This window comes from Vombatus ursinus, unplaced genomic scaffold (assembly GCF_900497805.2).
Source record: "Vombatus ursinus unplaced genomic scaffold, bare-nosed wombat genome assembly UNPS02010394.1, whole genome shotgun sequence".
Taxonomy (NCBI): domain Eukaryota; kingdom Metazoa; phylum Chordata; class Mammalia; order Diprotodontia; family Vombatidae; genus Vombatus; species Vombatus ursinus.
Window position 1 is genome coordinate 5,831,926 of NW_020950172.1, and position 69,850 is coordinate 5,901,775.

At 54.3% G+C, this 69,850-nt stretch overlaps 1 protein-coding gene across 2 annotated transcripts; it reads right to left on the bottom strand.

Moving 5' to 3' along the window:
• Positions 1-21,034: 21,034 nt before the first annotated feature.
• On the bottom strand, positions 21,035-25,806 carry PIM3 (Pim-3 proto-oncogene, serine/threonine kinase). Of its 2 annotated transcripts, XM_027854359.1 has the most exons (6): positions 25,681-25,804; positions 25,475-25,584; positions 25,124-25,174; positions 24,094-24,457; positions 22,871-23,047; positions 21,035-22,535 (listed from the first exon to the last, which is right to left on the bottom strand). In XM_027854359.1, exons 1-6 carry the CDS (start codon positions 25,763-25,765, stop codon positions 22,351-22,353), a joined length of 972 nt encoding a protein of 323 aa, XP_027710160.1. In that variant the 5' UTR covers positions 25,766-25,804; the 3' UTR covers positions 21,035-22,350. The 2 variants fall into 2 exon arrangements, with proteins under 2 accessions (XP_027710160.1, XP_027710159.1); XM_027854358.1 differs by having other exon boundaries at positions 25,475-25,806.
• Between the last annotated feature and the right edge of the window lie 44,044 nt (positions 25,807-69,850).

The window sequence follows — 69,850 nt, forward strand, 5'->3', positions numbered from 1 at the left end:
CCCCCAGCCCTGCTAGAAGAGCTCTTCCCTGCCTCAGATCTCACCATACTTCTATCCCTCTTATGCACATGTGTGTTTCTGTCTTTCTTTGGCTCCTTAGCATTTAGCCCAGTGCCTAGCACACAGTAAGTGCTTAATAAATGCTTGCCAATTCATTGATGATCATAAGAGAAGACTATTTGGAGTGAGGGAGAGCCATCTCCTCGGACCTGGATTCCAATCCCAGCTCTGCCTTCACTAGCTGTCAGACTTGGGGCGAGTCACCTCCCCACTCAGCCTCAGTTTCTTCCTTTGTTAAATGGGAATTGTTCTCTCTCTGTGTCTCTCCATTCCTGTTTCTGTCTCCCTCAGTAAACTGTAAAGAGCCGTTCCCGCCCTTGCATTTGCTGGGAGAGAATCATGAATGAGTCTGAGTTGGGCAAACCATGTTCAGTGGATGATGCAAGATGTTCAAAGAGGGCGGCAGGGCTGGGGGGAGGGCAGGGGTGGTGTTACGGGAACGCTAGGCGGTTGTGGCCCCGGTGATTTCAGCCCCTTACAAAAGAGGAGGCCTGGGTGGCATTCCACAGTGGGAGATTTCTGGCAGCAGGTAGAAGACCCAGCTTCCTCGGGGCGGCCGAGCTGGGCTGAGTTCTCCTTTTCTCTGCAGCAACAGTTAACCCAACTAGGGTCAGGTCGTTCCAACCTAGCTGGGGCGCTAGGCTGAGGGTGATGGGGGAGGAAGGCAGGAGAAAAGAGGCTGGGAAGGAAGGAGGTGCCAACACCCCACCTCATCTCTCAACCTTCCCCTCTCAGGTCCCCCCTCCAAAAGCTATGGGACTTCATGGGACCTGTACTTCACCCCCTGCCAGAGATAGAAGCTGTGCAATGGGGGGTGTAGTGGTGTGACCCTCCCCAGGCCAGGCCCCCCTCCAAGAGCACCTCACCACACACCACGAGCAGGCAGTGCTAAACCTCAGAATCAGAGCTGTCAGGCTGATACATTAGGCACAGGAGAAGAAGGAGGAAGAAAGGAGGTAGGTGTGCAGGGAGATGGTGAGATAGAAAGGCTAGAAGACTGGCTTGGGAATCAGGAGAGGCAGGTTCAGATTCAGCTTCGGCTAGTCAGTGCTGGTGTGATCCTGGCCAAGTTCCCTCTCTGGGCCTCAGTTTCTTTCTCTTTGAAATGGAGGTGGGCTGGGACAAGAGGGTGTCTCTGGTCCTTTCTGCCTCTGAGTTTTGAATCATCTCCTGGCCGTGCCTCACACTCCATAGGAAGACAAAAACCTCCCTGTGGATTCAATAAGTGACTTTCCAAGGACAGGACAGGGGGCAGGCTGAGGAACAGTTTACGGGGAAAGGACAGAGGAATTTCAGTCTAATGCAAGCTTCACGGGAGACAGCAGTGCGATATGGCAGCAAAGAAAGCAAATACTGTCTGAGGCCCCTGGAAGAGAGACGGACATCCAGGCCTAGGGATGTGGGAGTCCCACGGCCCCCTCCTTAGGTCAGGCCTCCTCTGTAGGCATATGTATCATCCTGGGCATTCCTGTTTAGGGAGGACAGGGAGGCGCCAGAGAGCCTCCAAAGGAGGGCTACCAGCATGAGGAAGGGCCTGGAGCCCTTGGGAGCCCTAGGAAGATTGGGTGAAGGATGCTTCTCTTGGAGAAGAAAAGGCTCAGGGGGTCAGGATAGCTCCTGTGATGTCTAAAAGGGATTAGCTTTTTCTGCTTGGCCCCAGAGGATGAACGTTGCAGGAGGCAGGCTTAGACTGAATGTCAGGAAACTTCCTAAGGACTGGAGCTATCTCAAAGAGGAATGGGTTGCCCCGGGGGGCTGAGTGCCCTCTCTCTGGATAGCTTCAAATGGAGGCAGTCAATTAGCCAACAAACATTTATTGAGTGCCTACTGTGTGCGAGGCACTGAGGACCAAAGCAAAAGACAGTCCCTGCCCTCAAGCTGTTCCTAGTCCAATGGCAGAGACCACATGCTGAGAACTATGTCGGGACAAGCCACAGGCAGGAAAGAGGGAAGGCAGCACAGTCGGGGGATGGGGAAAGGTGGGCCTCGAGGAGTGCAGGGAAGCCAGGCGGCTGCTGTGAGGGCGGCTGCCAGAGAGATGTCTGGAGCTGAGAGGTGGAGGGTCCCTGGACCGAAGAGTGCTTGAGAAGGAGGGCCATAAGGCGTGAGAAGGTGGGAAAGGTCAGAGTGGTGGGTTGTGAAGGGCTTTGAAGGACAGCCACGTAGGGGACCTAGTGGAGACAGGCTGGACGAAGTGCTCTGGGAGGACCCTTCCGGCAACGGGTTTCGGAGCCTGCCTGGTTCTAGGACTCAAGCACATGAAGGTTCCTGTACCTGAATGTCTGAGTTTCTGAAAGATGCTAGAAGTTGAGTTGGTCCTAGGAATGGAAAAGCGGGGCGCAGCAGAGTGAAACAAGACATTTCTGTGAGGACCCAGAGCAGCTGGGAGTGGGGCAGCTTGTGGTACAAAGGGGAAGGATATTGGGGCTGCTTCAGGGCCGCCTCGATTGGGACAGAAATGCCTAGCCCTCTACGGAACTGGACTCTGTTCGAGTCTCTCTGACCAGGTCAAGGGAGGGCCGGGGCTGGGACCAAGGTCAAGGCCCCGTCTGAGGTCAGAGCCAGGGCTGGGACCAAGGTCAAGGCTCCATCTGAGATCAGGGCCAGGGCTGGATTTGCGAACAGGACCGGCTCACTCTGGACCCCAGAATTTCTTAACCTTTGTGATTCCCATGGTGAATTTCCCATGATCAGTTGGTGGGACTGACGTGGCCTTGATCTCCTAGGCCCCTTCCTTGGGGGCTGGGCTCTAACCGGCTCAGCCTGTCCTTAGATGAAATCTCCAGGCAAAACCCTGCCCTTCCCACCTTAGGACAGAGGAATCCAGGCTCGGAAGGAGCCCTGGGGTGCTCCGGGATCTCTCAGCCAGGGAACTGAGAGTGCTCTGGCCCAAGCCAGCCAAGCTGAGCCCTGTGAACATTCTTCCCGGGTCACAAGACACCTGATTAAATTTCCAGCACGTGAGGCCCTTGCGGCTCCAGCAGGAGCATGGAGCTGAGCTAAGCTGAGCTGAGCCAGGCACTCAGGGGAGGACTTGACTTCGGTGGCAGGAGGGGGAGAGCGTGGGGAGGGACCCCAGGGGCTGGCCAGCCCTAGGTAGAGCTTGTCTCCTTTCTTTCTTTCTTTCTTTCTTTCTTTCTTTCTTTCTTTCTTTCTTTCTTTCTTTCTTTCTTTCTTTCTTTCTTTCTCTTTCTCTCTCTCTCTCTCTCTCTCTCTCTCTCTCTTTCTCTCTTTCTCTCTCTCCTTCTCATGCTTAGTTTCTATAACCCATGTGTGATAGTAAACATATAATTCCTTATTTTACAGATGGAAAAAGTGTTACTCTGAGAGTTTAAGTGACTTGCCCAAAGATGTTAAGAAAGTAGTGTAGATAGGAGGTGGACTCAGGTCCTAGAGATCACCTCTCCAGTCCAGTGGCCATGCTCCAGTGACCCTGAGCATGTGCTTGCATCCCCAGAGAAGGCCAGGGCAACGCTGCCCTGGAGGAGTTAGGATCTGCTAATAGGATGGGATTCAAGATTTGTTTAATTGGCCTAGGGGGTCAGTCTGTTCCACCCTAGACCCAATGCCTTCTAGACACTCCTTCATAGGCTACCTTTCAGCCTGTTTGAATACTTCCAGTCACGGGAAGCTCACTGCCACCTGAAGTAGAGGGAAGTTAGGGGCTCGGGCGTATCCTGGGACCTTGTCACTAGGAGGGTGGCCACCATCTGTACCTCTTCCAGAGGCCAGCGGGGCATGGTGACCCTGGGTGAGAATTTAGGGGCCATATGCCGAGTTGAAGGTGGGGGGTGGAAGGGGCTGTCTCTAGGGAAAAGGAAGTTAGGGCAGATTTCTCTTAAGGACACCAAATCTGGGTCACTTAAAAAAAAAGACAAAACTGCCTAATAATAGGGAACTGAAGAGAGCTGAGCTGAGTCACACTCTGGGATGACACCTACACTGTGAGGTTCATTTAGGAGGCAGAAAAATGTGCCCCAGCCAGGCTCCAGTAGGAGGGAGGGAAGGAGGGAAGGAAGGAGAGAGTGAAGGAGGGAGGGAAGGGGGGAGGGAAGAGGGGAGGGAAGGAGGTGTGGGAAGGGGATAGGCTGTGAGACACGGGAAAAGATGGGATGTGGGAGGGGGCAGATGGGCTACCTGAGCCCCTAGACCCAGCACCCTCCTCAAGGGGTGATCATCGATGAAGCTGCTGAGGATCTCGGAGCTCAGATGGGAGCCTCTGGGCGCCTCAAGGGAACACCAGCCCGAGGACGCACAGCAAGTTTGGGGCTAAGCTGCCCCGAGTCACCTGGCACCAAGCCCTCCTCCTACAGTGGGGAGAATGGCATCCAGAGGGACTGAGTAGCATCCACTCATGCCCTGGGGAGAGGAAGGGGCATGGCTGACGTCGGCCCCCAGTTAGGCCTGATCTGGAGGCAGGAGGGCTCTGGGCCTCAGTTTTCCCATATGTAAAATCTGGGGTTGGTTCTAGATGCTCTCCCAGCTCTAAACCCTCTGGTCCTGTGTGCTCAGTTCCCATAATCCTTCAGCCAACAGGCCTGGCACCAGAGATAGAAGCAGTCCCTGTCTTCAGGGAGCTTATATTCTACTGGGGAAACAGTACGTGTACGGACAAAATAAGTATACGAGGCCATTGAGGAAGGGGCATTGGCAGGTGGGGGTGAGCACTGAGTGGTCCCACAGCCAGGATGTGTCTGTGGCAGGACTCGAACCCAGATCTCCTGAACTTGAGGCTGGTTCTCCATCCATTACACCTCTCCTTCTGGTTCTGATGCTCCAATGGGGAAACTGAGGCAAACAGAGGGGAAGTAACCTGCCCAGGGTCACACAGCTAGTAAGTGTCTGAGGCCAGGCCTGAACTCAGGTCCTCATGACTCCAAGCCCAGCTCTCTAGCCACTGGGCCTCAATTTCCTCATCTGAAAAATGGGGATACAAATGGCACCTACTTTCCAGGGTTGGAGCAAGAAATAAATGAGATAACACGTAGAAAGTGCTTCGTGAGCCTTGAAGCTCTCTATCAATTCTGGCTGCCGCTGCTGCTGCTGTACTCCTGACCTGGTCTGATCAGGGCAGAGCACAGGGGACCGGCACCTTCCTAGCCCCAAATACCCATCAGTCAACTTCTTTAGAGCCTTGATGGGCACTCTGCCAGGCACCTGGGGCACAGAAACACGAGGGACTTCTTGAGAGAGCCGACAGTCTGTCGGGGATGGGAGATGCGCGTACATCATTGCAATGGTGGGACTGGATAGGATTCCCTCCAGGGATGGGCTGAGGCACACTGTGGTCACCAGCCTCTTCCTGAGGGCCACCATGATGGGGCGTGCTATGCGTAGACCCGAGGTCTAAGGGAGAGGTAAACCATGCCAGGGTGCCGGGGCTTCTGCCCGGCTCTGCTGGGTCACTCTGGCCACGTGGCAGGCGGTCACTGTCCTTGGGCCCTTTTCTATAAATGAAGGGGCAAATTGAAAACCAGCCAGGTACCACGGAAAGAGCAATGAAGCTCGAGTTCAAGGTCCTGGGTTCAAATCTCTCCTATGTCACCAATCCCTATGTGACCTTGAACAAGTTACGTCCTCATCTATAAAATGAGGGGGCTGCTAAAGGCCCTGCCAGTTCTAGGCCCACAATCCTATGGCTCAGGTTAATATCCTACCAGTATGGCTCCAGACAAATCATTTACTATTCCCAAGCCTCAGCTTCCTTTTCTGTAAAATGAGGGGGTTGAACAAGCCCTTCTCAGAGGACCTTTTCCAGTTCTAGATCCCTGATGGCCAAGTTCTAGGACTCAAAGGAACATAAAAGTCACCTCATCCCACCTACTTGCTTTGGGGGAAATTGGGGCCCAGAGAGGGAAGTGATTTGCCCTGGGTCAGAAGCAGAGCTGAGACTTGAGCTCGGGGCCCTTGGCTGAGTCCTGTGATCTCACACAGGTCCTACGCCGCCTGCCTTTGTTGAGGGAGGCCCTGGTGAAGTGGGCCGGGGAGGGGGCAGCCCCTGGGGGGCCCAGGAAAGACTGGCTTGCTTAGACCCGTGGCTGGGAGGGCCCGGCCCTCATGGACATGGACGTGCGGCCGGCGTACCCTGTCCGGCAGCCTCTGACAGAGACCCGGGGGCTGATCGGGCTGCATCCTTCCTGCCCATGGCCCCCCAGCCTCAGAGGCACGGCTGGCTCCCACCCCACTCTCACAGACCCCCGTGTGTTTCTCGCTGGGGACTTGTGAAGCCTCCTTCCGGTGGCAGGCCCACAAAAAGCCATGAATCAGGGCCTGAATAGGGCCCAGAGCACAAACAGTGTCCTTTCTTTGGCTGCCACTGTCCAAGAAGCCAGAAGATTTCCCCTGGCCAGGCCCACGAGAAAGGACTGATTTAATCTCCTTCTGTTTCACTGGGAAAAACTTCCTGTCTCTGCATTCTCCCATCCCCGGCCCGGAAACGAGGGCCCATTGTCCCCCCAGCCTCATTGAGGGGCCCACTCATTAGCAGGCTGGGCTGCGCCGAGCCCAGGGCCCAGGGCCAACGGGACTGTGCTGGCGTGGGAGAGGCCCTAGGGAGCTGGGCCTGGAGAGCACAGGGCCCCCCAGCCCTGCTGGGCTCCTCCACATGCAGGCCATGGAGCCGGCTTCTGGAAGGACCGCTGAGAGAGACTCCTGCATCACTTCCCAGGCTCTCGTGTTCCCCAAAGTCTCCTCTACTCCAGGCTGACCATCATTCTACCAAGCCTTCCATAGAGCATGGCCACCCAGCCTGCCCTCCTCCGGAGGCCGCTGAGGCTACCAGCGCCCTTCCCTGATGGCCCTGCTCAGAAATAACCACACCATCACCATCTGAGAGCCAGAAGGGGCTTCAGCGCTTACCTAGTCTGATGCGGGTGCGAAAGGTCACCCCGGGACGCGCCTCCCAAGTAATCCTGCAGCCTCCCCTCGGTGACCTCCACGGAGGGGGACCCCACTGCCTCCCAAGGCAACCCACTCCACTTCTGGAGACTTCTGGTTCCCAGCCGAAATCTGCCCCTTTTCAGCTTCCACTCATCATTCCCCTCTCCGTCCTCAGGAGCCAAGCAAAGCCTCACGGACGGCTTCTGATACCTGAAGATACTTGCTCAGTTCCTTCAGTCTTGTCTTTCCCAAACTGTCCCAAGGTCCATGCTTACGTGACATGGCCTCAGCGTCCTCCACCCTCCTAGCGCCTATCCTCTGTACTCTCAATAGCTTATCAAGGTCCTTCCTAATCACTGATGCATTGTTGGTGGACCTGCATACCATTTTGGAAACCAGCGTGAAGGAGTGACAAAGAAAGTGACTAAAATGTCCATGTCCTTTGACCCCGAGATTCCACTGCTGGCATCTTTCCAAAGGAGTTCATTGACAAAAAAAAAAGAACTTTATCTTGCTGGTTTTGGTCCAATGATACCCTAGAAACTCTGGGCAGAAGGAGATCTTTTGGGATCCTGGCTCTGTCACCCAGGCTGTTAGTGAATCTTCTCAGCTTTGAGTCATCTGCAAACTCGACAGGTATGCAGTCTCTGCAGGGAAGAGGGGGCTTCTCTTTTTAACACATTTGTTCTACTGAATCTGGATGAGGACGGCAGGCCCTCAATCTCAGAACAGAGGAGTGAAAACAGCCAGGCCAGGGTGAGGGAAGACATTGCTCTGATGAGTCTATCATTATTACTTTTTTTTTCAATTTTTTAACATTTTTATTTAAAGCTTTGAGTTCCAAATTCTATCCCTCCCGCCTTCCCTCCCTCCCCATCCCTGAGACAGTAAGCAATCAGATGCAGGTTATACATGTGCAATCATGTGAAACATTTCCATATTAGTCATTTTGTACGAGAAGACTCACATAAAAGAAAGTGAAAACTCGTCCGTATTCAATCAATATCAGTTCTGTTCCTGGAGGCATGAGTCCTTCAGGATTGTCTTGGACCGTTGTATTGCTGAGAAGAGCTAAGTCATTCACGGTTCTTCATCAAACAATATCGCTGTTACTGTGTACAACATTCTCCTGGTTGTATTCGCTTCACTGTGCATCAGTTCATGTAAGTCTTTTCCAGGCTTTCCTGAACTCATCCTGCTCGTCGTTCCTTATAGCACAATAGTATCCCATCACAATCCTATACCACAACTTGTTCAGCCATTGCCCAGTGGATGGGCATCCCCTCAATTTCCCATTCTTTGCCACCACAGAAAGAGCTGCTATAAATGTTTTTGTAGAAATAGGTCCTTTTACCTTTTTTTGGCTGTCTTTGGGATATGGACCTAGTAGGGGTATTGCTGGATCAAAGGATGCACAGTTTTATAGCATTTTGGGCATAGTTACAAATTGTTGGATCAGTTCACAACTCCACCAACAGTGAGTTGGTGTCCTAGTTTTCCTACATCTCCTCCAACATTTGTCATTTTCCTGTTTTGTCATATTAGCCAGTCTGATAGATGTGAGGTGGTACCTTAGAGTTGTTTTAATTTGCATTTCTCTGATCAGTAGTGATTTAGAGCATTTTTTCATATGACTATAGATAGCTTTGATTTTTTTTCCTGAAAATTGCCTGTTCATATCCTTTCACCATTTATCAATTGAGGAATGACTTGCATTTTTATGAATGTGACTCAGTTTTCTATACATATTTGAGCAACGAGGGCTTTATCAGAGACACTGGTTGCAAAAAAATTTGTTTTCTCCCAGTTTACTTCTTTCCTTATAATTTTGGTTGCATTGCTTTTATTTGTGCAAAAACTTTTTAATTTTATATAATCAAAATTATCCATTTTACATTTTGTACTGCTTTCTATATCATCTTCAGTCCTGAATCCTTCCCTTCTCCATAAATATGACAAATAAACTATTCCATGCTCTCTTAATTTGCTTATGGTATCACCCTTTATGTGTAAATCATACCCATTTTGACCTTATCTTGGTTTACGGTGTGAGATGTTGGTCTATACCTAGTTTCTTCTATACTGTTCTCCAGTTTTCCTAGCAGTTTTTGTCAAATAATAAGTTTTTGTTCCAAAAGCTTGGATCTTTGGGTTTATCATATACTGGATTACGATGATTATTTACTATAATGTAATTTGTGCCTAATCTATTCCACTGACCCACCGCTCCATTTCTTAGCCAGCGCCAGATTGTTTTGATGATTGCTGCTTTGTAATACAGTTCGAGATCCGGGATGGCTAGGCCACCTTCCTTCACATTTTTTTTTCATTGATTCCCTTGATATCCTTGAGCTTTTGTTCTTCCAGATGAATTTTGTTATGATTTTTTTCTACCTCTATAAAATAATTTTTTGATAGTTTGGTTGGTGTGGCGCTGAATAAATGGATTTAGGTAGAATTGTCATTTTTATTATATTGGCTCAGCCTACCCATGAGCAATTAATAGTTTTCCAATTGCTTAGATTTGACTTTATTTGTGTGAAAAGTGTTTTACAGGTGTGTTCATATTGCTCCTACATTTGTCTTGGCAGGTATTTTATATTGTATATTCTTTATATTGTATATTCTTAACCTCAGTATTTTATATTGTCTATAGTTATTTTAAATGGAATTTCTCTTTCCATCTCTTGCTGGTGGACTTTGTTGGTAATATATAGAAATGCTGATGATTTATGTGGGTTTATTTGTATCCTATCACTTTGCTAAAGTTGTTAATAATTTCAAGTAGTTTTTTAGTTGATCCTCTAGGATTTTCTAAGTATAACATCATATCATATGGAAAGAGTGATAGTTTTGTTTCCGCGTTGCCTAGTGCAATTCCTTCAATTTTTTCTTCTCTTACTGTTATAGCTAACATTTCAAGTATAACATTAAATAACAGAGGTGATAATAAACATGCTTGCTTCACCCTTGATTTTATTGGGAAGTCTTCTAGCTTATCCCATTATAGGTAATTCTTGCTGATGGTTTTAGATAAATATTACTTATCACTTAAAGGTAAACTCCATTTATTTCTATGCTCTCTAGTGTTTTTAATAAGAATGGGTTCTGTATTTTGTCAAAGGTTTTTTCTGTATCTATTGAGATGATCATCTGTTGGCTTTGTTATTGATATGGTCAATTATGCCGATAGTTTTCTTAACCTTGAATCAGCCCTGCATTCCTGGTACAAATCCCTCCTGGTAGTAGTGTATGATCCTTATGATATATTGCTCTAATCTCTTTTCTAGTATTTCACTTAAAGTTTTTGCATCAATATTCATTAGGGAAATTGGTCTATAATTTTCTTTCTCTGTTTTGGCTCTTCCTGGTTTGGGTATCAGCACCAAATTTGTGTCGTAACAAGAATTTGGTAGGACTCCTTCTTTGCCTATTTTTTCAAACGGTTTACATAATATTAGGATTAATTGTTCTTTAAATGTTTGGTAGAATTTGCTTGTGAATCCAACTGGTCCTGGGGACTTTTTCTTAGGAAGTTCATTGATGGCTTGTTCAATTTCTTTTTTTAAGATTGGGTTATTTAAGTATTTTATTTCCTCTTCTGTTAATTTGGGTAATTTATATTTTTATAGATATTCATCCATTTTGTTTAGATTGTCAAATTTATTTTCATATAATTGGGCAAAATAGCTCCTAACAGTTGTCTTAATTTCCTCTTCATTGGTGGCGAATTCACCCATTTCATTTTTGATACTAGTAATTTGGTTTTCTTCTTTCCTTTTTTTAATCAAATTAACCAATGGTTTATTCTATTGCTTTTCCCCATAAAACCAGCTTCTAGTTTTATTTATTAGTTCAATAGTTTGCTACTTTCAATTTTATTAATCTCTCCCTTGATTTTCAGGATCTCCAACTTGGTGTTTAATTGGGGATTTTTAATTTATTCTTTTTATGATTTTTTTTGTTGCATGCCTGATTCATTGATCTGCTTTTTCTCTATTTTATTGATGTAAGCAATTAGAAATGTACATTTTCCCCTAAGTACTGCTTTGGCTGCATTCCATAAATTTTGGTATGTTGTCTCATTGTTGTCATTTTCTTTAATGAAATTATCAATTATTTTTATGATTTGGTCTTCGATCCATTTGTTTTTTTAGGATTAGATTATTTAATTTCCATTTAGTTTTTAATCTCTCTTTGCATTGTCCATCACTGAATGTAATTTTTGAGTCTATCATTATTAGTAAGGCTTGCTCACATTTCTGTCATGCTTTGTGTTTCTCTCTTTAAACTCAACATATAAATACTTATGAGCCCCTGACTCTTTGTGAGATTCTAGGGATACAAAGTGAAATGACGACAACAATAAAACCCAGTTCCTCCTTTCAGTGAGCTTACAGTCAACACAAATGAATGGAAAAGCATTTATTGAGCACTTGCAAGTACCAGCCACTGTGTAGCACCAGGGATAAAAATGCAAAGAGAAAGACAGGCCCGGCCCTCAGTGGGCTTACGTTCTAGTTAGAGAAGACAACACACGTGGGGAGGAGTGCTTTGGACTTGGAAGGCACAGGGATGGGGAACCACAGGGCATTGATTGATGTGCCCTTTCTAGGACTGGTGGTATTGATATGATCACTGTCCCCAGTGCTAGCCGTGGAAGGGAGAGGGGACGTGGGTGATGTACCCAGTGGTTTGGCATAAAAATGGCCCCAGAGTGTCAGATACCAGGCTGGGTCTCAGTAGGACTTACATGGAAAGCTTCATACATTTACTGTCTTGTGAGAATGACAGTGGAAATTTGTTTTTACAAATGTGGACAAGAAAGTGAGATTTCCCAAGGTCACGTGATTAGTATAGAGCGGGGTCAGGATTCCAAGGTCTTTGCTATTCCCCCACACAGTGTATCGGGGTCAGCTACAGCCCCCTCACCTTATCTCCAGAGTCATCCTTATCTCCCAGAGTTTCCCTCCCCCTCTTCATCTTTCCTGCATGACAGATGTGACTGGCCCATCTGCATCTCCTCTCCTTAATGACAGCCCTTTAATTAGGAAGTTGTTAGGCAGATAATAGTAAATATTCACCCCATTGGAAACAGCCATTTCTGATTCTCCCTTGAGTCACATTGATGACATGTCGTGGGCAGACGTGGCCATCGAGTTGAGTCCCCAGAAGGACGGTGCTGATGTCAGGAAGACCAGAGTGCCCAGCGGGCCCTGGCCTGGGTATAACTGACTCACGGAACTCAGCTGCCGGTGTCCTGAAAGGCCATGGGTCCTGGATGCTTGGCTGTGTCACCTGCCCCGCCAGCCCCCAAATGACAAGGATGCTTACCCTCTGAAGGCCCCAGGACCCCTCCACCAACCCCCTAGCCCTGGGTGCCCAGACACCCCATTCTTCTGGGCCTAACTTTCCTGGCCTGTAGTCCTCACCCTGCTCATTCCTGGCAGGTGACTGTCGTGAGCAGAGGAAGGAACGTACAAGACCCATTGTGGGGGCAGGAAGATCGTGTTGGCTAGAGGTGACCCCAAGATTCTAGATGTGGGCCAGCCAGAGCAGAACTGAGGTTATAGAGATCAGAGTAGGGGTAGAGAAGGCCAGAAAGGAAGGGTGGGGCCCAGCTATGAAGGGGCTTAAATGCCAGGCTAAGGGTCCTGTAGGAAATGAGGAGCCATGGATGATTGTGGGGTAAGAGCATGACTCATCCTTGTGGCTGGCATCTGGGAAGACGGTCTCTTCCCCACCTCCACACACTCCCTGCTGCCACACCCCAACCTCCATCTTGTATGGGGATCTAGCCCCACGCAAATGGATGCCACAACCTCTTGCCATGTTCTGGATTGTTGGATCCACTTGCTGAGGCAGAAATCATGGGGAAGTTGTGAGGAAAGGGCCACTCCATCTTAGCATTCCAAATATAGTTAGTGAGGAAAGCTAGGAATAATCTGACCCACTTCACAGGATCAGAATGGGAGCACTCAGTACACTAAGGAAACACAACTTTATTAAGCTCCTACTATGTGCCAGGCACTGTGCTAAATGCTTTCCAAGTGTTATCTCATTTGATCCTCACAACAACCCTGGAAGGTAAGTGCTATTATTACCCCCATTTTACAGATGAGGAAAGTGAGGCAGGCAGCGGTGAAGGGACTTGCCCAGGGTCATGTCTGAGGCCAGCTGTGAACTCAGGTTTTCTTGACTTCCAAGCCATCACGTAGCTGCCTGGCATAGGAGGGCCAGGGAGAACCGAGTGGACTAACGTCAGCCATAGAGGGATGGGGACACTCAGAAATAATTCTGAAGACAAATATGAGAAACTGACAAACAATTCTGATGAGTGGGAAAAAGACACTTACGGTCCCCAGAGAGCAGTGGTGGGGGGCTGGTGTGTGAAGCTGAGCCCAGCTTTCTTCCTAGTGACAGATGACATCATGGACACTGGGGACCGCCTTTCTGATATAAAAGCCCAGCTTTGGCTTGGATGCCATCAATGACGCCATATTGTCTACTGCCTGCTGAAGTATCAACAGACAAGACCCAGACTGGCCAAACCCTGATCTTATCCCAACATCCCAGGGCCAAACTGATCTCACCTGATTCACGGAGCAGAGGTGTAAGACCATGGCCAGATAAATACAACATGGCTTCCCACTCCTTCTGCTAACCGTACGCTATGGTCTTGGCAGGCATAGACGGGTGAAAGAACATCCTTTTGGAGATGGAAGAATTTTTTCAAACTCGGGATGATTATTGTGACTATTATTATCACCCTGACCTCTCTGGTGACCACAGTATGGCTAGTAAGATTGGCACAGAAATCCAAGACAACAAATGGGGAAGTCCTTCGGCTGGCATCACCCGAGCAGAGAAAAATCTTGGAGGAGAGTTATGGATGAAAGGATCTTGAGAAAGTTGTCCAAGGGAAACAAGTCTATGAGAAGCCTGAAGCCGTTCTTTTCACCAAGTTCAAGGAAGAAAGGTATAGCAGATCGACGGGGCCCATCTCCCATGCCCCATCCGTCTTCCTTGGGGAGGACCCAGAAGATCTACAAACATCAAAAGCAACTGGAATTGGACCTGAAGGACAGGACTAGGAGGACGGGGCAGGGCACCCTGTGTGGAACCGAGGAAGGTTGCACTCTCTCAATAAGTTATTGTTCTTTAAAAAAGGGGGGATGTGGATGCAGAGGTAACTCTTGGACCAGCTTACAGTTTAATAAAATAGGTGCAGAAGACAGAAGCCAAGGCTTGTGGCTGACCAGGAAGGCTAAGGACCCCACAGGGTGATTTCTTGGAAGCTGTGTTTAGGGCAAGGGGAGATCCCTGTGCAGCAAAGACTGGACCCATTACTTAAGGCCAAGGTTGGGCGAGGGGCAGGTCTTAGGTCATGGGAGCCCAGTGCAGGGGCTGGAAGGGACTCCAGAGGTCATCAGGTACAACCCTCTCATTTGATGGGCCTGGCGAGGGGGTGACTTGTTCAAGGTGACTCGGGGCCTTGTTCTCACACTCTGCTCCCTTCTCTGCCCAATCCTTCAGCTGCACCGTCACTTCAGAAAGCCCACCCTGGCTGCTCCAGCTCACCCCAAGCTCTTTGGGTCAGACCCCAGAGTTCCTTGATTGTACTGGGGAGATAGATGAGAAGCAGCCCCAGGCAGCCCTGCCCTCAGGGGGCTGCCAGTCTAGAGAAGACTTGGGATACACTTAAGGAACAGTCAGAGAGTTGGATAGGATGGGGTCCACCAGAAACCTGAACTGTGCATCTGCCTCTAAGGCCTGGAGGAGCTGGAGAAGGGAGAGATCAGGGTAAGCTGAGGCAGTCCAAGATGGTGGCAGATGAGGCCAGCCAGGAGAGAAGGAAGCCAGGCAGGTTTCTTCCCCAGCATCCCTTGCTCTGATCCTGGACCCCTCTGGAGGAGCCCTATCACTTTCTCTCCTTCTTCCCTTCCCTCCTCTTCCCCTGGATCTGGGGCCCACCCCCCATCCCCTGCTCCTCCCTCGCAGGCTCTCTCTTTTTCTTGGCTGGGCATGAACTGGGGGAAGGGCCCTTTCAGGACTCTCGCTACCTTGGGTTCATGCCCTTCCAGCCCCCTGACCTTCCTCCAGGAGCCCCTCACTGGGCTTCTCCTCTCCCCCATCTCCCTGCCTATGGTCACACTCCCCCTATGCCCTCGGCAGGCTCTGGCCCCAGTTCCTCCGCAAGATTCCACCCTTGCCCACCTTTAAAACCCAATGCCATGCCCTCTCCTCCAGGAAGCTTGCCAGGCTCCCTTTGGTTGGAATTATCAGTGGCTTCCCGAGACTTTCCCAACAGCAGGGAAGTCAGGCAAGGTTTATGACTGAGGCTTCCCAGCCAATGGAGCAACGGCTCAGGAGGAGGGAGAGACTTGGTCATGCCGCCAGCATCGGCCTGCGGATTCGGAGCTGGGCCTTCGGCTCTGCCCGCCACTCCAGGGGTCTCATGACTCCTCCGAGGCCGAAGGGCGTCAGGCCAGAGAAGGGGCTAGAACTCCCCAGCCGGGAGAGATTTCCTGGGAGTTCACAGAATCCTCGACTCATTTCAGGGTCATCGCTCCCAGCCCGGACCTGAGCAGGGATCCCTTCTATAGGATTCATGACAAGAGACCTCTCAGTTTCAGCCCGAGTCTTTCCAGTGATGGAGAACTCACTACCTATCTAGGCAGCCTGCTGCACTTGAGGAGGGCTCTAATCGCAGGGAAGTTTTTCCTTGTCTCCGGCCCGGCTCAGCCTCTCCACATCATTACCCACCCCTACTCTGCCTGCACCCATTTCTCCTAGTTCTGCCCTCTTGAGTTAAATGTCACAAAATTCCAATGAGGCTGCCTGGTTCTGCCCTTTCACAAAAGGGGAATTTGGAGCACAGAGAGGGTGGGTGACTCACTCCATGTCACACAGTAAGACCTTGGTGAACTAGGGACTGAATTTCTCATTTGGGCTCCTCCACCTCAGGGCCCTGACGGCTCTGAACCACACACAGGGACTCCCCAGCCCCGGCCACTTTGGACATCAAAGGACACGGACGGTCACAGGCTAGGAGAAAAGTTCACTGTGTGTGGTTGGAGGCTTCAACAGTCAGGCCTTCCAGGGGCTTTCTAGTTTCGGGGGGTGAAATTTCCTTTTTCTTTGTCTGATGTATTTACACTGACAGAGCTGGAAGGGAGCAGTCTCCGGCCCCCTCCCTCTGCCCCGTGGCTCCTGGGGGCCTCCCTTTGGGGCCAAAAAGAACCAGTCTCATTTCTCCTCTTCCTGACAGCACGTGGCTGTGTCCCTGACCAGCTCTTCTGCAGGCTAAGTCCCTGGCTCCTTCAGAAAAGCTCCTGGTCGAGAATGATCTCAAAGCCCTGGGCCGCCCTGGCTGCCCTCCGCTGTCCGCTTTCAGATGGGAAGACCAGAACTGAACTAGATGAGGCAGACAGAGTCTGAGCAGAGCAGAGGACGGGAGGATTGGCACGTTTCGAACAGAGCAGAGGACAGCAGGGGTACACACACACACAGACACACACAGAGACACATGCACACGCACGCTGGCTCTTTGGAATCACGGCTTCCTTCTGGCCACCCCCTTCGTAATACTTTGGAGAAATTCGCCAGGCGAGTCAAAGTCCCTGGACAGCCGTTTGGAGACCCCGTTCTCCATCTCCCCTTTTCGACCCTCAGGTAGATGCTCTTGCCATTTTCCTCCTTATCCTGGTAATTAACACCCTACGAGTCATTTCCAGTAATTCTCCCCCTCCGCTCTTTTTGGTAGATAACTGGCTGCCAAAGGGAAGTCCGGCACCCGTCTTCTCTTCTGTCACGCCCTCCCTCAGACCAGGGATCTGCCCTCAGCTCTCCCTAGCGCCGGTCCCTCATCTCCAGTCACCTGCTGGGCCTCTCCACCCAGATGTCCCGGAGGCATCTCAAAACCACCACAGCTTCTTAGATTTCCCTCCTCCACACTCAAGGCTGCACCCCTCACAGCCTCCAGGCTCACCAGCCCCGGTCAGCCTTACCTCCTCCCTCTCCCTTACTCCCACATTCAACAGTTCCTTTCTTGTAGGTTCACTCCCGGCAGGAGCCCGCTGACACCATCTCCATGGTCCACTTGCAGCTTTCCTTACAAGTCACTAATTTTCCAGCTCAGGCGCCTTTGCCCGGGCTGTGGCCCGGGCCTGGGACCTATGCCTATTTTGTTTCGAGCCTCAGTTCCAACACCACCGACCAAGCGCTGTCCCAGATCCCCACTCAGTTGCACCATCCTTTGCCTAAGAAATGACCCGCTTTTGTGCCTGCTTTTCTAAGCAGCCTATCTTCCCCTCAATAGAATGGAAGCACCTTGAAGGGAGGGACGGTTTGTTTTTTCAGTCTTTGCACTGCCAGGTCGTGGAGCTGTGCTCCACACTTCCGTTGCGCAGCCAGGCTTATTCAACCAACCAACCAGCAATCCACAAGCGTTCTAAGCACAGAGCAGGTGGGAAGGGAAGGGCCCCCCTCCAGGACCTTACTTTCTGATAGAGGAGACAGTGTAAAGGACGGGCCACAGTAGGGGCCCTGCCCCAGAGATGGCATCTCCCCATGCCTTTGGGAGAGCGTTCATTCCTCACACAGACCACGCCCCCCCTTGTATCTCACAGGTAAAACGAAGGGAGTGAAGACCCTCCTGGCTCCAGCACCGCCTTCCAGGAGCCCGGCTGCCTCGGCCGCAGTGCCCCGAGAGGCCAGGGACCCTCAGCCTCCTTTGCGGCAGCTCCCGGAGGCTGAGCACCCTTCCTCCTCCGCTCCGAGGGCTGATGTTTCCTTGCTCCCCATTGCCTCTGGCATCAAAGTCCTGTGGCATTCAAGGCCCTTCCCTGTCCAGCTCTGTCCTGTCCTTCTAGACTGATTCCCTCTGGCTTCCTGCTCTTGCACTCTGGGTGCCTGTTGAGCTGGCCTTCTTGACGCTCCCTGTACAAGGCAAGCCCCTGGACCTCTCTAAGCCTCAGTTTCTTTCTCTGAAAAATGAGGAGACTGGACTACATGGCTCTGGATCTGTATCCCTTCGTCGGGAGGGGGAGGTGGAGAGCGGGGGAAGGGTACTCCCCCCCCCAACCCCAGAAGAAGCCCAGGACTCTGCCACTTTTCCGAACCCAGAGTTTGTGGACTTGGGAGGAATCACCCTGAAGGATGTGGTGAGCTCCTGGCTGTCCCGGGGACCCCTCCCTGCGATGTGCCGGGCTCTGGGCCTGTTCGGGGCAGTGTCCTGTTGGAAGGCTCTCCTGGCAGGGAGAACAGGCCTGCCTGCCTGGCTTTCCGTGTGTCTCCATCACTCGTCTCTCCTAATTGGGCTCCAAACTGCCCCAGACGCCTGCTGGGAGCCCTGGGGGGTCAGGGGCCTGGGGCAGGAGCGGGGCTGGAGCCCAGCGGGCGTCTCCCCTGCCGCTAGTCACAAACACCCGCTCCATGGCCAGCTGGGTAGGGCCCTGCGGGGTGGCGGGGCCTCGGGCAGCTCTGACGCAATGCCAGGGCAAGGACAGACTGGTGTTTTTCTCCAGGTTCTGGGGGGTGCCCAGCACAAGGCTGACTCAGAGCCCCTGGCCCCAGGACAGTGGGGGATTGCCAGATCAGGTCACGGAATCCTCCCTGGCCCTCTTCTCAGAGAAAGCCGGAAAAGGAGCAGCTCCTCCTCTGCCCCAGAGAAAGATGGGAACCTGGGTCCTGCCCTCAGGGGGCTGCCAGTCTGGGGGGCGGGTCAGAGGAGGAGCACCCCAGGCCCCGCCCTCAGGAGCTCACTTTTCACCAGGATGATGAAGCCTCCACCCCAGGCCACAAGGCCCAGCTGCCCTACACTCCATGGTCTTGGGCCCCTTTGTCCTCAGCCTCTGTCTGACTGCCCCTCTAGCCCTGCCCCACATCCCATCTCTCCTTCCTCCAACAGGCTGCTTTCCAGCCCCAGCCCTCAGGGCTGAGCCTCTCTGATGCCCCGCTGGGCGACTAGGCCCTCCTTTCTCTTCCTCCCTCCCATCATCATTTCCACCTGCCTTCATCCCCCAGACTAGCTGAGTCCCAGGGTGTCTCCCCTTTTCTCCACTGGCCTCCATCCTAGTCTCTTTCCTAGCCTGATTTGGAGCCAGGGGTTCTGGGCCCCCAGCCTGACCCTACCTACTAGCTCAGTGACCTCCCCACAAGCCATTTCACCTGGGCCTCGATTTCCCCATCCTTAAAATGGGGATAAAATATCTGAATGCCCTCTCCCCCAGACATGTAAAGAAAGTACTTGGTGAACCTCAACCCCAAAGCCCCCTCCTCCCTCTGTGAGCATCTCATACCTCCCCTAGTCTGTGAATGGCATGAGGGTTAGGATTAGGGCATCCTCCCTGGTCAGCTGAGCACAAGGCAGGGTGCACAGTGGGCACTTTAGAGAATGTTTGCTGAATGAATGAGCTTGGAAGAGAAGGTCCACCTCGGCACTAGTGGAAATATCTGCATTTTCAAAAACGGTTAGTTCTCTCTCCCAAGTGGGTTAAACATTCCCCTTGTGTCTGCCACTTGAGGGGGATCGTTTTATCGCTAATCTTTGATGCTCTGACCCTGCATGGGTGAGGTTGGGTGATTGGCTGATGCCCCTTGTCACCAGAGAACAGGGGTTCCCCTGGGCTTGGGGTTAGCCTCACACCCTTCCCCAATAGGCCTGAGAACTGAGCAGCTTCCTCAAACCCCACAGCACCCTGAGAGTGGAGATGGCCCTCAGGCCACGCGCCCTGCTGCTCTGGGTAGGGCACCTCCTACCCCCTGGATGGGATGGGGGGCGATTGATCTTGCCATCACCCCCTGGTTCTCGCTCCCCTCTGGTCCAGAGTCCCCCTCTCCCTCTCTCCACTCTCTCATCTCACCAACAGAGGTCACTCAGCCCCCACATCCCTGCTGAGGGAGGCATCGGCAGGCCAGATGCTGGGCCAGGCCAGGTGGGCAGTCACCCACTGCTGCTGAGATGGTGGCCCACACACCCACCACCACTAGGATTCCTTATCAGGTAGGACTCGGGCTGGCCTCCTTCAAATTCTAGGAAATGCTCCCTCCTGCCCTGACCACTCTCCCTGGGCGTCTTGGGGATGGAGAAGGGAACAGCCCTGAACCCCTTCAGGGAGCTCCCAGGCTGGGGGGACAGGAGCAGCCCCAGGCCCAAGGGTTCCCAGGCTGGGAGGACAGAGGAGGTTCCAGAGTAGCAGGGCATCACACGGCAGGGAGGGACATTAGCTAGGGTCACTAAGGAAGCAGAGGAGATGTAAGTCAGCTGGTGGGAATTTGGGAAAGAGGCCAGGATGGAGGCCTGTGGAGAAAAGGAGAGACACCTAGTCTGGGGGATGAAGTCAGGTGGAAATGATGATGGCAGGGAGGAAGAAAAAGGAGGGCTTGGCTACAAGTGGGCTGGAATCATCCTGTAGGAGCATGGACCTCAGTCCTACAGCCTGGGGTCTAGGATACCTCAAGACTCCAGCCCCTATGCCTGCCACTGACAGGCAAGGTCCCTCACCTCCCCCTCGCCCGGTCCCCCAGCCCACTCTGGGTGGGGGGGAATGGGGGGTCTCAATACCTTCCCCACCTAGGTCACGAACAGGAGACCTCTCCTCACCTCACCTTTCCTGTCCCAGGCATAACACCTGTGATTTGTTAACCCTCCCCCCATAGCCCGCTTTGGGTGGGGGGGTCCCAACTCCTTCCTTAACCAGATCACGGACATGCTACACACCTGCCCCTCTCATAGTACAGGTGAAAAGTCAAAAGTGAGAGGCAGGAGGGCTCAGGTCACTGAGACCACTGTCCAGCCCCTGGTCAGCCCCAGGGGAGGAGAGAGGGGTCTGGACAGTTTACGGCTCTCTGGCCTTCTGCCCTGACTTCTCTTGCTCCCCCAAACCTGGAGACCTAATCCTAGCTTCCAAAGCTAGACAGCACTGGAGGGTTTGAGAAGTTCTGCTCTCCTGGCGGTTATCAAGTGGGTCGGACCACTAGTATTCCCATTTCACAGATGAAGAAACAGAGGCGCAGAGGGGAAGCCCATTTGTCAGGGCTTAAGGGTTAGAGCCAGAACGGCACACTAAGAATCCCAGAGGCACTTGTTATATACAAAAAAAAAAAAAAAATTTAATTGAAATAACCTGTATAAAAAAATATGATCTCCATACATTTCACACTGTTCAAGTGAAGGACCGAACCCCAAAAGCCAGGCCACACTCAGGGTGACCTGGGCACAAACACAGCGAGTAAAATAAATTAAAGGGGCTGCTGACTGCCACCCTCCCCCCCCTCCCTGCAAGGGCCAACAAAAGCCCCGGCGGCGGGGCCAAAGGGCCCGCCGCCTGCCCCACTTAAAAAAAAGACATTCTATTCCCCTTAAATTAGGCTTTGTACAATAATTCTCCATCTTCCAACAAGTACAGGGAGTCAGAAAGAAAACATACAGTGGACAGGAATGCGAGAATTCAGGGTCAGTCGAGCCACTGCCACGAGGGGGGGGCCAGCTCGGCGCAGAATCAACTCTCAACAATAAATTAAGCCCAATAAATAGGCCCGGCCACCAAGGCCGGGCCGCTGTCCTCAATGGTCATACAATAAATAAAAAATGGTCGCTATCATACACGAGGGGGACTCCGGACATAAATACGCGGACAGGGGCGGGGGCGGGGGCGGGGGCCGGGTCAGGCCTGGCTAGTTGCATTGATCTGTGCATCCTCTCGAACAGGCCCATCCACACTTAAGACTAGAAGGTGGCCAGAAGGGCAGGGACAGTGGAGAAGGCGGGGCTTAGGCAGAAGACCAATGAATGAATGAAGGGAGGAAGGAACAACGGGCGGGAGGGTCAGGCAGGGGGCGTTGTGCCCAGAGGTGAGATGATCCGAAGGAAACAGGGGTGGACATTCCTGATTTCCGAAACCAAGCGGCTAGCCCAGTCTGGCCTCAGTGCAGACCGCCAGAAAGGTGGGGGAGCAGCAGAGAATCGAGGGATGGGTGTGTGGCCAGTACCCTCCCTGGGGGTCAGTCACAGGGCGAGGGTGCCAGGCCCCAGGAGGTGAGGAGGCAGGGCCCTCGACTGAACTGATTCTTTGGGTAGACGCAGCTCAGGACCCCCCTCCCCACCCCCACTAAAGCAGCTATCAGAAAGGCACTCAGAAGCAAGGGAATCCGTCCCAGCTCTATGAGAGCCAAGAAGTTGAACGTGGGATTCTAGAGGTCGCGTGCTCGCTGCTCCCGGAGGAGAGGCGGGGTGGATGGGCCCGGCGCCCGCCCGCCCACCCGCGGCCGGCCATCAGCAGGGGCCCTGAGCCCCTCAGCCGGGGCCTTGACTACTGGAGGAGGAGGGGTTTCCTAGCCCTGCCCGGTCAGCGTGCCCTGTGCCCTGGATCAGAGAGCGCGTGGCGGCGGGCGCTGCGGCTCCCTCTCTCAAAGGCTCTCGTTGCTGGAGCTCGTGCTGGACACGTCCGTGTCGATGGTGCGCAGCCGTAAGTCACAGTCCTCGGACTTCCCCACGTCCGAGCGAAGCATCCAGGGGTGGTCGAAGATCTGGTCCAGGGTGGGCCGATCCGACGGCCGCAGGGACAGACACCATTTGATGAGCTGCTGGCACTCTGAGAGGGGGAAGGAAGGCAAGGTCAGCCCCCCGGGGACACGCCCCTCACAGCCAGCCTCCCTCCTTTCTATAAAAGGCTGCCCTGGGCAGGCACACCCGAAAACGCCCCCGAAGTGCTCCAGGGTCCATGGGGAGCTCACGCGCCCCCCCCCCAGCAGTCCCCCCCCCCCCCCCCCCCCCCCCCCCGCCGTCCCCTCCCATTCCCACGGCCTCTCTGACGTCCACCCACTGTGCCCGGCTCTGACCTCTCAGGCCAAGCAGAGACAACCTGACCCTGCCTCCCTCGCAGACAAACGTAGGTCCCCCGTCCCTGGCCTCCCCATCGCCACTCACCAGTGGAAATCCTCCTCCTGAAGTACAGCCGGCCCCGAAGGATCTCTTCGTCTTGCTCAAAGGGGATATCCCCGCAGACCATGTCGTAGAGGAGAACCCCCAGGGACCACACGGTTGCCGACCTGCCGTGGTAGCGGTGGTACCGAATCCACTCCGGAGGGCTGTACACTCTGGTGCCTGGAGGGAACACAAAGACAGAAGCCCCGGGTCACAGGCCGCCCCCGTCTGTGTCTGTCCCCCGCCTCCGCCCTGAGAGAGGCCGGGACTATTATGTTACAAGGCCAGTGGAGAGCCGTCAGCTGACTGCTCACCGAGGCCGTGGCACCGCGTGGCGTCTGCGGCAGCGCCTGCCCGGGACCAAAATTAGACACAAAAGACCCGAGGAAGAGGAGGAGGAGGAGGAGTGAAAGACGATCCTCCGGAAAAAGCCCAAACCCGTTTGGACCCCGCAGGGCTTGGTTTGTTTTGGTTTTTCAGACAAATCTCATTTACCAGGGCAAGGAGCCCAGTGGAGGAGGAGAAAGGGGGCCTCTCCCCCCGCCAAGCCAGGCTCCGGCCTTGCCTAATAAGTAGCTACTGGCTCGGCCCACCCGCCGGTGCCTTGGAAACCACACTCAACCTGGAATTTGTGATGCAGGAGGTCACATGAGCTGGGGACTCGAGTTTCACAACAAACAGATGTGAAGTGAGGATACGGGGCTCTTTTGGGGGGGGGGAAGGAGGAGGAGACTAGTCCTCCAGCCAGAGGGGGATCCTCTCCCCCTCCCCTCTGGGTGGACCTCCTCCGCCCCTGCCCCAGGGATGGAGCTGGCTGGGGTGGGGGCAGGGAAAAGCCAGCCCCGGCATTCCCGGGGTTTCAATCTGCAATGCAGGGTTTTCTTTCTGCAGCATCCCGCATCCTTGGCTGGCTCCCTCCCTCCCTCTCACGCGTGCGCACATGGACCGCCTGCCAGGAATCTACCCCCCCTTTCCCCCACGACAGGGCTCCCTCATTGGAGGGAAGCATCAGGGTTCTTGCATCAGCAGACCTCCCCCAAAAGAAACACCTTCTCCTACCAGGTAGCCAGCTAGCTCTGGGGGCTGTCGCCCTCCCACCGAAAATCCCACACGACCTTCTGTCCCCTCAGCGCAGGGGCAGCGAGACACCCCAAACCCAGAGGCGGCGCTGGCGCTGAGGCATCCTCCCCCAAACACCGCCAAGGGCACACACAGCGCTAACTCACCATCAAAGTCTGTGTAGACTGTGTCCTTGAGCAGGGCGCCCGAGCCAAAGTCGATGAGCTTGAGCTCCCCCGTCCGAAGGTCCACCAGCAGGTTCTCGTCCTTAATGTCCCGGTGGACCACCCCACAGGCATAGCAGTGGCGCACGGCCTCCAGGACCTGGCTGAAGAAGCCGCGGGCCATCTCCTCCTCCAGGGCACCCTTCTCCGTGATGAAGTCAAAAAGATCTTTGACCAGCTCCGGCCGCTCCATGACAATGAGGTAGCCCTCCGGCCGCTCGTACCAGTCCAGAAGCTTGATGACGCCTCGGAAGCCAGAGCCCACCTTCTTCAGGAGCACAATCTCCAAGGGCACCATCACGCCAGCCTGGAGAGGGTGCACAGAAGCCGGGATATGAGCCCCGGGCCTCCGCACCCCAAAAGGCAGCCAGACCCTACACCCGCAACACGGTGTCCCCAACCTGCTCCCACCCCACTTCCTTTAGAGGTTTTAACACCTATGTGGTTTAACCCAACTATGTGCTTGGCACATAGTAGGTGTTACAGAAATGCTCTGCCCTTCCCACACTCCCGGGGACTGCCCACCCTTCTCAGCCTCCGCTTCTTCCTCCTCCCCACACCCCCGGTTTAACCCAGCCTTCTTCCCCTCCTCACATACAAACAAGGTGACTAAGCTTCACCCCCCCCCACACACTCCCCCTTCCCCGGCCAGGGCCCCGTAGGGAGAATCTGGGGGAAAGCCCCAGCCTGGGAAGGGGCCTGTTTTGGGCACAGGAGGAGGAGGAAGGAAGGAAAGGGGGTGGGGCAAAACTCCGGCATATCTCTCACACCCCACCCCCCCCACCCCATGTAAACAATAACAGAGGGGCGGGAACCCTGAGCCTCCGCCCCGGTGGGGGGGGGAAGGGGAGAGGCAGCAGCGGAGGCGGGGCCCAGGCCAGGGCTGGATAGGAGCAGGTCCCCCCCTAGTCCCCCCTTCCCCAAACACCGGCGCCGGCCCGGCCCGGCTTGGCCAGTAGGTCTGTCTACTTACAATTGTACCCCACTCGGTGACTCTCTCCTTAACCACATGCTTCACAGCGACCTACCGGGGGAGGAAGGAAAGCCCGGGTTAGACGCGCGGGGTGGGGCGAGGGGCGTCTGGCATTTCCAGACAGCCTCGCTTCCCTCCGAACCAGGGGGTTCTGGGCTGTCTGGCTCCCTTCCCGGACTTCTCCGAGGCTGGAGGGGCTCGGAGCCCGGGGGAAGGGGCAGCCCCTGGAGCTCTCCCCTCCCCCCGGCCCACGCCCCGCGCCCCGCGCCCCGCCTGAGCGACGGAGGTGTCCGTCCGGACAGCCGCCCGCGCCGGGGATCGGCCGGGGCCCCCTTCCCCCCGGGGACTCACCGGCAGCCCGTCGGCGATGCGGCTCCCGGCGTAGACGGTGCCGAAGCCCCCGCTTCCCAGCACGGAGCCCACCTGGTAGACTTTCTCGAAGGGCTCCTTGTCGGCTTTGGCTGCGGGCGGAGGAGACAGTGGGGAGGGGGGGTTGGTGCGGGGCCGCGCCGCGCCGCGGAGCGGGGTCCCCCCGCGCCGCCCGGCCCGGCCCTTACCGGGCTGCAGGATCTTCACGGGCAGGTGGTCCACGCTGCTGGGGCTGCAGATGTGCGCCAGGGAGCCGAACTTGGACAGCAGCATCTTGTCTCCGGGGCAGGGGGCCCACGAGGCGGCGCGGCCGGGGGCCGAGGCGCGGAGCGCGCGGGGGGCGGGGGGCCGCCGGGGCTCGGCCGGACACGCCCGGAGCCCAGGCGGCGGCAGACCCGCCGACTGCCCACGGGCGGCCACGAGCCCACCGCGGGGACCCGCAGCACGTCACCCTCCCGAGGGGAGGAGGGCGGGCTGGAGCGGCCCCGGGGCTCTGATCCCCCGGGCGGCCGGGGGGCGACGGGCGTCCGGGGCAGTGGCGGCGGCGTCCGGGCGAGCGAGGGACCGCGGGAGGCAGGGAGCGAGCAGCCGCCCCGAGGTGCGGATCGTGAGCGAGCCGGCGTCCGAGGCTGGGGCCGGGGCGCCGCCGCCGCCGCCGCCGCCGCTGCTGCTGCTGCCCACGCTCGGCTCGCTCGGCTCGGCTCGCCTGGTCCGCTCGCCTGGCTCGGCTCGGCTCGCCTGGCTCCGCTCGCCTGGCTCCGCTCGCCTGGCTCCGCTCGCCTCCGCTCCGCTCCGTCCGAGCCGCGCGCTCCGCTCTGAGCTCGCTTACACACAGCGCTCGCCTCTTAACTCCCAATATTTTGGTGTGGGGGGGGGGGCGCTGTAGCCGCGTATCCCTCCGCGCGCCCGCAGGAGGCGGGGGCACGTGGGGGGGGCCTGGGAAACACCTCTCCTTTCTGTTCGATTTAGCAACACCGCCCTCCCCCACGCACGCGCGCGCACAGGCTCACGCTCCGGCTCCCTCTCCCCCCCACCCCGCCAATGAGGGGAACTCAAGGAAAGCCGCAGGAGAGGAGGAGGAGGGGGCTGCTCGGCCGCTGGGGCGCCGAGGGGCGCGGGTTGGGGGCGGGGGTGGGGGAGGCGGGGACTACTTTCTTGTAGTAAGCGTCGCGCAGGCACACTCTCGCTCTGCGCAGTCTGACCGAAGGAGGGCGCGCGCGCTGGCGCGCTCCAGCGTGCACACGCAGCCCGGGCGAGCGGCCGGCCGAAGGTTCGCTCATTTGCATAGGGTGGAGCCGCGAGGGCCAATGGGAAGCCTCGGCTTTTTAAACAACTCTCCCTGTTCGGGCGGTGAGGAGGCAGCCCCTGCCAGAGCCCGGGGAGCCTGGGGCTATTTGCATATGCATGAGCGGCGCGCCGCCGGGCAGGCTGGGCGCGGGGAGCCCGACGCCGGGAGCGCGCTCCCAGGCCAGGCAGGCCCGGCAGGCCCAGCGGCGGGGGGTCCGGGCGCGCGGGCGGGAATTCCTCGGCGCACCACCCCCCTCGCCACCCTTGGGCGCGCCGGGAAAGGACACTCCCCTTTTCGAGTGAATTTCCCGCGACTGCCGCAGGGGGAGGAGGGGTACGGACCCCTCACGACCCCCGGGAAACTGGGGACCCTTCCCCCCCCCGCCGGGAGCCCCTTCTAAAAAAAAAACAAGCAAGCACGTGCCAGCCCTTCGCGGCTGGAAGCCGGCCTGCCCCCTCCCCTCCCACGCCCCTCCCCCACCCGCTGCGGGCTCTGGGGAGGGGAGAATTTGAGGAATGAGGCTGGCATCCAGGGCGCGGGGCGGGCGGTCTGGGCATGGAATCCCGGGGGGAGGGGGCGGCCCCCCTGCTTGCGCCCCGGGGGAGAAGGGCACGTGAGTGGGGGAAGCCCGAGGTCTCCCCGCCCCCCAGGGATGGAAGGTGGCAGCAGACACGGGGACGTCCACCCCCAGCCACACGCACGCACTGCGGCGGGGGCCTGGCGGCGTGCGCGCGTGGCCGGGGCAGCGCGTGGATAAGAACGCGTGTCTCTGCCTGCGTGTGTAGGGGGTGGGGGACCTAGCGAGGGTGTGCGCGCGTGTCCGCGTGTCTCGGAAGGCTGTGGCTGTGGGGGTGGCCCGTGGCTCTCTCCAACATGTGTGTGAGACACCGGACGCTCTAGGCGGGGAGGGGGCGCATCTCAAGCAGCCCCCCGCCCAGTGTGGCATTATACATGATGTGGGGGGAGTGTGTGTGTGTGTGTGCGTGCGTGCGTGCGTGACGCACCGCTGTGTGTCTGGATCCAGGGCTGCTGTCCCCGGGTGTGTTTGTGTATGTGACTGGCACACGGTGCTTGCCTGCGTGTAGTGGGGGGAGCGTCCCCCCGTGCTCCCCCGCCCAGCCCCCGCAGAGCTGCGCTGCTGGGAGGAGGCAGGGTCCACAGAGGTCTTCAGAGGGCGCTGACCCACGAGGAATGCCCCCCCACTCCCCACCCCCATGCCCTCTCTGCAGCCGCAGCCCCAGACCTGGCCCTCCTAAGCCCCTGCGGCAGCTCTGCGGGCCGCCCGGGCCCCCTCAGGTCTGGGACAGTGCCCGGCCACTGCTCTCCCTGCCCAGGCCCGGAGGAGGGAGGAGGGAGGGGGTCACCTGAGGACAAGCTCTGAGCTTCGGCTGCAGCCCAGACTTCCAGCTCTGGGCTGGTGAGGCTCGACCTGGGGCCCCTCCCTGCGGTGCCTGCCCAGCCTGAGACATCCCCCCCACCTCTCTGTGAAGACACCCTCCCCCGCGGAGCCCCCTCCTCCCGAGACCCTCCCCCGTCCGGTCCTCTTCCTGAATAACCTCTCCCTCTGAGACCCTCGAAGCCGCACCTTTAGAATCCTCACACCCACTCCTCCGCCCCAGGCTGAGACCACCCCTCTCCACCCTCAGATCCCTCACCACTCCCTCCCCAGCTGGGATTCAGCCTTTCAAGATGGGTAACAGTAAAAATAGAGTAATTTCCAGTCACCTACCGAAGCAAGCTTGCTCACTCTCCACAGCTCAGAGGGAAAACGCGGTGCAAGGATTTGCCTCTTTACTTTCAGGGAAATGGAAAAGGCCAGAAAGATGGAGACTTTGGCCGGTGGCTGGAGCCCAGAGGACGGACCTATGCACCCTGACCCCAAAGCCTCAAGGCAGTCACTGTACCTGGTGGGGGAAGGGGGAGAGATGCCTCTAGGCCCACCCCCAGACCTGGGCATCCTCCCCAGCCTGCCCTATCCCCATTGCCCAGGGGTCTGTCCTTGAGGGCCACGCCCAGAGCATGGGTGATATAAGGGTCTGTGATCCGTGTCCCTTGAGGAAAGAGACTGGGAGTGTGGAGAAGCAGAGCTCCAGGAGGGAAGACTCCGTGGAGGAAGGGGCTTTCAAGGATTCCTAGGTTTTGAACAGGGGCGAGTCACTCAGCTTTTCAGTACTCTGGGCAGCTCTGCAAGGATATCCACCAGGAGTAGCGATATAATAATAGAGTTGTCGAAGGTACCCCCGACATCAGTACCGGGAATGTCTTCATCTGAGAGTTCTCAGTACTAAAGAGAGCCCAGGTTCCTAGCCTTTAACATTCTCCCTGTCCTCTGGCATCCTCCGAATGTCGGGATGCCATATGGCCCTCCCGTTGTGCAGATGAGTAACAGAGGCCCAGCAAAGGGCTGTAGAGATAGGAGCCCTGGGTTTAGGGAATCATCAAACTGCAGCGTCAGAAGGGACCTCAGCATCCCTGGCCAGTGGTCCTGCAGCCATCCAGGGAGAAAGAACCCCGCCCCCACCCCCGCCCCAGTCTCAAGGCAGCCTATTCCACTCTGGGCCAGCTCTCACTGGAAGAAGGAAGCTTTTCCTGACCCCTAACCTAAATTTGCCTTTTGAATTTCTGCCTTCTGGCGCCCAACAGAACAAGCCCAATCCCCCTTCCAAAAACTAGGATCTCAGGATTATCATGTTCATCTTGGCCTCCCCCACCCCAGGCCCCTCAGTTCTCTCTTCTCCAGGCTAAATATCCCCAGTTCCTTCCTATAGACTCAAGGACCATGGCAATCCTGGCTGCCCTTCACTGGGTGTGGCCTGCCTAGGGCAGAGTTCAGAGGGATCACCACCTCCTTATACAGCCCAAGGTTATGATAGATTCGGGCTGACTGCATTGCTTATGATCCGCTAAAACCTCTAGATTTTTTCCAGACAAACGGATGCCTAATGATCCCCCTTATATCCTGTCATTGTGAAATTGATTTTTTGAACCCAAGTGCAAGACTTTACATTGACCCCTCCTGAATTTGATCTTCTATTACTGGATTTAGCCCAGTGCCCTTGCCTGTCAAGACCTTTTTTTTTTTTTTCATCCTGACTCAGCCAGCAAGTGTGGTCACTATCGCTCTCTGCATTGTGTCCTTTACAAAGTTGGTGAGCATGTCATCTACATCTGTCTTTATCAGCATTAGGGACAAAATATTAAACATCATAGGGCCAAGTACAGATCCTCAAGGCACTTCCCTGGAGACTTTCTGCTAAGTTGATCTTGAATCATTAACAACTCATCTTGGAGTGCACCCTTCAACCAGTTATGACTCTATCTAATTGCATTCCTGTCTAATCTATATCCCTTCTTCATCTTTTCCACTCTGGTAGCATGAAATGCATTATCAATGCTTTGCTAAAATCTGGGCGAGCTAGACTTTTGTCCAAAAAGGAAGTACGGTGAGGATCTTCTAGATAAGGGAGGTTGGCTCTTGGGAATCACCCCCTTCCTAGGCTAGGTGTGAAGTCAATCTCACTGGCCTGTAGTCTCCTAGGACATTTGCTCTCTTCCAGGTCCTGGGTGCCTCGTCCACTGGTTCTCCAGGATCTGGGAGCTTCCACTTCTCCCCACCTCCGTTGGAACATAAACACCTGGAGGGCAGGAACTATTTCACCTCTGCCTTATGTTTGTATCTTCCAGTTCTTTCCGTCCATCTCCCATCTCCTCCACTCATCCATCTTGAACCAGTGGACTTTTGTTCCTCAAGGGCAGTTAACTGCTATCTTACTATCTCCTTACTTATCTTGGGTTTCAACATCCCAGTAGCCATTTTTATCATGTCATTTCCAGGGCAAAGGGCATGTCCCTGGCAAGAGAAAAGAAAGCTAAGGAGAATAGAAAGGGCTCCTGTTTTCAATCCTGGCAACGCTAATGAGGAGATTGTTTGAGATGGTCCCCAGTTCTCAAACCAGTTGGGACATTCTTGGATTCCGTGCACAGCACATACTGTGACTCACCTAAAGGCCAAAAGGCTCAATCCCCTCCAAATCCTAGCCCATGCCTATTCCCCCTGCCCTTTGAAATTCTCCCCTCCTTTGGTCCTAATCCAGCCTATCCTTCAAAATCCACCTCAAGTCCTTCCAAAAGGAGCTCCCAACAGACCTCAGGATCCTAGGTTTAGAGCTGGGAAGGGCCTTAGAGGTAAATGGATCCAGTCTTCCTATTTAGTGGAAGAGGAAGTTGAGGTCTGATCTGGTAACCTCAGCCCTTTGTAATCTCCCCTTCTCCTCGCTCCTGCAGCCCTGGCATGCTCTCCCTAGGCTTTCCCATTGGATTCTACCTCCCAACACCTGGCAGGCTCTTGGGATGCTTACCTCTCTGAGCCTCCGTTTAAGTCCATAAACAATAAATGGGTTATGATTTTTCACATTGGAATATCCTTGGCTTTGCTATACTCATCATTATCACTACTCCCACTTCTATAATATTTTAAGGTTTGCAAAATACCTGGTAAAGCAGGTAGTGCAGAGATTATTTTCATTTTACAGAGGAGGAAACCAAGAGTCAACATCAGAACTAGATTTCAAACCCAGCTCTTCTGACCCCAAGGCTGCTGGGTTGAACAAGATGACCTCAGAGGTCTCTCCCAGCTCTGAGATTCTGCAGTACGACTGGAGTAAACAATATAATCCCATCCACTCATTTTATAAAATGTAGCCCAAAGACAGAAAGTCAGTGGCAAAGCGGAAGATTAGAACCCAGGCCTCCTGACTCCCAGCTGAGAGCTCTTTCTTGTTAGGGCGTTTTACATCATCTGTGTATGATGTATTGTCTCAGTCCCACCCACCCCTGAGCAGACCCAGTCAGGAGTTAGTTCTTTTTTTTTTCCCCCTAAATCTGGTGTGAAGCCCAGGGCCGGTCCAGTGTTCACACCTGTGATTGCCCTCAGACAAAGGAGAAGTTTTGGAAGCTGGTGTGCCTTCCTCCCCTCCCAGCACCCCTCTGGGCAGAGTCCCTCCTCTCCCCTCTCTGGACCTCCGGACTGGCACAGGACAAGAAGTAGGTCATGCAGCCCATTGTCAGCCCTCATTCGGGAGGTCTCTAGTGGAGTGCTCTAGGGATCTGGTCTTGGCCAGGCACCTGTCAGCAGCCTTATCAGTGATTTGAATGAAGGCATGGATAGATGGGATGGACATCAACTTTCTGTGGTACTTTGAGGTGCACAAAGTCCTCCACGTAGACTCTCTCCGTGCCCTGCCCCCAGGCTTGATGGCACCCAGGCTCTGTCCTAGGCCTCTTCACTGGTGATCGAGGCCTTGCTCTTAGGTGGAGTGATCACAGGGTCATGGTGTGAGGGACGTAATGAGAGGAAGGGAACTCAGAGGCCATGGGCCCAACCCCCTCACCTTACAGATGGGAAGCTGTGACCCACATGGGGAAGAAACCTATATAGGCCACCCAGGTAGCAAGGAACAGGCCGGGGATTTAAACCTGCAGCTTCTGACACCTCATCTCGCATTCTTCCCACGGAGGTGCCGCCATCTTCCTCTTTGGAAGGAAGCCAGATCGCCAACTTCAAGGGGTGAATGTGGGCTCTAGGTCAAGTCAGCCAGGCACAGGGTGCCGAGAATAGTGCCCCGGGCAGCTGGCTGTCAGTGATGGCTCCCACACGGGGCGTGCTCAGCACCCTTTCGTCGAGCATCCCAAATATGTGCTCCTGGGCCTGTTAATTATTATGGGGGACACCTGGCCCAGGACCATGTGTTCCATCTAGAAGGACAAAGGACGGCCCAGAAGGGGGGGGAGGAAGAGCAGACTTGGCGAACTCTGAGGCCCCTCGCATCTCAGAGACCCAAGGAGTTTAGGCCTTCCCCTGGGCTGCCCATTACAAGTCACCCCCACCGGGCCTGGGACTTTGTGGAGAGTAGAAATCACCAGGCTCCTTTCCCCTTTCCCTCTTCAAGGCAGTGGTGGACAGTCCAAGGACCTGAGTTCAAATCTCAGCTGTGCCATTTACTTTCAGAGAGACCCAGGGTCATGTAACTAGCACATAGCTTCCTGTGTGGCCCCGAGCAGGTCTCTTCCTTTTCTGGGCCTCAGTTTCCCCATCTTCACAACGATGGTTTCTGCCTCACCCTACTCTCATCTTGTCTCCTATTAGACCTTTCCCCGTGTTCCAAGTTTCTGCCAAACTGACAGTTGGGGGGTAAAGTCTGTCACCCAGGGTCATGTAGCTGGCACGTGTCAGAGGTGGTCTACCTGACCCCAGCACCAGCTCTGGGGGCTCTAACCCAGACTCTCCGTGCTTCTTAATGTGAGTTTTACTGTTTAGACCATGGGTGGTTAACAGGGGTGGTGGTCATCATTCGAGGGGCGCAGGCTCCAGAATTACTCCTGAGGGTGCAGATGACTTTTCCTGCATGGTCTTTTCCAAGGCTTGTTGGTGGGAAGGCCTGGAGGATGGGGCTGACCAGGCTGGACCAAGTGGGTTAGGGGGCGCCTTCTCCCTCCTCGGGGAGCAGCGTGCACTGGGGTCCTACCACAGGCCCCACCGGCAGGGTCCCTGGGATGACCGAGATGGGGGGATCAGAGTCAAGGCAGAGAACCCCCAGGGTCAAGGTCCCAGCTCCAAGCCAGGGCCAGAACCAGATTTCAGAGACAGTGAAGCTACTTCTCTGATCACACCAGTATCCCATTAGGACAAAGGGCACATTCTTGAGCCTGAAGCTTTGGCAGTAGAGGAATGAGGGCCAGGAGGTCAGTGCTGGAGTGGGGGGTGGGGAGGGCCGGGCCAAGCTTTCCCCAGATCCCCGGAAGAGAATTGGGGGTGAAAGTTGCTGACTGTAAGAGGGCCAGGGTCCTACTGGCCAGAGCCTCAGAGCCCTGAGGGGACAAGGGATGCTGGGAGCCAGCCCCTGACTCTGCAGTGGCCTCCCAGAATCAGGGTACCTCCTCCAGCAGCCTTCCCCTATGGCCAGAGCCCGTGGGTCCCAAGGCCTCAGGGAACTCAGTGCCATTCCATTCACCGAGGGTCGGGCTTGGATCCAGGGGCACCTGGCCTCAAACTCCCCTCCGACACTTCCTAGCCATCTGACTTTGGACAAACCACCTCTCTAAGCCTCAGCTTCCTCATCTCTAAAATGGGGGTGACAACAGACCTGTTGAAAGGCTCAAAATGAGGTCACATGCATAGAATGATTTACAAACCTCAAAGTCCTATAGAAACAGAAGGTGGTAGTAGTAGCAGTGGTGGTGGTAGTAGTAGTTGTAGTAGTAGTTATAGTAATGGTGGTAGTGGTAGTAGTGATAGTTATAGTAGTAGTAGTGGTGGTGGTGGTGGTAGTAGTAGTAGTAGTAGTAGTAGTATTGTTAGTAGCAGTACTGGTGGTAGTAGTAGTAGTAGTAGTAGAAGTCTTAGTAGTAGTGGTTGTAGTTGTGAGGTTGTGGGTGTCCAATGAGACACTGTTTGTAAAGTGCTCAGCACAGTGCCCGGCACATAGTAACGCTGTGTGAACCCTTGCTCCCTTCTCCTTCCCCGATGGGAAGGATAAGGAGACCCCAGACTCCAGCCCCCGGCCTGGCCCCAGTGCAGGAGCAGAAGACACACGTCCGCACTGACAGGGCACAAACACAGCCCAAGCACACGGTCGTTGCTGTCCACTAAATTCTCAAATAAACCCCAAGCCTTGCACGAGGTACTGGGGAGCTGCAGGGAAGGGGGAGGGGAATCAGGTCGGGGCCTCTGTTCCGGCTGTATCCTGAATTTTTCTTATTTTTTGATATTTGCCTGGGGTTTCATGGACATAGGGAACCCCCAGTGCGCAGGCTCCCTCCGTCAGGTCAGTGCATCTCAGCGCCTCCTCTGCAGGCGGCGTTTCCTGAGCAGTGAAGGGCGCTGTCCGGGGCCATCAGCCTTAAAACTTGGCCTTCCCAGCTCTCGGGCTGGCTCCTCATCGCTTTAGGCCTATGCCTGCCTTGCTTCGGTCATCTCTCGAACCAGCTGGTAAAACGGACCCTCTTGATCAGCCATCCATTGGCTCTCGCAGGGTCTCTGGGCAGGTGTAGGGAGGAGGGCCAAGGGGGCAAGTGGACCTGGAGGTGCAGACCAGGGAGAGCCCCAAAGAAGGGGCGCACACTAGGATCTTGGAGGGAGACCAGAGAACCCCAAAGGCCCCCCAGGAGAGAAGACAGGGATATGAAAGGGAAGGAGGAGAGCCGCAGAGGCAGCCGTGAAGTGGAGAAACAACCGTGTTCCTCCGTTCATTGGCATCGTGAGTCACGCGGACTGTGTGGGTCCTGAGGCCAGCTGGGACCCCCCACAGGGGAGGGCTGATTTGTTCCCCGGAAATCCCAACTTCTTTTCTCAGAAGGAGTTGGGGGAGAGTACTATAAGCCGGGAGGACCGTATAGATCCTTGGGGAAACCAAAGGCCCCCCGGTGTGGGAAGGACAGTTGTTCTGACTGCTGATGAACCCAGACCGATGGCGTATGAGTCAGTGGGCCTTGCTGGGTGGAAGAGAGCAAGAGGTCATGGGCGTGGAGGTCGGTTGTTCACTAGGTTCATTGGTCCTGAGTCCTAGCCTAAGCCATACCCCAGGGCAGTGCACGGAGAATAGCCCTTGTTATCAAGTAGCTGTGTGACCCTGGGCAAATCGGTGCCCCTCTCTGGGCTGCAGACAGAATGAAAGGGTTGGACTCAGCGACCTTTCAGGTTCCTTCTCACTTCCAGTCTAGACTATTCTGACTCCAGAGTCACTGTTCCCCCTTCCGTACCACGCTGACCCCAATCTCTGAGTCTGTTCTCTAGCCTCTTGGGTTGGGCAGCGCTGGCAGGCCAACGTTGGCAGAATTGTGGGCTAGGGTCAGGGTCAGTGTGTGACTGGAATGAGGGCTTGGCCTGGGACTAGGATCAGGGCACAGTTGGAGGCCAGGGGGTCCAGGTTCAGGCTCCTGGTGCCGAGCGTCAGGTCTCAAGCCAGTCTGAAGAACTTAAAAGTTTTGTTCTGCCACTGTCCCTCTTTGGACCCTACAGCTCTTCTTCGTTCTCCTTTTGGAATCCCCTCTTCCAAAAACCAGGGATCAAGGCTAACAACAACCTCCACGTAGGGAAGACTTAGTCACTCAATTATTAAGTTATTAGCATGTCTCAACACTGCGCTGAGCTCCAGGGACCCCAAGAGAGGCAAAAACCCAGCCCCTGCCCTTGGGGGCTCGGGGCAAAGAACAGAGCCCATCTATAGAAGACCTGCCTTTGGCTGTCAGGACAAAGCAGTCCATGGCTCTCGGCTATTCTGTGCCCTGCCCATCTCCAGATGTTAGACACAGCTTAGACAGATAGGTTATGGCCAAATGGACACGGTCCGCATGTCCTGTGGAATGCAGCAAGCTCCCTGTTGGCGGGGTCTTGGAGCACAGGCTCAGGTAGGTGGGAGAGGGCGATGCTTGCTTAGGCAGGGGCTGGGCTCTGGGACCTCTGAGGACCCTCGCAGCTCCACCCTCTGTGAATCTGTGACCCCTGACCTGGTCCCCATCCTCCCAGGAGGTGATAAGTTATAACCCTTCACCTTCAGCGTCCCAGATGCGGCCCAAGGCCTTTGAGAACACCCAGTCTGACCCTCTCCTTGTGCAGAGAGAAAAGCAGAGGCCCAGAAATGGGACACAGAGTCCATGGCGGAGCGCTGGACACCACATCTGGGAAAGATCGCTGAACAGCTGGACACCATTCAGAGAAGTAAAGTGGGTAAATGAGATGGCATTTACTGAGTTTTTACCATGTGCTAAGTTCTGTGCTGGGTGCTGAGGACAGGACAGGAAAAGCTAGAAATCCCCTGCTCTCGCGGCTCTAATCAATCAGCATTTATTAAGTACCTGCTGTGTGCCAGGCACGATGCCGGGTGCTGGGGCATCTACCAGGGAGTCTCGCTGTGGGCCTGGAGGTCCTCAGGGTGCAGCCATGGGGCGGAGGGAAGGCCCTGAAAGTTACACATGAGAATCTCTCCAAGGAACAGGGAATTCACGAGCAACGTCATCAAGTACAGGAGGGCTGTGATCAAGAAGGTGAATCGTCTGGCTAGTACTACTTGGCCACCATGGGCAGGACAAGAAGCCCAAACTGAGGGGGCTGAATGTCAGGGGTGACATCTCAGTCACTCGCGCCCGAGTCGCTGCCCTTTATGGGTCCACATTTCTTTGTTAGTAAGATGCAAGGGCTGCATCCGGTGGTCTCTGGGATCCCTTCCACTACTAAATCTGTGCTCCGTGGTCTCGTGGCCCTTTGCTGATGTGGAATGGGCGTCCTTGAAGGGCAGTGAGCTCCTCATCAGTGAAGGTCTTCAAGCAGAGAGACTGGACCAGCCCTACCAGAGAATATCACATATGTAGGTAGCAGACAATGACGCTGAGGTGCCTTCAGGCCCTCAGAGTCCAGCAGCTCATCTGGGCTTCTTGGCCATTCTTTGTTTGGAGATCCTCCCAGAGGAGGAAGTCCCGGGCAATAGAGAGCATTGTCTCCCACAGGGCCCCTTGCCATGGGATCCCCACTGACCCGTGGAGCATCCCCTGCACAGTGGGGCTTTCGACTTCGACTGAGGACAAATGGGGGAAGCTGCTCTGCAGGCGTTTCACCTCTCTGTTCGCGGAGGTCCCGAGGAAGGCGCTGGGCACGGAGCAGATGGCCTGTCCTCAGCTAGGGGCCAGTCTGTCCTATGCATTCCCCATGGAGATTTCTGGGCCCTGCCCGAGCAGGGCTCCTGAATGGGAAGGGCTAAATGTCAGTTACTAACAATAATGGGGGTTGGAAACCTGCCAGACCCTGCCCTTTGCTTAGTGACCATTGTGGCTGGACAGCCTCAAGCTAGCCATGAGTAGGACCAGCTGGAATTCGTTCTGGACACTCCTCAGGATGCATGCAGTCAACGCAGAATCACAGATATCAGACCAGGCAGGGACCCTCTCTACCTTCTCAGCCTGCTGCCTGAGTGTTCAAAAAAGGAAACTGAGGCTTCGAGGAGAAATGGGACTTGAGAGGTGGCTCGGTGGGGCCGGCTGTGTTGTGGAAGGGCAGGCCAGGCCTCACCGTGGTAGACAGGCCTGCAGCCTCAGTGTCAGGGCTCCTGGGCCTCTCTAGTTTAGGGTCTGTTCCTAACTTGCCCAGTGACCTTGGGCAGATGGTTTGTCCTTCTGCACCTCAGCTTCTGTCCCTACAGAATGAGGAGGTTGGGCCTGATCATCTCTAAGGGGCCTCTTGGCTCACAGTTTAGCCTAAATCCATTGGGTAGCCAGGCTTCTCTCTGCTCCCAGGTCAGGGGGACAAGGGCTCTTCCATTTGAGTCTCCCTAGAACAGCCTCAGGGGCTGAGTGGAGGAGGGATGGCCAGAGGTAGAATCATGGAGGACCGCCCAGCAGGGGGGGGGAGGGGAGGGGAGATTGGCTCTGTTTTCCACTAGTGAGGCCGGAAGGGTCCAAGGTCAGGGTGACATAGAGCATAAACAAGGTCAGGGCTACACAGAGCCCAAACAAGGCAGCTTCCCGGAGGCCGGCTCCGTGGGGGCCCTCTGGCCGGTGAGCTCAGTTCCCCCGGGAGCTGAGGCCAGAGCCCTGGGCCCATCCAGGCAATCATGAAGCCTGGACGCTGGGCCCCCGTTGGCCTGAGAACGGACTTGTTTTCCCAGGTTCTTGGAAGGCTGGAGCTGGTGTCCCCAGTGCTGCTGAGGACGGTTCTGCCCAGTCACAAGCACCTCATGACTGTCCTGGGACTCACCTTTGGCCCCAAAGCAGAGCCCTCTCACCCACATGCTCCCCACCCACAGAGGGTGGCTGGGGACATTGTGAAACCCACAGGTTCAGGGACCAAAGGTCAGCATGCAGTTGGGAAAAACGAAGATGATGGGGTGGAGTTTCTTCACTGAAACTAAAGCCCAGACAGCCAGGCCTTCCTCCCTCATGTCCCGTGGGGATAAGAGGACAGTATGCCAAGGGACTCCAAGCCCTGAGAGGGCTGGTGGTTCTCCAGGTCCCACAGCAGGGCCTGGAGGGAAAGGCAAAGAGCCCAGGGCTTGGGAGCCCTTGGGTAAGACTCTGGGGCTCTGCCCCTCAGTTTCCTCCTTTCTCAAATGGAAGCTCCTGGTCTCCCACATTCTATGCTGTGTTCCGAGGGCACGGTTCTTTTTCCTGGGTGTTCTCTGTGTGGGGGCCTCTGCTCCCCCAGACAGGGAGCTCCCTGAGGGCAGGCTCAAGGTCTGCTTCTCTTCTGTCTCCCCCCAGGGCTGGAAGCTCTGTGAGGACAGGTCCAGGGCTGCTCCATCTCCCTGACATCGGGCAGGCTTGAGCAGAGGCCTGAGGCTTCAGCAGCCCAGATGACTGCTGTCTGCAGGCCACCCCTGCTCCTCACATTCTGGGATTCCATTCATTCCCCCCCCCCACTCCCATTCTGCTGAGCCTCTGCAATGGTTCTGGGTCCAGGAGCAGGCATGGGGTGGGGCCTGACTGAGAGCCTCATGGGGCTCCCAGCATGCCAGCAGGCCTTGAGCAGCCTTGGTGAGTGGCGGGCCATCCCTGCCCTTAGGCGCAGCAAACAGCCCCACTGTGGGGGCTGGTGGGCTCTACGATGGCCAGCCACCTTCCGAGGGTCCTATGGAGCCTCTACTGGGTGAGGACACAAAGGCCCGCTACCCCAGGAAGCCCCTGGGCCAAGCTCCCATCTCTCGCCAGGGATGGATGGGGGCCTTCCATTCCCTCAGTCACCCCCTCTTTTAATACACAAGTCTTAGGGGCGGCTAGGAGGTGCAGTGAATAGAGCTCTGGCCTTGGAGTCAGGAGGACCTGAATTCAAATCCAGCCTCAGACACTTAACACTAACTAGCTGTGTGACCCTGAGCAGGTCACTTAACCCCGATTGCCTCACCAAAAAGCAAAAAAATAAAATAAAATAAAATAAAAATTTTTTTAAAAAATGGGGCAGCTAGGTGGTGCAGTGGATAGAGCACCAACCCTGAGGTCAGGAAGACCTGAGTTCAAATCCAGCCTTAGACCAAACACTTGACACTTACTAACTGTGTGACCCCGGGCAAGTCACTTAACTCCAATTGCCTGAAGAAAAAAAAGGCAAAAAAAAAAAAAAATACACAAGTCTTCACTCCTCCCCAGATGGTTGCCCTTTAGCTCCCACTGCTATTGCAAGAACCAGCCCTGAAGGAGTGACCCAGGCCTTGCCCTTGGAGAGGGCACTTCCTCCGTCCAACACGCTAATTTTGTGCATGAGAAAACCACGGGTTGGAGTGATGGGTCTGAAGGGCTTGGGAGGGCTCCCCTTGACTTAGGAGGGGATCAGGGCTTCAACCTCACCAGCCCTGATGGAGCCCCTACAAAGTGACTCAGCAGCAGTGGGAGGACAAGATGGCGCACACCCTGCCCACCAGCAGCTTGCAGTCTAGAGGCAGATACTGTAAGACATGGTCACAAGGGAGTAGAGGCCAAAGCAGAGTGTGATAGGGGGAGGGAAGAGGGTCAGACCAAGTGGTGTAAGACAGTCTGACCGGAAGACGAGAGGAGGGGAAGGATGAGAGAGGTGGGGCAGAATAATCTCACACAGGGAGAGCTTTCCTATTCAAACCCCACCTCTCACACTTCCTACCTGCAAGACCCCAAGCAAAGTCATTTAACCCCTCTGGGACTCAGTTTCCTCATCTGTAAAATGAGGAGGTTGGACCCCGCAGTCCCTCCAGCCCTGGATCTGTGTTTCTATGAATGACACGGTTGGACGTCTGCCTGGGCAAGGCTGTCTGGGCAGCTGTGCTCAGAGAAGGAGACAAGTTTTGGGGGCGGCTGTTGTAATAGTCCAGGGGAGAAGGGATGGAGGATTGAAGGAGGCCAGTGACCATGGGGTGGATAGCGGGGTAGAAAGTACAGGAAGCATCTCCTGATGCGTGGAGAACCTGGGATCACCCAGAAATTCTTCTAGCCATTATTCAAATCCCACCCCTCACACTTCCTAGCTGTATGACCCTGGGCAAGTCACCAATTTAGGGTTAGGTCAACCCTAGCCCTCTGAGCCTCAGTTTCCTCCCTTCTAAAATGGGGCAGTTGGACTGGCTGGCTTCAGAGTCCTTTCCAGAAATCTAAGATCCTCTGATCTCATCTGGTCCTCAAGGCAGCTTCCAAGGACAGGAGGCGAGGCTTATGACCCCAGAATCCAAGGATTCCAAACAAGATCTGGAAAGAGCCTGAGACCCTAATCCAACTCCCTTAGTTTTCTGAATAAGGAAACCAGTGGTGAAATGACTTGTCCCAAGTCATGCAGCAAGTGAGTGGCGGGGCCGGGATTTGAATCCAGCTCTTTGGACCCCAAGTGCATGAGAGGGAGGCAAACTAGGCAGAGAGGTGCAGTGTCTCACCTCCAGCTGGTGGCGGGTCCCTGAGTGGAGCCCAAGTCTCCCGACTAAGCTGCTGGCCCATTGCCCTGTACCCACTCTGAGCCTTCCTGTCCCCCATTCCAGGAGTGGGAGTGCTGCCCAGATGGCGGGTGATTGTACAGTGAAAGTACTTCGGAGAGTCTAAAGTACCACATTTTATGGACTTTCCCAGAAAGGGCCTGATTCCAGGCAGGATGGGAGGTGTCCCTGGGATTGAGGAAGGAGGAGCCAGGGGGGAGCCAGGATACTTGGGGAGAGATCGTCCTGCTGTGTTTAGAGCTCCACAGCCTGGGGGCTCTGTGAGGACCCCTCTCTGGCAGACTGGGCCCTCAGGACATAAGCCCCAGGGCAGGGCAGGGCAGGGCAGGGCAGGGCAGAGCAGGGCAGGCTTCATCAGGAAGAGGACTGGATGCCTGGGAAAAGCATTCTCAGATGGAAAGCTATGAGGAATTGTAGACATCCAGGGCCCGTGATATCCAGCCCTCTCATGTTGTAGACGAGGAAAGAGGCTCAGGGAATCGGTAGACTTGCCCAGGGGCTGGTATGGAGGGCTGGGCTGCAGACCTGGCTGCTTCTGTTTTCTCGGCTGAGGAGAAGGCTGTGGATCTAGAAAGGCGAGCAGAAAAATGGCGACTAATTGTAGAGATGAGAAGCCGGACGCCTCTAGGGAGAGGTTGGTCACACAGGTAGTGAATGGTGGAGCTGAGATTTGAGCCAGGGGCCTCTGGCTCTCATATTACATCCTCTTTTCAGGATACCGTATTCTCAAGTCTGAAATCACACCCCACGGCTTCCTCTGTGAGCCCGGCCCCTCCTAACTTCCCAATTTCTGTCAAAGGCATCACTCGTTTCTCAGTCACCTCTTTGTCCTCTCCTGACCATTTCTAATCAGCCACTAAATCTGAAGAATCACAAATCTCTACCCTAGAGGCACTTTAGAGTCATTCAGTCAAAACCCTCTTTTTATGGAGGAGGCCCAGAAGCATCGACTTGCCCAAGGTAGTGTCAGAAGTGAGATTTGAACCCAGGACCTCGGAATCCAAAGACAGTGCTTTTCTTAATGTATCAGAGATACCAGGTGCCTTCTTACTTGCCCGCTATCTCTCAGCTATGACCCCTGCCTACCATTCCCATTACCACCCTCTTTGAGGTGCCAACCTCATTTTGTAGGTGTTTGATTTTCAGAAAGGGAGAGGCAATGAGATCTTCTAATTATGGATTTGACTCCAATTCCCACCAAAATTCTAGAACATATTTGGAACAAAGCCTGGTTACATTATTAAAGGGATGGTAAGTGAGCCTCTAGAAAGGGAACCAGTGATCACTCAGAGTTAGGGTACTGTTAGCTGTAATCAAAATGAGGTCATGCCGAATCAACCTTATTCCCCTTTTTTTGGACCAGGTTACTAAACTCATAGATGAGGGGAATGCTCTGGACGGCATTTACCTAGATTTTAGCAAAAGTATCTGATTTAGCAAAAGTATTTGATAAAGCATCTCATAACATTCTTATGGAAGAGATGGGGGGGGGCAGGATGGGAGGTGCCCCTGGGTACCTTTAGGTAGATTCAAAAGTGATCAGTTAGTTAGATCCAAAGAATGATCATTAATGGCTCCCTATCATCTTCAAGGGAGGTGAGGAGTGGAGTGCCCTGGGGATCTTTGCTTGGTTTTGTGCATCTTAGCACTTTTGATAATGATCTGGATAAAGGCAAAGATGGCCGGCTTATCAAATATGTTGATGACACAAAACTTTAGTGAGCATCTGCTGACCCAGATTCAGAAAAGGTCTTGACATTGGGCTGAATAGAATAAGGTCAAGTTTTAGAGGGATAAATCAAAGGTTTTACATGTGGGTTCAGGAATCAATTGCACAAGTACAAGTGAGGGTAACCAAGACCGTTATGGGGCTCAAGTTTATTCCTGAATGTGGATCATTGGAAGGAACTAGGGATTCTTCACTGTTTGTGGATTCTTTTGGTGGTCAGTCTGGTGAAGCCTATTCTCAAGAGTCATGTTTTTAAGCATATAAAATAAAACACACAGGATGACAAAGGAAACCAATTATATTGAAATATAGTTATCGAAATATTTTTTGTAAAACACAAGTTCATGGACCCCAGGTCAAGAACCCCCCAACTTAGAGGGAACACAAGAGTAACGCTATCCAAAAGGGAAGTAAGTTTGTTTGGCAAGACTTATTCTTGATGGAGTCACGCTGGCTCTGGGTGATGACTGCTTCCTTTTCTAGGTGTTCCCTATCCACCCTTTTAACAGTCCATTCTAGAATCAATTGTGGCCAGGAGTCAAAATCAAGCTCCCAGGACTGGGAGTCTACTCTTTTCCCTTTTTGGAAGTAGGGGCCTTTTGCGCTTCTCCAATCCTATGATGCCTCTCATGTTCACCACAATCTTTCAGCATTTTGCTGTGCCATGCTCCAATGGTTATATCTACTGGTCTTTTCATTTATCTGGGTTTACTTCCTTATCTCCCTGTTAATTTCAAATATCAACTCCCAATTAGCGATCTTTGTTCCTTCCATATTTTTCCAGGCCATAGGTCGTTGTTTCTGGCAGACAGACCACAAGGAAAATGAAACTGAGCAACTCTACTGTGGCTGTCATCTGTCATCACTCTCTCACCCTCCTCAGAACCATCTTTGATCTTCCTATTTTCCCCAATAAAACCCCAACGATCTCTTTGTTCTTCCTCCTCCTTCCTCACCAGCCTTTGCTTTCAGGCTGCTGACAATATTCTTACAGGGGACCATATTCTGTGCCCTGCTCATGCTACATCATCCCTCTTGACTCATCTGCCCTTTGTTTCCATCATCTGTACTTTCCTTTTAAAACCCAAGTTGGTGAGCTCCTCATGCATCCACATTATTCTCTTTTGGCAACTCCCTTCACCCCCACCTTTCTCATCGGTATTTTCTCTTTCTGTCTTCTGAATTTTATTATTGAGAGTGTTCCAACCCTCCTGGAATGACTTCTCCTAGAGAAATTTGGGCCATGGGATCCCCCCAACCTTTCCTCCAGTCCCTTTGGAATTTGCTCTCCAAACCAAAACCATGTGGTGTCCAGAACAAGTATATAGGATCACCACCGGCCTGTCCGCCGTTGGAGCTGCCCCATAGATGATTCTGTTGATTCTTTTGAAGATGAGTTTACATCCAGATCCTATCATCCAATTATAAAAAGCAATCATTTTGGCCACTTGAGTGGGTTCACAGAATACCATGCGGATTAACGGAAGAATAGAACCACAGAAGGTCTGAAGGCAGGAGAAGAATATCAGGCTAGTGACCTGTCTCAGGACCATTTCTATCTGAGTTCCATCAAACATAAACATGGGAAGAATCAAATAATAATAACAATAAACCTTTATGTGAAATGGTAAGGTTTTCAGAGCATTTTACATCCATCATCTCATCTAAGCCTTGTGACTCTATTAAGTTAGCCCTGTAGATATTACCGTTTTACAGCTGAGGAGACAGGCTCAGGCAGGTCAAATGACTGCACACTGCTCGGTGACACACTACCCATCTTTTCTCTCTCAGACTCTTCCTGAATGATATCTCATGTAATAGCTCCTTAGGATCTAGTGAGTCAGTCAACAAGCATTTATTAAGCACCTTGCTTGGAAGACCAGCAGCTTTCTCCTCCTAGAGGCCTTGGCTCCCTCCACTAGAGTAAGCATTTCCTCTCCATGGCTTAGCTCAAGGTGCTCAGGGATCCTCTTTCCCTTATCTTTCTTCTAATCTTGTCTTACCAACTTGTCTTGTTCACCTTGTCTTAACAGCTCTCTGTTTTCAGCTTTCTTCTTTCTCCTCCTAGTGTTTTCTTGTCTCTTTCTGCTCCTCCTCAGGTCTTTTTTTTTTTTTTTAAACAAATGATTCATTTTCATTCTGAACTTAAGAAGCACCATAGAATAGAGAAATGTGATTGAACACAAGACCACAAATCTTGATTATATGCAATTTGCTTTTCCTTTTAATCAGTCAACCAGTCAGTCAACAAGCATTTATTAAATATTTCCTATGTGCCGGGCCCCATGCTAAGCACTTGGGACCCAAAAAAAGGCAAAAGCCCAATATGGGTCCCTGGAAAAAGGTGCCCTAGAAGAAGGAAGGGGAGGGGAGGTTAGGTGGTGCAGTGGATAGAACACTGGCCCTGGAGTCAGGAAGTCCTGAGTTCAAATCCAGCCTCAGGCACTTGACACTTACTAGCTGTGTGACCCTGGGCAAGTCACTTAACCCCTACTGCCTCATCAAAAAAAAAAAAAAGACAAAAAAAAGGAAGGGAATTTGTTTCAACTGTTTATGGGTTTGGGGGCCCAATCTTTTTTGGGGGGTAGGGGATGGGATGAAATAAAACCTGCTCCATATTTTATGTTTTACCATTCTGAGTGTTCACGGGGCAGCTTCGGGCTCTTTTGGATGTGAACTGAATTCTGAGTCCTTCCCTGGAACTGCTGCAGATGTTCCCCACCTGGCTCCAGTTTGGCACGTGGGGAGAGAGGGCACCGAGGTTCTCAGGGGACGCTCTGGACGGGGTCATCCGCCACATCGGCCATAATTGTGAGAGGCTTCACAGATAGATCCCTGGCTGCGTTCACCTGGTGCCTCTGTCTTTGGGGCGGAGGTTACACACATAAAGGAGAGCTGTGTGAAAGAGCCAGACCAGTGCCCCTAGCCTGAGCAGTAGCTGTGGTGCCTGAAAGAGCTTCTGGCCTCAGGGGCGATCTGGGCAGCAAACCCAGCTCTGACCCCGCTCGGCCGCCTAAGCCTGGGCAAGTCACATACCTGAGTGTGGCTCCGCGTCCTTGTCTGCAGAATGAGGACGGGGTCCACGGCCTTCTGGCTCTAGTACTGGTGCATTCTTTTGGTCAACCCTTCCTCTAGGAAGGCCAACCTCATCAAAGTTGCCCAGTCTCCCTCATCGAGTCCTGAACTCCCCCCTTCCCTCCAGCATGTGCCTGGACCTGTGCCGGGCTAAGAGAGACTGTGGAATAGCCCAGGCCCTGGCCTCAGGGAGCTGCCAGTCCGGGGTGGGGGTGGGAGCAGGGAGAACAAGGGAAATAAATTCATACCCAGGAGAGAATAAGACAGAGCAGGGCTTGCCCCAAGCTTGGATTCTAGGACTATGAATATTCAGGTAGCAAGGAACAGAGCTGGTGTTACACAGGCAGGCTCCACGGAGGAGATATTTATTTAACTGCTGCCAGAAGTTAGAGTTTCTTAAGTCACATAAAACAATATTTTGTTCAGATACCCATCAACCCAATGTTCTTAGGGAATACACCAGAGTAGGGTGTGTGTGTGTGTGTGTGTGTGTGTGTGTGTACAGAGGGCCTCTGTTCTAGGCTTGGCCCATGCTTTCTCTCTTGATGTGCTAAGAGTCCCTGATGAGGACCCTGAGAGCCTGTCCAGTCTGGGGGCCAGACTGGCACTGGGCATTGGTCTTATAGCGAATCCTGGGGCTCCTTGGGCCAGTCAGGGAAGGTGTTCAGGAGGAACCTGGCTGGCGATGGGGGGTGGGGTCCAGCAAGGCCATAGTGCATCAGGTAGGAATTATGTAAGTACCTTTGGGCCCAAGCACTGGTGGGCTGGCTGCTGGCTCCTGGCTGGTGGCAGCCCTGGTCTGGTGCCCACGGAGGATTTCACAGAGTTTCTGAGCAAGCCCATTTGTCCTAGCAAGCCCGTGTGTATAGGATGGTCCTGCAGAGCTTTGCTTCTAACACCCCATGCCCTTGCAGAGCACCCTCTCTGTTGTCTCCATGGGCGCTGGGGACATTCTCCCTTGATGTCACCTATTTCTCCCCTGGGCTTGGAGGCCAATCCAGCTTGGACCCCCGCCTCCTCTGAGCGTCTGTCTCCCACGGCCTCTACTTGACCGTGGTGGGAGGCTCTCCTAGGTGTGACCTGTCCCTACAAGGATAGCTGTAGGTCCGAATCACCAACAAAGGCTGAGGGCAGGCCCCACTTTGGCCCCTTAATTCAATCAGCACAGATTAGGCACCCTCTGCCTCACTGTGGGGGCTGGGCACCTGAGGAACTTAGCTCTGAATGAGGAGTTAATGTACACTCCCATACAAGGGAGATGGGCAAAGATGGAGCGATTTAAGAAAATCCAAGGCAGGGGTTGGGAGAACTCCCCTTCAACTGAGAGGTCAAGGAGGGCTTCATGGAGGAGGTGGCCCCTGATATAGGCCTTCACCCCATGAGCACCACAGCTGAGACGTGGCAGCAAAGGCAAAGACACGAGCCAGAGAGGCCAGGGATGTGGTGGGCGCTCCTCTGGTCATCTGTATTGGTACTCCCTGGCCTGCCTGGCCCACATCTAGAGTGGTGTATGTCCAGGTTAGCAGGGCATTGACAAGTGGGAGGGCAACCAGAGACCGCGCCCTGGGAGGATTTCCTAAAGGATTGGGCGTGTTTAGACTGGAGAAGAGAAGGCTCCGAGAAGGCATGTGTCATCTCCCAGGGAGGCCTTGAGGGTCCGTGATGGACAAAGGAATGACGTGGATCCCGCTCCCAGGCCGTCCTGGCGTCCCCCGTCCTTTGCACCCGTGACGCCCAGATCTCCTGATCCTCCATCCCCTGCCAGACAGTTCTACCAGAGGCCTCTGTTTGGCCTCAAAGTACTTCCACAGCCTTCCTCACTTTCCTGTCTGTGCGGAGGGCCCAGCGTCCTACTACTCACGCAGGTTCACAGCCCACGGGTCAGCGGGACGTAGGAAGGCCTTCACAAGCTGACCGTGGCCTTCTCCCCCAGGCGGATGATTTCCCAGGCTGAATCCCACGTCTGCAAGGCACGCGCGCCCTCCTTCCTTCGCCTCTGCTGCTTGGCAGGTTGGCGGCTTCCAGGTCAGCTGAGGTGCTGCCCCCTCCCTCCCGTTGTTGGATCTCCCTGAACCTCTCCAGCTCCCTAGGGCAGCCTCCTTCGTGTATGTGTCCGTATCCCCAACACCTGATGCATCACAAGCGCTTGATAAATGCCCAGTGATTGGTTTTGAAAGTAGCAGAAGAAGTTACAATTGGGGAACTTTGAGCTTGGTGTAAGGACAACCTCCCTAAGAGAAGAACACTGGGCAGTCCCTGAAGGAGCTCTGTGAGCACAAAGGCCGTTAAGTCCTTTCACCAGGACAGAACAGCTCTGGCTGTGAGTGAGGGGAAATGCGGAATGCCCCAGGGACAGTTGTGCTCAGACCCGGGGTGGTTCCGCCCCGCCCCGTCCCAGGATCCTGGGGTGCTTTGCATCATCCCGGGTCGCAGCACGGGCCAGCTGAGGCCCCTGAAGTTGTCAGCACCCGGCTGCAGAGCCCCATTCACTCTCTGCTAGTTCTGAGATTGGCTGGAACAGAGGAGGGGACTTTTGGGAGGTAAATTGCAGCCTCTTTCCCCCTTTCCCTCAATCTCCTCCAGTCTGGAGTCAGTGGCTTTCTTAAGGCCTAGGAAAATAACTCGGGCAGGGCTGGTGCCAGGAGTCTGCAAGATTTCAACCACCGGGTCCCCACGGAGGAGAAACACAATTGTCTCACAGTTCAACCGAGCCCGCCCGGCGCTTGTGAACTCGGCTGGGGGACGTGGAGGCAGCCCTGGCCAGCTCTGACTGCTGCTTTTGTCCTGAGCGCTCCTGCCTCCTTGGTGCCCAAGGGAGGGGGGCTGTGCCGGCAGCATCGTGGAGCCCGGAGTTGATTTGGAGTCTCTAGCCAAAAGCACTGGTCCGTAGGCCCAGCCGCCAGCCTCCAAGCAGCAGCTGGGACGCTGCAGCTTTTCTCCCTACAGCCCATGCAGAGGGAGGGCCCTGGTTGGACTCTGGCCCCTGGGCTGGCTGATGGGGGGGAGGGGGCTTGGCTGGCTCCGCTTTGCTGCTGCACCCACCAATATTCGGACTGTTGGTTCTGGCGTTCATTGCCCTCCTCGCTCTGGCCTGCTCTATCTCGCCAACTCGATGTCCCAGGTTCCACAAACCCTACATGATTCTTTGCCCTCAATGAGTCATAGGTCCCACCCTCCAGCGTTGGTTCCCACTGTCCCACACGTCAGGGCTCTCCCAGCTCCTCTTTACCTGCTTACTTCCCATCCACCCTTAAATGACTTTTAATCATCCAAAGGTCCACAATTTCTTGAGTATGGCAGGTCCAGCCACCAACACCAGTGACGTCTCCATTACATAATAGAAGGTGTTCAGTTTCTTGGGTCACAAAAATTGCCACCTGATGCGTCTGACCTGGGGAGGAGTCTCTAAGCTTAGTGAGGGCTTAACACTGGCCCACTTTAAAGCCTCGCTCAGGCTCCTTTGGGCCCCTCCCTCCCAGCCACTAACGGGACCTCCCTGAGCCCTCCTTGGGTCTGCCCTACTCTGATTAGGCACGGAGGCTGGGGGACCAAATTTTCTGTTTGAGTCCTGTCCCTTCCTAGACTGGGAGCTCCCTGAGGGCAGGGCCCGGGTCTGTCTAGTGGACTTTGAGTGAAGTCTAACGTCCTGAAAATTTGCTACTGCAAAGTCCCTTATAAATCACCTAATTCAACAGTCCCATTTCAGAGTAAAGTCCCATCTTAGAGAGGGAAGTGAGGGAGTCAGCCCCTCAGTTCTCCTGCTCCCCGGTTCAAGGGAGTCCCAGCCATCCATCCTGGGGCCCCTCCCTGGCGTAACTGGTGAGACATAGGCAAGACCCTTCTTCTTTTCTCAGTGCCCTCCTCTCACATTACAGCTGGATCTTCGCTCTGCTTTGTATGGAGCTTCCATTAGACTGTGAGCTCTTTGAGGGCAGGAGGATTTTTGCCTTTTCTCACTCCCCAGTACTTAGTGCCTGGCACACGCCGCGCGGTCCATGCTCGCTGACTGATGGAGGCCTCAGTTCTTTTTCTGCCTCCCTGACTCACTGGACTTCCCTGGCCTTCAAGGCCTCTGGCCATCCCCGGGCTGAGGCTGGAGCAGTGGGAGGGGATGAGCCAAAGAGCCCTGAGCCCCAGAGCCAGCCTGGACCCACCCAGTGGGGGAGGTGGAACCCAGAGCTGCTCCTTGGGCGTCTCCCTCCCAGAATATCCCCAGGCCCTCTTCGTCCCACCCTCTTCTCCATCCCTCCCGGGCCAGACTGTAAGCTCTCTGAGAGCGGGGCCAAAGCCTCCACTTTCTCTTCCCAGCCCAGGCGGACAAAGGCAGCCCACGCTTAATAAATGTATAATGGACCAAACTCTTGGGAAGACAAAGCCCCAGGAAGCGGGGGTGTCCAAGGCCTCAAGCTCGGAGCTGTGCCCTGGCCCCTCAGATCCCCGCTGGGCAGCCAGCTGGCTGTGCGACCTCGACCTCAGCCAGGAACCTCTTCCATCCTTGACCTCAACTTCCTCCTCCTCTGCAAAAGCAGAGATGAGCTGACCTCTGAGGTTTCTGCCATTCTAAATTTGGGTGGGTGGGTGGGGGACCTGTGAACCGTGTGCATTGGGCTGAGCTGAATGGACTGTGCCCCATGTCTGTGAGGGCCCAAGGGATGGAGGGTCCTCAGTAAGAGAAGGGAGGTGGGTGCTGAGTGGGAGGGGCAGGGCTGGGGAGAGGTTAATTATCTCCTGCCTTCTGCTCTTCCTAAGCTGATTTACAAGGCAATGAGGGTCCCTGCCAGGTCTCCCGAGGACTCTGGCCTCTCAGACCCGCTCTGGTCTCCTGTGACTGGGGAGCTCATGCAAGGTGGAATTTTCCAGTGGGTGAAGCTCCCACTGTCCTTCCTGATGTCATTATCAGAGCCAGAATTCACACCATGGCAGAGACTCCAGCATGGGGCAGGGGAAAGAGGGCTCAGCTTGGAGGAGCCTGGGGTTCACGGAATCCACGTGCCCTGAGTGGGGATCCCAGCCCTGCCGTGTACTCTGGCCTCATCCATACCCTCTGTAACAGGAGGGGTTGAGCTGGGTGGCCCCGAGGCCCCTTCCCCAGCTCTCAGACCTGGGTCATCAAATCTAACTCCCTCCTTTTACAGACAAGGAAACAGCCGCCTAGTGATAGGAAAGTCACCCTGAGGCCGAAATGTTTCCATTTCAAGGGAACCATTGCGTTGCACCCAGCGATGGCCTTGTTTTCCTGGCTCTTGGGTGATTAAAATTTATCAGTGAGAGGGACAGAAGCCTGTGGTCAGGCCTGGGACCCTGCGGGAGGTGGGTGCTCAAGGCCCCTCAGCAAGCGTCTGAACCGGGGACCAACCAGAAGTCAGACTCGGTCTTTCCAGCTTGATACAACAAGGCATCGTGGTACACGGGAAACCCTTGGAATCAGAGGGCCTGGGGTCTAATCTCACCTCGGACACTACTCACGAGTGCCTGTGGCTGAGATGCCAGCAGAGGCCTTCAGCACCAAGGGAGTCGTTGGAAAAAGCTGGGCTGTGGGAGAGGGGGTCAGCATAAGCCTAGGGGAGGCTGGAATGAGGGCTGCTCAGTGGAAGCTGCCTAGCTCTGGGGACCAGGCACCATAGTAGAGACGGTTCAGAGGAGATTTCACCCCCAGGTACACAGAGCTGCCCCCAGAGGTCTCGGGCTCCCCTACATTGAGGAGGGCTTCAGGCACTGGCTGGGGGTGTCACAGAAGGGCTCCTCCCTCAGGGGTGGGCTGCAGTCACTGGTCTCTGGGACTCCTTCCTCCACTCTCTGAGTTTGTTCTATGAATCTGTGGCCTTTGCAGAGGACCTTTGGGGGATGGAACGATTGGGAGGTGATCAAAAGCCCTGTGGCCTTTACCTGTTTGCATTTCCTTGTTTGTTCCTGGCTCGGAGGCAAGGGGAGTGAGGCACACTGCAAAGGGCAGGAGACCGAGAGGCAGGTCTGCTGGGGCTGAGGCCAGGCTGGCTCTCCCTGGAGGGCTGTGGGCACGGCCGTTCCCCTCTCTGAGTCTCAGTTTCCTCTTCTGTAAAATAAGGACAAACACATTGTTGACCACATGGTGTGGGGGTGGGGTGGAGAGGAAAGAGAAGGAAACACGCATTTACCAAGTGCCTACTATGTTCCGGGCGCTGCCTTACAAATATTATCTTATTTGAGGAGTATTAGTGGGAAAATGTGTTATTGCTGCTGGGACTGTAGCACTGTCCGGGGTGCAGGGTCGCCCCTATCCTGACAGGCCAAGGAAGGCTGAGAAGGAGCCTGGTGCTGTCAGGGTCCATCGAGGCAAGCAGGTGGATTAGCCTCAAACTGGTTTGGGGCTAGGAGGCCCACACACATACACACACACACACACACACACACACAAGCATGCCATCCCAGGTGTCCAGAACAAGAACAGAGTGAGTGTCGCTTGCTGCTTGTGGGACCTTGGATGAGTCACTATCCTCCCTGATCCTCAGTTTCCCCTTCTGTAAAACAAGGGGGTTGGGCTCGATGGTCTCTGAGGTCCCTTGTTCTACAGCAGGATCAGGGCTACTTGGTCCGACCAGTCCCCAAGCAGGAATCCCATTTACAACCTGCCCAACAAGGGTCCTCTAGTCTTTGCTTGAAGATGTTCAGTGACAGGCAGCTCACTCCCTCCTGAGGGCACCCGCTGTTGGATGGCTCTAACTGTAAGGGAGACCTTTCATGTCTTGTTAAACTTCATCCCCCTCTACAAACTCCCCATTCCAGGGACACTGTCCTTGCAATTCCTCTGATGCTCTTCATGTCCCATCTACATGCCTTTGCCTTGACGGTCCCCCACGCCTGGGATGCTCTCTCTTCTCACTTCTGCCTCATGGTTTTCTTTCAGGCGCAGCTCAAATCCCAGCTTTGACAAGAGGCCTTTTCTGGGCCTCTGGGCCCTACTACCGTCTGAAGCAGCTCATTCTCCTGTGGGGCAGCTCTGATCGTGAGGAAACTTTCCTATAAATCAATCCTAAATCTGCCTCTCAGGAATTACTCCTGGTTCTGCTGTCTGGGACCAGGCAGAGCAAGGCTGGCCTTCCCTTGTGAGAGGACAGCTCCCAGGTCCTGACCTGAGTCTTGCCTGCTTCAGGCCAAGCATGCCCGGCTCCTTCAGCAGATCCCCCCCAAAGTCTGTCCCCATCCTGCTGCCTCCGTTGGACATCCCCCCGCTTCTCATTGGCCTCCCTAAGCTGCGGAGGTCAGAATGGAGCAACCCTGAGGCACCGGGGGGCTCTGCGAAGATAAGCCCAGCAGGGCCACGGGCTCCTTGTTCCTGGAAGCTGCACCCCCTCCACGCAGGCCAAGATGGCCTTAGCCTCTTCGGCTACCTTGCCACATTATCAGCAGGAGAATCAGGTCAGGATGGAGCTGTGCTGGGACCTACCTGCAGGGAGAGAGAATCTCCAGGTGGCTCTGGGGCTGGAGAGCTGGGTGAAGCATCACTGTCCAAAGACCTTTGCTGTGTGGGGGATTCTAGGAAAGTCTCTTTTCTTGAGTGAATAAGGCCCAGAAAATGTCCTCCTGGGGCCCAAGAGTGAGGTCAGGTGCAGGTGTCAAGTGGGGAGGCCTAGGAGGGGCTGGATTCAGAGCCCAGGGGCTTGGAGAGGTTCAGCTTGGAGAGGTTCAGGCGGCAGAGGGATCTGCCAGGGAAGTGTTGGAAGGGGAAGGTCCCCCGGACTGGCTCCCAAGAGAGGAGCTGTTCCCAGGAAAGTTAAGTCCATGGGGCTCAGGAAGGCCCAAGACAGCGGCCTGAGTCTGGTACAGGCTTTCTGTGTTTCCCCCTCCCAACCCTGCCATCGCCTCTAGAACTGCCCCGTGAGGCCACACAGGACAAGGTCGAGACCTCTGGCTTCACCAGAAGGCATTCATCGCTCCCCCTTTCCCTCCGTTTTTCTCTCTTCTGGTCTCATCATCCCCCGTTCCTTTCCTCTAGCCCACAGGAGACCCCATTTCCCCTGGGGCCCGGGCCCTGAAATGGGAAGTCTCCAGAGGGCGTGGGGTGGGCAGAGCTGCCCCTAAGTGGCACTTTCTCCACCTGTCCCAGGCCTGGCATCCCAACATGAGGGACCCTTTCTTTTCTAGGGTGTCCAGAAAGAGGAATCACACCACAAAGTCCCAGCCGATGAAGGCGAAGGGAAGGAAGCCCAGACCTGTGGGCTCCGTCCTCTACAATTGCACGGGACCACAGAAGGCATCATTTCACAGATCATCCGTTCCCAGTTTCCTCCCTCCCAGGCAGGGAAGGCTGGTCTACAGGAGGGAGATCCCTGGGGACGCTGGATGAGGAGGGGAGGGAGCTGCGCAGGGAAGGCCAGAATGCTGCTGACTTGGCAGGTCTGCCGCGGAGAGAGGTGGGGGGGAGGCCTCTTTCTCCGCCTCCCTCTCCCTCCTTCTAGCTCCCAGCCCCGCCCAGCCCAGGCCATCTGCATCAAGGTCCGCGTTGCCCAGGAAACTCCAACGCCTGCTTCTTCCTGGCAATTCCTCCGACTGACGGGCCCAAGGCTTGTCCTAAGGGGAGCTGAAAATAGCAGAGACAGAGGGGATGAGGGTCGGGGGAAGACCTCAGGAGACGGTGGAGTCTCACAGCAGCGTGCTTGGGAAGGCCAGTCTGCCCCTCTCTTGGGACGCCCACGGTCGGGTCCCCCGTGCTACAGGACTGCGCTGCAGGCCTCTCTGTCCTGGGGCACAGCCGTTCCAGGGCGGCAGAACTCTTGGCCATCAGTATGTGAAGTCCTAACCCGGGGTGCTTCGGCTGCTCCTAAACCTGGTTATCATGAAGGAGGGGTTCTGGCCTGCCCCTACCCGGCCAGTCCCCAAAGCCTCGGCACCACAGCGTGTCAGAACTAAAAGGGGTTCCAGAGATCACTGGGCACAGCTCCCTCATCTCACCGGTTGAAGCATTATGTGAATATGAACTGCTGCTGTTATCATCATCATCATCATCATCATCATCATTATTACTCCATTTAATCCCTGCGCAGCTCGGGACGAATCCTTTCTCTCTGTGCCTCAATTTCTCCTTCGGTGAGATGAGGTTGTCTCTCTAGGAGGCCTCTCTTGGGTTTGAACCTCCATTCCCAGACCTTGAGGGCTGGGCTTCCTACTCCCGTCAATCAGCACGGATTAAGCGCTTACTGTGTGCTGGGCTCTGGGCTAAGTATTTGTAGGGGAAATTTGTAGGGATACAAAGGAAAGTTGAATGTAGCCCCTGCCCTCAGGGAGCTTACGTCCTAATGGGATGTCGTGTAAGCAGGAGAAGTGACTTTCCCTTTCTGGCCCTGTGGGGATTGGAGTGACTAGTCTCCACCGTTCCTTCCCAGACTCCCTCTCACTGGGCTCCTTCTCCGCTTCCTGGTCCTCAAACAGCCTCCCCCAAGGCCCTCCCACCCCATGAGCTGTGTCCCTTGTGACAAAGGAGAACGAGTCAGCCAAGATGTCCTATGTTCCAGGTGAGTGCAGGATTCTGCCCCAGTAGCCCACCACTTCTCCCACTTGAAGGAAGGTTGCATGCTTCATTATTTATGATCTCTGGGACCTTAATGGGTTTGTTTGTTTTTTTTTAGTAATTCTGAGTCTGGCTTCCTTTTTGTGACCTTTTCCATTTACGTCTCAGCAGTCATTGTGTCTTGTTATCTGGAGGGTGGGGACTGTCCCACACTGGGATGGTCGGCAGGAGGAGCTGATGAGTTTCTGCCCTTGGGGAGCTTACATTCTTCTGCACCTGGCCTCATAGATTCATGAAGGATCTTTTTTTTTTTTTTCTTTTTTTATTAATTTATTTTGATTTATCAATAATCACTTCCGTATGCTTTTGAATTTAACATTTTTCTCAACCACCCTCCCCAAGACGGCGCATAATCTGATATAGGCTATACATTTACATTCATATTAAACATATTTTCACATTAGTGATGTTGTAAGTAAAAATTAAAACCAATAGAAGGAACCATCAGAAAGAGGAAACAAAACTCAACAGAAGAGGAAAAAAATGGCAATTCGGCTTCCATAGTTCTTTCTTTGGGTGTGGATAGCATTTTCCATCACGAGGCCTCTGGAGATGTCTTAGATCCTTGTATTGCCAGGAAGGGTTAAGTCTATCAACATTAGTTATCGCACAACGTGGCTGTTACTGTGTACAACATTCTCCTGGCTCTGCTTACTTCACTCAGCATCAGACCATACAGGTTTTTCTGAAGTCTGCCTGCTCATCCTTTCTTATAGCACAATAGTATTCCATTACATTCATATACCACAACTTGTTCAGCCATTCCCCAATGGATGAGCATCCTCTCAATTTCCAATTCTTTGCCATCACAAAAAGAGCCGCTATGAATATTTTTGTACATGTGGGTCCTTTTCCTGTTTGTGTGATCTCTTTGGGATATAACCCTAGAAGTGCTATTGCTGGGTCAAAGTATGCACATTTTTACTGCCCTTTGGGTATAGTCATGAAGGATCTTTTGAGAAGCATTTACCCTTGGAGGCATCAGGGAGGGCTTCCCAGTGGAGGCGGAGTGGGTAGTCATCTACTCAGAGTGTGGAAGGAGGAGTAGAGGTGCGGAGGTAGGGAAGCCAAGGGCAGGGAACCCTTGAAGGAAGCACGTGAACCTGAGGATCCCATCATGTAGCCAAAAGGTTGATGCCCTTGGAAGGCCCCTCTAGCCCCAAAAGATTCCCAAAAGGAATCATCCTCCCCAGACTGTAGCTCTCCAGGAGCTTCCTGCTCCCTGGACTCTTCCCACGGTGCCGAGGCCAGACGCTCTGCCTGCTGAGGTCCCCAGGCAGGCCAGGGCCCAGTGGGCGGGAAGAGCCCTAGGGAAAGGCTGCTGAAAGCTGAGAATGGAGCATGGGGAATCCCCCCTCTTTTCTGCAAGAGGAACCCCAGTTTCTTCCTGCCAAGAGTTTGCCTATACTTTGTATGAGGAAGAGGCAGATCTGATAAGGGCATCTTCCCCCCCCCCCCCCCCCGCCCCCAGGCTTGGCCCTCCTTCCAAAGCTGCAGATGGGGAGTGCATGGAGCCCTGGAGGCCCCACCTGGACTCTAGTCCTGCCTGGTGCAGGGTGGCCCTCTCTGGGAAGGGTCTGGAGTCTGCTGGCAACTCCCTGTGCCACCTTGACGTCCCGGTCACTTTCTCCCGTGGGCCTCAGTTTCCTCATTTGTAAAGCGCTCCCACACTCTTGAACCTTTGATCCTATCCAGGGAAGAGAGGATTTGGAGCCTGGAGATTGCTGGAGCTGGAAGGGCCTTGAGCCAGTCCCCTCCTCCCCTTTTACAGGGGGTGAGACCGAGCCCAGAAAGTGGGGAAATGAAGCCTGAGATCACACGACCAGCTCCGAGGTGGGAACCCGCACCTTCTGGCTGCCGGGCCAAGGTGCTTTCCGGGATCTGTGCTTCGGTGTCTGGGAAGAAGGCCTGCCTCTGGGGATGTGGAAAGAGACAAGCCCAGCTCAGAGCAGCCCGGGCCAGCTGGCTCTAAGGGGTGAGTCATCCGGGCCTGGATCTGGGAGACAGAAGCAGGCCTCATTACCTGGCTTACTCACATCCTCCACTGAAGCCTCCCTGTGACTCAGAGCCCCAGAGCTCAGGACCCCCAACACACCACCTCTGCCCCCAGTAGAGTCTTAATACAATGACCGGCACACAGTCGGTGCTTAATAAATGTTATGTATTTGTTGGTTGATAGGATGCTGGCTCCTGGATGTCCCTGAGTCCAACTCAGATGCCTGTGTCTGTCCCAGCCCGAAGGCACACAAGGCACATTGGGAAACAGCAGTGCAGAGTCGGGGTGGGGTCCTCATGATGAAAGGTCCAGGGAGGCAGGTTTTGCCTCGATACAACCAAGTTATATCAACTTTCCAATAACTGGATTTATTCCCAAATGGATGATGCAGCCTCAGTAGGTAGTGAGTTCTTCATCACTGGAGGTGTTCAAGGCAAGATTGGATGACTCATTGTCAGCGCTGCTGTACTGTAAGGGAGGCCCAGGAGGATGGTTGGACTGTCTGAGAGCCCTGGAAATCCTGAGCAAGGGACCTTCATCAATGACTGGGGGGTCAGAAATCCCCACCTGATTTGCCGCTGCTCTGGAAAATGTCCCTGGGCAGGGAGGGAGGGAAGGAGAGAGAGGGTGGAGCCTCGGCCAGGGAACTGTCCAGGCACACTGAAAACCCCTCTGGGAAGCTCACCTGGGCTGCGCTGGCTTCTGAAGGGAGGCAGGGCTCAGTTCATAAACACCACTCCACGAAGGAGGGCTGGGGCCGCGTTTGGAGGGAAACTGGGGAGCTGGGGCTGGGCCGGCCCAGCCCTGGGATCACGGGCAGTTTCGGGTAAAACTGGATCCGGGTTTCAGCTCTGCCTCGGCTCCACCCAACCCCTTCTGTCTCCTGCAGCACCCCAGGGTGGCCTGTCAATTCTGAGCTCAGGAGGGATCTCAGCAGCCTGGGATCCCCTGGGGCTGTGAGCCACTCTGAATCATGCTGGGAGCCGGGGGAGGCCTGCCAACTGAGTCCCAGTGGGGCAGGGCCCAGAGCTTGGAAGTCAAGCTTAAACCCTACCTCTCAGATTTTACAGATGAGGAAACTGAGGCACAGAGAGATAGAGACTCACCTAAGGGTCGAGCTAGGATCGGAACACAGGGTCTGACGCCACATTGAGTCCTCTCTCCGTGGTACCACTGTGTCGGCTTGTCCTGTCCCGCCTGGACCAGGAGCTGCTCGAGGACAGCTCCAGGTCTGCGTCTCCTCTGTCCCCCCGGCTCTGTGCCGGTCACATGTTGTTCAGTCATTTCAATCTGATTCTTCGTGGCCCCATTTGGGGTTTTCTTGGCAGAGACACTGGAACGGTTTGCCGTGTCCTTCTCCAGCTCATTTTACAGATGAGGAAACTGTGGCAGACAGGGAGAAGTGACTTGCCCAGGGTCACACAGCTAGGAAGTGCCTGAGGCTGGATTTGAACTCAGGTCTTCCTGACTGCAAGCCCAGCCCTCTATCCACTGATCCATCTAGCTGGCACATAGTAGGCACTTAATCAATATTTATTGACCACTGACCCCCAGAATAGGAGCTCTGTGAAGGCAGTTTATGAGAACTAGTCTGATGCCTTCTTTTTACAGACGAGGAAACTGAGACCCCAGAAGGTGGGGGTCAAACGCCAGGCTCTGTCTGCCCACTGTCTAGTCAGCATCCCTTCTCCTCCTCACTCAGTCTCCCTTGGCCCTCTGCCCCATTGCCCAGGACTCCCCCACGGCCCTAGATCCCACCCCTCCCCACCCCGGTCCCGTCTTGCCTGACCCCAGCCTGGGTCCAGCATAGATTAGCTAGCTTAGTGGACCTTGGGTCTCTTCATTGCTGTCAGCCTCAGTTTCCCCTCCATGAATGAGGAGGTTGGACCCAACATCTCCCTTCCGACTCTTTTAAGCTTCAGTTTTCTCCTCAGCAAGGTGAGGGAGGAGCATAGACTCAGAGATGGAGAAGAAAGCAGTTGTGCTCAAACCAGAGACGTCCAGATTGGACTGTTTCCAGCTCTGTGCCCCTTTGCCCTTACGATTCTCCCCCATGGTCTCTAACCTTGGCTCCTGGCCCAAAGCATCCGGACCTTTACCAGGTTTACAAGCCATTGACTTTAGAGCTAGGAAGAACCCTACAGAGTGACCATCTTATCCAGCCTTCTCATATTACAAATGGGGAAACAGAGGCCCAGAGAGGGGAAATGAGTAAGGTAGGATTTGAACGCAGGTCCCCTGACTCCAGTCTAGTATTTCTTTTACAGCGTCTGCTCACTTCATTACCTTTTCCCTCTTCAGTTGCTGTTTCCCTTTCCACACCGTATATTCTTCCCCAGAGCCCCCTCCTCTCTGCCCTCCTTCCCCAGACCACCTTTGTGGGTTTTCCCAGAGTTCATTAGCAAAAGAAAGGGTGATCTCCAGTTGCAATGAATTGTCTCAGACGATTCAAGTGTTTCCCATTAATCCCAGAATGGCACCATCCTCCAGGTTCACAAAGACACTCCTGGTCCTGGATCAGTGTGGGAAGAGGAGAAGCATCAGGAGGGCCAATAATCTAGGCTAGAAAGCCTCCAAAGCACTTTCTTTGGTCCCAGGGAGGGTGAGAGGGACCACCCACACATCTGTGGTCTCACCAGTGAATGAATGAAAAAGCATATACTAAGTGCTTTCTCTATGCCAGACACCCCGCCCCCCTCACCTCATCCCCTGGGCCCCAGGACTTCTCGTCTATCTCCACCATGTTTTTCCACAAGGTTGGGCATCCACCCAATGACTGGAGGTCTTGCTCAAGGCTGGGTTACATCTTGGAGCTATCAGGTCAATGCTCAGGATGCCCCCCCATCCCCCTCATATGTTAGGTGGATCTTGGGTAATCTCATGACGTCTTATAGAGGAGGCCCAAGTCTCGATGCAATCAGCTATGCTTCATGCACAGACAGGAGCATTCAGAGGTCCTCACCACCTCTAGCTTGGGGCCCCTGCCCAGGCCAACCTCTCTGACGGTGGCCAATGCCAGTCATAAGGAAATGCCACCCCAGACAGGGACATGCTTTCTGCTTTGGTTGACATGAATAATCAGTGTTGCTTAATGACGTTATCTCTGTGTTTAGTTTATCAGGGAATCTTGATATGATCTTAACAGATGCATGGGAGGCTCCTTGTTGGAGAAAAGCTTTGAAGACCATGCTTTGTCTCCTGAATCAAATGCTCTTTCTATAAACAGCAAACAATAAACCTGGTGGGATATTGTATGCGCTACACCCTCCAGTCAATTGCAAAGACTAGAAGGAAGTGGCAAAACACTCCAATCTCTTTGCCAAGAAAACCCCCTGGTCGGTATGGTCCACGGGGTCACGAAGAGTCAGACACAACCGAGTGAGTGAACAACACCAACAATTTGCTTTAGAAAATGTTTGCTTGCAGAAAGCAGCTTGTTGGTAGACCAGCATATTATCATACCATACACCATTGTAAGTTCCAAACTGATATGATTTAAATTTTAACAAAAATATCTACATCATCATACAGAATTAAAAAACTTTGCAGGAATAAAATCAATGCAACTAGAAGAAAAATGGTCAAGTGTAAAATAACATTGGCATAAAATATCTCTGATATCTAAGGTATGTGTACAGGGATTCAATATAAATATAGATAAGACTGAGCTGTTCCTGAGAAATAAATAGTCAAAGGTCATGGACAGATAGTTTTCAAAAAAAGAATCTTTAGAACCATATGAAAGAAAGCTCTCAAACCACTGATTATAAGAGATGAGAATTAAAACAATTCTGAAGTTTCACTTGACGACCCCAGAAACAGCAGAGAAGATAAAATGTAGAAACAATTTCAGCATTGGAGTAGCAAGGTCCATTTATGGAAAGGCAGATACCGCATATGTACTGCTCACTGACAATGAACTGATCCAAGCGTTCTAGAAAACAATTTGGAATTATTTTTGTCAAAGTCATTTGTGGTAGCAAATGTGACAGTAAAACCCTGTCAGTAAGGAAAGTACTGATCAATAAAATGGCGGAACAAATGGGGCCATAGGAGTGTGATGGGATATTATCAAGATATGAGAAAAGATGAGTGTAGAGAATTGGAGAAACATGGGAAGTCTTGTGTGAACTGACATGGAGCAAAGAACCAAGAGGACACAATGCACATGACTGCAGCAAAATAAATACCAATGACATTCAAAGGCCTCTGGCGTCAGAGAAAAGGCAATAGCCATCATTGAGTCTACGGGGCAGAGCAGGAAATGCCTCCTTCTTCTTGACTGAGGAGTGGGAATGACTGGGGATGAGTAGCAGTAGTTATAGCAGTGGCCGTGGTAGTAGTTGTGGTAGAGGTACTGGCAGCCGTCATGGCAATAGCCCATATTTATAGAGCACTTTAAAATGTATACTTTCCATGCAGTATCTCATTTGAAATACGATTATTTTGTGTGCCATCACTATTTTGGTTTATTTCACTTAGCTCTTTTTCTTGGTCACTCTACAGGAGAGAGAATGGGGAAATATCAGTAGTGTAAAAATGAAAGGTATCGATAAAATGACAACAAAAAGGAAAATGTGCCTGTTTCCTTCTCACATTTTTATCAAAGATGCCCTCAATAATGACTTCCGTTGGTGACGTGTGTAATCATTCTCATAAAATTGTGTAAGGATGAGAAAGCCAGCATATGGTCTATAATTATCAGTTGTCCCTTTTTGGTATTAAAGTTGTCAGAGAATTTCCTCCATTCTTTCCATATCTCCTCCTCCCTGAAATATTTTGTTTTTTCAAAAGTCCCTCGCCAGTCTCAATATGGCACTGCCTCCGTGATGGGTTCCTCAGGTTGTCATGGGTCCAATCCAGCTGCTCTTAAGGTGCCATTTCTACTTCCTTATTCAGGAAGTGCCCTGAGGTGTTAGAATCCAAATACGGTGGTTTCCCCAATGGTTCCCCAATGATGAAAGTAGACAGCTATGAAAACACCGACCGACATATTCCACTTTTCATCTCTTTGTGGGCCTCCTGCCAGCTCCGTCCATAAATCCTTTGGGGTTGAAGCAGCTCATTTTGGCGGCGTCTCCATCTATCTTTAGACTTGTTTTCTGTTTCCATAGCTTTTCGCTGTTTTATGAGGCCCATCCTCCTCTGTAGTGATTTGTAAATGAGTTTGTCTTCTAGACCAGAGTTGTGTACTTGGCTACGATCTCTTTCCTTGTCAGAGATCGAATGTTTGCTGGTTGGGAAGTTTCTGGGCTTTTTTGGACTCCTTCCTATGGAAACTGCCCTACGTGCGTGGCTTGAACCTTTGGAAGGAAATGGTGATGGTAAAGGTCAATGTCTTTGCCTTTGTCCATTTCTCATTTTTCAGTCCAAACTACCCATTAAATAGGCCAGGCTCAATTTGTTTTCAGCGTCTTCTCATCTGCAGCCTTTTCTTGAATTCGAGGCAGGTTTTGATCCTCTGCAGAAAGACAGTGGATTTTGACCCACTTCCCACACCAATAACCAGTCATTTCCTGTCTATTAAATTAGGGCTGATTTCCTTTTTGGGGACATTATTATTGCTTGGTGTAAATCTCATTCTCTCCATTTCAGAGGTCTGCTCCCAGGGTCCGTTCAGTGACTGTGGCATCTCCAGATTTGGAGCAAGATCATCTCATCTGACAAAGGAGGGGACTGAGGCACCTGTCCAACCTAGGGTGTCACCTAGGCCCTAAGGGGCAGAGCTGGGACCCACTCCCGCCTTCTCTGACTCTAGAGCCCTTCCCATCACACCACACTGTCTTCACAGTCTAATCCTGTCATTTTACAGAGAAGGAAACTGAGGCCCATGAGGGAGAAGTGACCTGCCCATAGTGGCATATGGCAGAATTTGAGCCCAGGTCCTGACTTCCAGTGGAGTTTCTTTGCGAGAGGTGGGCACTGGAGTGAACGCTCAGGGGCCCTTAACATTCCAGGTCTGCCTCACCTCTATCTCCCCAGCCTGGGACTTCTCTTCTGTACCTTTTGCCTGCCCAGACTGGAAGCTTCCTGAAGGCAGGGTCTGCCCACAGTAGGTCCACACAACCACTGATGGAAGCCTATCTTCCAGCCTGGATGGGTTCCCCGCCACAGGGGAGTGATGAAGGATGAGCTAGGGTGGCCAGACCAGGCAGGAGAATCTCCCCAAAGCCTGCTCTTTCTGCCCCTGGGGCAGGGAGTCCAGGGCAGGACAAGGCGGGTCATGGGGCCAGCCAGAGGCCAGAGGCAGTGAGTGCCAGCCGAGCCCCTCTTCCCCGGGCTGGCTCAGACAACAGGGCCCGCCCCCGGGAGGCCTGGGTCCTGCTTTTGCCCGTCCCGCCTTGTTCTGCAGAAGTCAGGCGGGAAATCCCCCGATTTGTTTTCCTAAACCACAGGACCCACTTCCTTATTCTCCAGAAGAGAAACGTACTGGGCAGCCTGGCCTTCCCTTCCCGTCAAGCTTTTCACAACATTCGCGCCCAGATCCTGCCAGGAAGTGCCTGAAATAAACATTCCGAGGGGCCGGTGGGAGGGGGCCTACCCAGGGAAGCGGCTCCGGAGGGGGCTGCCGAACTCCCAGAAGAATGTGCCCTCGGGGCGGAGAAAGTCTGGTGCAACTGTGCATCACTTCCCCGTTTAGGCCAAAACACAGCACCCTCCATGCAGCAGGCGCTTAATAAATGCTTGTTACGACACCGAGTGGCCCTGGATTTGACCTCAGGGAGCTGCGGTCAGGCCCAGCCCTGAAGCATCCTATCTGGGCGAGCTTAGGAAAGCTCCACGCCTCCGTTTCCTCGCTGGCTGTGTAATGAGAGCCGAGGAGGTTCCTGCCAAGGAACCAAGGAGCCAAGACCCGGGAGGTTCCTGCCCACTCAGTTTCGATCCCATGGCAGAAGAAACCTTTCAGACCCCATGACCCTGTGAGTGGAGACGCTGGCCGCCGGTGCAGGTCAGCCTGCCGCTCCAGCCGCCGCAGCTCTCTCCTGGCTGCCCCTTGGGCAGGGGATCCAGGCCCTTCCTGCAGCCGTCACAGTTCAGTCTGTCCCTCGAGGCCTCCGCCGCTCCAGTCCCCCCTGACCTCGCCCCGTCCTGCTGTTTGACCCCTGGGTGTCTCTGAAGCCTCTGGGGACACCATCTCCCCTCTTGAGCACAGACGTGGACACGGAGGGGGGCAGGAAAGGCACATCATCGATCGACCCCCGATCTAGAGGGGCTGGAGGCTGCTGGGGGGTGGGGGCGGCGATGGCCACATTCCCCCCCATGGGTCTGGCTCCAGACCCCGCCCAGAGGTCAGCCCACTCCCGGGGGCTCCCCTGATCCTGGAGGAGGCGGCTTCATTTTAACTGCTCCCCCCCAGCCCTCCCCAGCCTGCCGTGACTCCTCCAGGTGCAGAGTCAGCGCCTCACGGCCGCGGCTGGCTCCTACCCACCTGTCCTGCCTCAGTCTCTGAGCTTGGCCCCGCCGCCCCTTTTGGCCAGCCCCACCCCCATCTCTCTTCTCAACCCCCTCCCCATTAGAGCCAGCTGCCCTCCCCTGATCCCATTCACGCCCCTCTCAGGCCCCTGCCATCCTCGTGGCCTTGCTCTCTGCTAGAGCCCGAGGACTGCTCTCTCCTCAATCTTTGAGGCTTTTGACACGGCCCCAGCCAAACACAACTCTGAGCCGTTCTCTCCGGCCACCCACCCTTTGTACAAGCTGATTTCCCTGCTTGGTGCACCCTCTCCTCTCAGCTCTTCCTCTTCCTGTAAGATCCCGCTCAAAGGCCACTTCCTCCAGGAAGCCCCCCAGCTTCCACCAACTCAGATTTCCCTGAGCCCCTGGTCTACCCCTCTCTCCTGCCCTCCCTCCCTACTTTGGATTAAAGGATAGAAATAGGGGTGGCCTCCGTGATAAAGGGAACTCTGGCATAAGCAAACCCCGCCCCACCACTACGGGCCAGCACCTTCTGCATGAGCCACAGTCTGAGAAAGCTGCCTCGTCGCTGGGGGCTGGGGCAGGGGGGCGTCCACACTAACTCTGGCACCGACATGGGGAGCCCCGTCCGGGGTGGGGCGGCCACCGGGCTGCCTGGGAGGGGCAGAGACTCTCGAGCGGATGGGGAGGGGGCTCAGTCTCAAACAAGAACCCTTCCCACAGCACCCAGAGGTCCTGCCTGCCCAGGCGGCACAATCAGCGTGTGTAGAAGGCTGGGCTTGGACCGTGCTCCTCTCCGGGCTCCGCCTCTGCGTTGCGGTCCTGCCTCCCCCTCCCTCAGAACATAAAGTCCAAGCTCCATGAGGTCAGGGCCTCTCTCTTAGCTTGGCATGAGCCTTGTAGGTGCATCATCTGTCCTCTCTGGTCTGTCCTCTCTGCGTGGGCCTCATCCAAACCCCTCCCACCGACGCCAAAGGTGCTTAGTTGTGTATATGGGGGCGCGCTCCTTCTCTGCCTGCTCCCCCACCCCCGAAGCCTCTCAGAGCAGGGCCTGGGGCTGCTCCTACGTCCCCCCCATAGCCCGGCCAATTGGTAGAAGGCCGGGCACACCCAGGAGGCCTCAGTGAAGGACCCTCTCCTGCTGATCAGGAACCCCAAACCACCAGGGCCCAAATCTTTCCAAGGAAAGAGAGTGACTTTTGTCTCCAGGCTTTATTTATCCCTCCTTATCTTCCCCACTATCAGATTCCCATCATTCCTCCCAGTCTGGAGCCCCTCGGGGGCTTGGGAACTGATTACAGGGTGCCAAGTACAAGGCAGGGTAGGTAGCAGGGCCCCCAAAGGTAAGCTGGGAAGCCAGGAGTAGGTTTGGGACAGGTGGAGTTTGAGGCACCCCGAGGGCTTCTGGGTGGAGATGTCCTGGAGAGAGGAGAGGGCTGGAGCACGATTAGGGTTAGGGTTAGCTTCCGGAGGGAGAGAAGAGTGTGGGAAGGGAAGAGGGGCCCCTTCTTGCCTCCAGGGAAAGGTTTAGCAGGAAGGAGCCCATGGTTAAATGGGGAGGGGGGATGTGGAACCCAGAGACTGCCCTGAGGCTGGCCAATTGGCGACTTTTACCCAGAGCCTTTGCCCAGGTGAGGGCCACCACCGGTGTGTTGGGGCAGAGTCCTTGGCACTCACTAGTCGATTAGTAAATGCTTGTTGGTTGAATGAATAATCGGAAGGAGCGCTGGACTTGGAGACGGGGAACCTGGGTTTGACCCCCACCTCCCCTCGTGACCAGTTTCTTCATCTTTTAAATGGGGAGGGTGCTGGGCTCCGTGACCTCTCCCAAGTCCATGCTCTCATGGTCTCATTTTGTGTTTGAAGCAAGTCAGTGACACGCCAACACAGGGGCATGCTTGTCCCACTTTACAGAGAAAGAAACTGAGGCTCAGAGGGGCTAGAGGACTTGCCCAGGGTCATATGGGCGGTAGATGTCAGAGGAAAGATTGCAGCCCAGTCAGGCATCCCGTCCATTCTAACAAATGGCCTTTCTGATTGTGTTCATCTGTGCCATGACCTGCCAGGCATTCATCGAAGAGGCTCACGGAAAGGCCATTGGCCTCGGGGACGAGCCAGCCCTTGGTGGTGAGTGGCTTTAGTCTGGTGACGGAGCCACCGGGCTTGAGGAGAGAATGGCGGGCAGGCAAGTGGAGGCAGCAGACGTGTGTCAGTGAAGGGACCAAAGAAAGAGGATGGAAGCTGGGGGACGGGATTACACAGGTGGAAAGAAGGTGCCCTGAGGAGCATGGAGGTCCGAGCAGGTGTGCCCGCAAAGGAAAGAAGCCAGCAGAGAGCGAGGCAGCCAGGGTCTGTACTCGCAGGCTGGATGCCGCAGGTAGATCCTAGGGGAGGTGAGAAGGATGGGTGAAGGGAGAGAGTTCACCTCAGGGATGAAAAGGAGGAGGAGGGAGGAGGAGGAGGAAGGAGGAGGAAGGAGAACCAGGAGGAGGAGGAAGGAGGACCAGGAAGAGGAGGAGGAGGAAGGAGGAGGAGGAAGGAGGAGGAAGGAGGACCAGGAAGAGGAGGAGGGAGGACCAGGAAGAGGGGGAAGGACCAGGAGGAGGAGGAGGAGGAAGGAGGAGGAGGAAGGAGGACCAGGAAGAGGAAGAGGAAGGAGGACCAGGAAGAGGAGGAAGGACCAGGAGGAGGAGGGAGGAGGACCAGGAGGAGGAGGGAGGAGGAAGGAGGACCAGGAGCAGGAGGAAGGACCAGGAGGAGGAGGAAGGACCAGGAGGAGGAGGGAGGAGGACCAGGAGGAGGAGGGAGGAGGACCAGGAGGAGGAGGAAGGACCAGGAGGAGGAGGAAGGACCAGGAGGATGCCTCTGCTCTGGGGAGGAGGGAAGGAGGAGGGGGAGGATGCTGCCGACGGTTTTTGAGAAGGGGGTGAGGGGGACCCTCTCCGATGCCTGTAATCGCACAGTATTCCTCTGAATCTCATTTCCCCCATGAGCCTGGGCCTGGGAACCTTTCTTTATTAAGCACAAAGCCTGAGCGTGGTGCCGGAGGAGAGACAAGGATTCGATCGGGGAGCTTGGCTCCCCCAGGGTAACAGAGACGTCGGGTCATGAGATGAGTGAATTAGAGTCAGAGGGCGAGACCATGACCAGGAGATCAATCAGGGAAGGCTTCCTGGAGAAGAAGGCACGTGATTTGGGTCCTAAAGGACAAAGAGGAATCCAAGCTGGGGGAGGAGGAGCAGGGAGGGCGTGCGCCCGTTGGACAGGGGCGGACCACGGGGCCGCAGCCTGAGACGTGGGGAGAGATGCAGAGAGAAGGCCGGAGCCAGCTCCGGGCCCCTGCTGTGGGCAGCCTCGAAGGCCAGGCGGAGCTGGAAGTTCCCTGGCAGGCCGTCAATCTGGGGGCAGGACAGAGTCCTGAGCGGCTGTGCAGCAGAATGCCCTGTGCTAAGCACTTAGCGCAGGTTAAGCTCCTGGGCAAATGTCACCGTTATCATCCCTGCCATCGGAGACGTTTGTCTCATTCATCCCGGGCTTCCTCGGGCGGCCGGGTGCGGGGCCCTGCACGCAGCAGGCGTGTGACAAATGTGAGCCCACGCTGCCGCCGAGAGCTGTGCGGCTCTGCGGAGGACCCTTCCCCTCCCCGGGCCTCAGTTTACCCATCTGTAGACCACATGACCTCCAATCTCTGGAGACCACGTGATCTCTAAATGTTCTTTAGGCTCTAAAACCGTGAACTGATGAATGGGGGAGATGGATTGGGGGACAGATGGATGGACGGGTGATGGATGGATAGAAAAACCCTAATGATCAATTCAGTTCAATACAAATAACTTCCTGCATTCAATGGGTTGCCTCAGAAGGTAATGAGTTCCCTGTTGCTTTGGGTTTTCAAATGATATTGTGAACACATCGGACTAGGTGCCCTAAAGGTCTTGTCCAGATCTGGAATTCTGGCTGGGAAAGCAATAAAAACAAAGAGCCTCATGGGGCTGTTGGGAGACCATCATTGGGAAAGTGCTGCCTTTAGCACCAGAGGACAAGGTGACCCTGGCCAGGTCCTTCCCCTTCTCTGAGCCTCGGTTTCCTTTTCTGTAAAATGGAGAGGGTTGGGTTCCAGTCTAGATCTCAGATATTCTTTTGAAAATCCAGGATGACAGCTCTGGGCTGGCCTCCCTCTTGTGGCTGGGGCTCAGGCAGCTGGACTGACCTGCAGCGGGGGAGGGGCTGAGGCCTCTGCCTTGAACAACCCCTGCTTGCATACTTCTAAGAATGGGGAGCTCATTATCTTTCTAGTCCAGGCAGGTTTTTATAGTCACAGAATCAGAATCCCGAAGCCAGAAGTGACCTCAGATCCCCAAAGGATCCCTCTAGATTCTAGAGTCTAGAACATCCCTGCCAGAGGGTCTCCAGCCTGTTGGAAGCCCTACGCGGGGGGGTGATGTTAGTACACTATATTGATGCCATTGTATCCCAGTTTGGGGGGGGACTCCCCCACTGCCCCATCACAGCTCAGTAAACTTTGTTATAACAAAAAATCAAGGAGCTGTCCAGCAACGTCCTCAGACGATGCAGGCCTCATTCCACAGCCATAGCCCCCCACCTGCCTAAGGCAGCCAAGAAGGGAAGTCTTTTCTCTGGCCCTGATGACTCATTATAATGACAAAGCCTTGGCTCTGGGGTTCTTTTCACTGACATTTCGATGTTTTACTTTTAAAAGGTCATAATTCTATTAAAATGGAGTCAATTCAATGCCCCATATCCTCTCCCCTCCCCTTCCCTAGGGAAGCCAACTTGTAAAGTACTCTGTGTCCTTGCCCCGGGAGCTCACCACCCAGTGCGTGCGATTCCCGTGCCCAGACCAGGGTAACATGGGGCAGA

Coding starts and splice junctions, on each gene's coding strand:
- PIM3 (XM_027854358.1), bottom strand. CDS start 25,765: ATGCTGCTGTCCAAGTTCGGCTCCCTGGCGCACATCTGCAGCCCCAGC. Junction 25,175..25,474: donor GCATCGCCGACGGGCTGCCG/GTGAGTCCCCGG, acceptor CTCCCCCGGTAG/GTCGCTGTGAAGCATGTGGT. Junction 22,536..22,870: donor CAGGAGGAGGATTTCCACTG/GTGAGTGGCGAT, acceptor TCCCCCTCTCAG/AGTGCCAGCAGCTCATCAAA.